At 46.3% G+C, this 72,089-nt stretch overlaps 1 protein-coding gene and 1 long non-coding RNA gene across 2 annotated transcripts; both read left to right on the top strand.

The window, feature by feature from the left end:
* The first annotated feature begins 30,839 nt into the window (after window positions 1–30,839).
* Window positions 30,840–32,557, top strand: LOC143817422 (uncharacterized). Its single transcript, XR_013224146.1, has 2 exons — window positions 30,840–32,062; window positions 32,095–32,557. It is a non-coding gene; the product is annotated as an uncharacterized LOC143817422 (long non-coding RNA).
* A 9,468-nt stretch (window positions 32,558–42,025) lies between these two features.
* Window positions 42,026–43,090, top strand: LOC143817822 (odorant receptor 131-2-like). Its single transcript, XM_077299287.1, has one exon. The coding sequence runs from the start codon at window positions 42,026–42,028 to the stop codon at window positions 43,088–43,090; it is 1,065 nt and encodes a 354-aa protein (XP_077155402.1).
* Window positions 43,091–72,089: the final 28,999 nt, after the last annotated feature.

Genomic DNA, 72,089 nt, shown 5'->3' with positions numbered 1-72,089 from the left:
GACTTTAGTCCTCGTTTGTTTTTGCATTTTGTTCCAGTTCACAGCTGTAGTTTCGTTTCTGTGTCTGGAAAGCTCTTGTGATCTGAAATTGCCACTCTGATGTTATGAGTTAATACTAGAGTCTTAAAGTAATTTCAGGATGGTGTTTTGATAGGGTTTTCAGCTGACCATGAAAGTGCCCTTTCTGTCTTCATGCTATCTAGTAAGCGGACCTCAATTTTGCTAAACCTATTTTCATACTACGTTTGTCATTTCATCTAAAATCACCGCCAATATATGTGGGGGCCTCTGTCTGCCTATCGGGGAAATTTCTCTAGAGGTGAGCCAGGACTATATTTTCCTCTGCCAGGATTAGTTAGTCCTCCGGCCGGCGCTGGGCGTCTAGGGATAAAAAACGTAGGCAACGCTACCCGGCTACTGTTAGTTGTGCGGCAGGTTTAGTTCATGGTCAGTTTAGTTTCCATCCTTCCAAGAGCTAGTTCTTATGTTTGCTGGGCTATGTTCTCTTGCCATTGAGAACCATAACAGTTTGACCGGACCAAAAAGGGTTAAATTAATTGACAGAGAAACGAGAGAAAAGAGAAGTCTGCTGAAGATTTTTTTTTTTTTTTTTTCCTTCAGTTCTGAGTGTGCTTGTAATTGAATCTCTTGCAAGTCTGCCTATATTGCAGCCTTTCTCTCTCTCTCTCCTTCTAATCCTGGAATGGCTCTGTGTTCACCTGTTTAAAATGGATATTCAGAGTTTAGCTGCAGGTTTGAATAATCTCACCACGAAAGTTCAAAATTTACAAGATTTTGTTGTTCATGTTCCTATATCTGAACCTAGAATTCCTTTGCCTGAATTTTTCTCGGGGAATAGATCTTGCTTTCAAAATTTCAAAAATAATTGCAAGTTGTTTTTGTCCCTGAAATCTCGCTCTGCTGGAGATCCTGCTCAGCAGGTCAGGATTGTGATTTCCTTGCTCCGGGGCGACCCTCAGGATTGGGCTTTTGCATTGGCTCCAGGGGATCCTGCGTTGCTCAATGTGGATGCGTTTTTTCTGGCCTTGGGGTTGCTTTATGAGGAACCTCAGTTAGAGCTTCAGGCGGAAAAGGCCTTGATGTCCCTATCTCAGGGGCAAGACGAAGCTGAAATATACTGCCAGAAATTCCGTAAATGGGCTGTGCTTACTCAGTGGAATGAGTGCGCCCTGGCGGCGAATTTCAGAGAGGGTCTCTCTGATGCCATTAAGGATGTTATGGTGGGGTTCCCTGTGCCTGCGGGTCTGAATGAGTCCATGACAATGGCTATCCAGATCGATAGGCGTCTGCGGGAGCGCAAACCTGTGCACTATTTGGCGGTGTCTACTGAGAAGACGCCAGAGAATATGCAATGTGATAGAATTCTGTCCAGAAGTGAATGGCAGAATTTTAGACGAAAAAATGGGTTGTGCTTCTATTGCGGTGATTCAACTCATGTTATATCAGCATGCTCTAAGCATACTAAGAAGCTTGATAAGTCTGTTTCAATTGGCACTTTACAGTCTAAGTTTATTCTATCTGTGACCCTGATTTGTTCTTTATCATCTATTACCGCGGATGCCTATGTCGACTCTGGCGCCGCTTTGAGTCTTATGGATTGGTCCTTTGCCAAACGCTGTGGGTATGATTTGGAGCCTCTTGAAACTCCTATACCCCTGAAGGGGATTGACTCCACCCCATTGGCTAGTAATAAACCACAATACTGGACACAAGTAACTATGCGGATTAATCCGGATCATCAGGAGATTATTCGCTTTCTTGTGCTGTATAACCTACATGATGTGTTGGTGCTTGGATTGCCATGGCTGCAATCTCATAACCCAGTCCTTGACTGGAAAGCTATGTCTGTGTTAAGCTGGGGATGTAAGGGGACGCATGGGGACGTACCTGTGGTTTCCATTTCATCATCTATTCCCTCTGAGATTCCTGAATTCTTGACTGAATATCGTGACGTTTTTGAAGAACCTAAGCTTGGTTCATTACCTCCGCACCGGGAGTGCGATTGTGCCATAGATTTGATTCCGGGTAGTAAATACCCTAAGGGTCGTTTATTTAATCTGTCTGTGCCTGAACATGCTGCTATGCGAGAATATATAAAGGAGTCCTTGGAAAAGGGACATATTCGTCCTTCGTCATCTCCCTTAGGAGCCGGTTTTTTCTTTGTGGCTAAGAAAGATGGCTCTTTGAGGCCGTGTATTGATTATCGGCTTTTGAATAAAATCACGGTTAAATATCAATATCCGTTGCCACTGCTGACTGATTTGTTTGCTCGCATAAAGGGGGCCAAGTGGTTCTCTAAGATAGATCTCCGTGGGGCGTATAATTTGGTGCGAATTAAGCAGAAGGATGAGTGGAAGACCGCATTTAATACGCCCGAGGGCCACTTTGAGTATTTGGTGATGCCTTTTGGTCTTTCAAATGCCCCTTCAGTCTTTCAGTCCTTTATGCATGACATTTTCCGTGATTATTTGGATGGATTTATGATTGTGTATTTGGATGATATTTTGATTTTTTCGGATGACTGGGACTCTCATGTCCAGCAGGTCAGGAGGGTTTTTCAGGTTTTGCGGTCTAATTCCTTGTGTGTGAAGGGTTCTAAGTGCGTTTTTGGGGTTCAAAAGATTTCCTTTTTGGGATATATTTTTTCCCCCTCTTCCATCGAGATGGATCCTGTCAAGGTTCAGGCTATTTGTGATTGGACGCAACCCTCTTCTCTTAAGAGTCTTCAGAAATTTTTGGGCTTTGCTAACTTTTATCGTCGATTTATTGCTGGTTTTTCTGATGTTGTTAAACCATTGACTGATTTGACTAAGAAGGGTGCTGATGTTGCTGATTGGTCCCCTGCTGCTGTGGAGGCCTTTCGGGAGCTTAAGCGCCGTTTTTCTTCCGCCCCTGTGTTGCGTCAGCCTGATGTTGCTCTTCCTTTTCAGGTTGAGGTCGACGCTTCTGAAATCGGAGCTGGGGCGGTTTTGTCGCAGAGAAGTTCCGATTGTTCCGTGATGAGACCTTGTGCCTTTTTCTCGCGTAAATTTTCGCCCGCCGAGTGGAATTATGATGTTGGGAATCGGGAGCTTTTGGCCATGAAGTGGGCTTTTGAGGAGTGGCGTCATTGGCTTGAGGGGGCTAGACATCAGGTGGTGGTATTGACTGACCACAAAAATCTAATTTATCTTGAGTCCGCCAGACGCCTGAATCCTAGACAGGCGCGCTGGTCGTTGTTTTTCTCTCGGTTTAATTTTGTGGTGTCCTACCTGCCGGGTTCTAAGAATGTTAAGGCGGATGCCCTTTCTAGGAGTTTTGAGCCTGACTCCCCTGGTAACTCTGAACCTACAGGTATCCTTAAGGATGGAGTGATATTGTCTGCCGTTTCTCCAGACCTGCGGCGGGCCTTGCAGGAGTTTCAGGCGGATAGACCTGATCGTTGCCCACCTGGTAGACTGTTTGTTCCTGATGATTGGACCAGTAAAGTCATTTCTGAGGTTCATTCTTCTGCGTTGACAGGTCATCCTGGAATCTTTGGTACCAGGGATTTGGTGGCAAGGTCCTTCTGGTGGCCTTCCCTGTCTCGAGATGTGCGAGGCTTTGTGCAGTCTTGTGACGTTTGTGCTCGGGCCAAGCCTTGTTGTTCTCGGGCTAGTGGATTGTTGTTGCCCTTGCCTATCCCGAAGAGGCCCTGGACGCACATCTCGATGGATTTTATTTCGGATCTTCCTGTTTCTCAGAAGATGTCTGTCATCTGGGTGGTGTGTGACCGTTTCTCTAAGATGGTCCATTTGGTTCCCCTGCCTAAGTTGCCTTCTTCTTCCGAGTTGGTTCCTCTGTTTTTTCAAAATGTGGTCCGTTTGCATGGTATTCCGGAGAATATCGTTTCTGACAGAGGAACCCAATTCGTGTCTAGATTTTGGCGAGCATTCTGTGCTAGGATGGGCATAGATTTGTCTTTCTCGTCTGCTTTCCATCCTCAGACTAATGGCCAGACCGAACGGACGAATCAGACCTTGGAGACATATTTGAGGTGTTTTGTGTCTGCAGATCAGGATGATTGGGTTGCTTTTTTGCCTTTAGCGGAGTTTGCCCTCAATAATCGGGCCAGCTCTGCCACCTTGGTGTCTCCTTTTTTCTGTAATTCGGGGTTTCATCCTCGATTTTCTTCTGGTCAGGTGGAATCTTCGGATTGTCCTGGAGTGGATGCTGTGGTGGAGAGGTTGCATCAGATTTGGGGGCAGGTAGTGGACAATTTGAAGTTGTCCCAGGAGAAGACTCAGCTTTTTGCCAACCGCCGGCGTCGGGTTGGTCCTCGGCTTTGTATTGGGGACTTGGTGTGGTTGTCTTCTCGTTTTGTCCCTATGAGGGTTTCTTCTCCTAAGTTTAAGCCTCGGTTCATCGGCCCGTACAAGATATTGGAGATTCTTAACCCTGTGTCCTTCCGTTTGGACCTCCCTGCATCTTTTTCTATTCATAATGTTTTTCATCGGTCATTATTGCGCAGGTATGAGGTACCGGTTGTGCCTTCCGTTGAGCCTCCTGCTCCGGTGTTGGTTGAGGGCGAGTTGGAGTACGTTGTGGAAAAAATCTTGGACTCCCATGTTTCCAGACGGAAACTCCAGTATCTGGTCAAATGGAAGGGATACGGTCAGGAGGATAATTCTTGGGTGACTGCCTCTGATGTTCATGCCTCCGATCTGGTCCGTGCCTTTCATAGGGCTCATCCTGATCGCCCTGGTAGTTCTGGTGAGGGTTCGGTGCCCCCTCCTTGAGGGGGGGGTACTGTTGTGAAATTGGATTTTGGGCTCCCCTGGTGGCCACTGGTGGAATTGAACTGGTGTGCATCATCCCCTCTGTTCACCTGTTTCCATCAGGATGTGGGAGTCGCTATTTAGCCTTGCTCCTCTGTCACTTCCATGCCGGTCAACATTGTAATCAGAAGCCTTTCTGTGCATGTTCCTGCTGCTAGACAACTCCCAGCTAAGTTGGACTTTAGTCCTCGTTTGTTTTTGCATTTTGTTCCAGTTCACAGCTGTAGTTTCGTTTCTGTGTCTGGAAAGCTCTTGTGATCTGAAATTGCCACTCTGATGTTATGAGTTAATACTAGAGTCTTAAAGTAATTTCAGGATGGTGTTTTGATAGGGTTTTCAGCTGACCATGAAAGTGCCCTTTCTGTCTTCATGCTATCTAGTAAGCGGACCTCAATTTTGCTAAACCTATTTTCATACTACGTTTGTCATTTCATCTAAAATCACCGCCAATATATGTGGGGGCCTCTGTCTGCCTATCGGGGAAATTTCTCTAGAGGTGAGCCAGGACTATATTTTCCTCTGCCAGGATTAGTTAGTCCTCCGGCCGGCGCTGGGCGTCTAGGGATAAAAAACGTAGGCAACGCTACCCGGCTACTGTTAGTTGTGCGGCAGGTTTAGTTCATGGTAAGTTTAGTTTCCATCCTTCCAAGAGCTAGTTCTTATGTTTGCTGGGCTATGTTCTCTTGCCATTGAGAACCATAACACTCTGCCCCAGTGTGTCCAGCATTTCTGCCCCAGTGTGTCCAGCATCTCTGCCCCAGTGTGTCCAGCATCTCTGCCCCAGTATGTCCAGCATCTCTGCCCCAGTGTGTCCAGCATCTCTGCCCCAGTGTGTCCAGCATCTCTGCCCCAGTGTGTCCAGCATTTCTGCCCCAGTGTGTCCAGCATCTCTGCCCCAGTGTGTCCAGCATCTCTGCCCCAGTGTGTCCAGCATCTCTGCCCCAGTGTGTCCAGCATCTCTGCCCCAGTGTGTCCAGCATTTCTGCCCCAGTGTGTCCAGCATTTTTTCCCCAGTGTGTCCAGCATCTCTGCCCCAGTGTGTCCAGCATTTCTGCCCCAGTGTGTCCAGCATTTCTGCCCCATTGTGTCCAGCATCTCTGCCCCAGTGTGTCCAGCATCTCTGCCCCAGTGTGTCCAGCATCTCTGCCCAAGTGTGTCCAGCATTTCTGCCCCAGTGTGTCCAGCATTTCTGCCCCAGTGTGTCCAGCATTTCTTCCCCAGTGTGTCCAGCATTTCTGCCCCAGTGTGTCCAGCATTTCTGCCCCAGTGTGTCCAGCATTTCTGCCCCATTGTGTCCAGCATTTCTGCCCCAGTGTGTCCAGCATCTCTGCCCCAGTGTGTCCAGCATCTCTGCCCCAGTGTGTCCAGCATTTCTGCCCCAGTGTGTCCAGCATTTCTGCCCCAAGTGTGTCCAGCATCTCTGCCCCAGTGTGTCCAGCATTTCTGCCCCAGTGTGTCCAGCATCTGGATAGCCGCTCTGAAAAACAAAACAAAACACGACTTCTTACATGGCCACACTCCTGCGGCGGGCGAAGCTCGCTCCCTCCATGCAGGTGAAGCGCGTACTTGCTGGCGGCTGACAATGACGTAAGACGCCGGCGAAGGGCGCGCTGCCATAAGTCAGCTGCCAGCCTCAGATGCTAATGTAGCGCCCCCACTGCTGCAGGGCCGAGGGGTACCCGGTACCGGGCCTCTGAGTCTCTGTTCTGGGGTTGTCACGGTGGCTAGACCCGGTCCGTGACCCTGCTGAGGGGCGTACAATGAAGGTAGAGGTGTAGGAGGGTGTTATCGTGCTGTGCGGTGCAGGTCGCAGTAAATAACGAGGACACCAGGTTGCAGTCTCTTTACCTCTTTACTGAAGGTCTCACAGTCCTCACAAGTCCGGCCAGACCGATGGCACCTCCAGAGTTCCCTTTGCAGGTGGAAATCTGTGCCTACCTTCTAGCGCTTGTGTGTTGTGGTCCTCCCCTGCTGAGCACCCCGGGATAGTCCCCACAACTGTTGTGTCTGTTTCTCGTGTTCCCTCACAACTCGATTCTGATGTTCTTCTTCTTCTTCGTCCCCCCAGATGATATGGCTAGGACGCACCCGTATGATGGGTAGGCTCGGAGCTCTTCCGGGACCCTAGAGTCGCCCCTCTCCAAATGTTGCCCCCTATGTCTTCGTAGGTGATTTGGGTGAGACAGCCAGCCTATAACTCACTGTCCTGCCGTAGGTTTGAAGTAATGCCTAGAGCTCTATACTTCCTCGGCGTTCCGGCCACCGGTTATTTGTGCCTCAATAGGATGTTGCCTCGGTCTTACAGCACGACTCCTACTGGTATTTCTCCTTGTTGCGTTGATCTCGTTTCTCACTCAGCACAATAAACCTTGCTTCTTGTCCTTTCCTGGGGTACCGCCGCTATATCGTGCAGTCGCGGTCCCGTAACGTTCTCTCTGTTTGCTAGGCCTCTGTCAGGATCCCACCCCTGACAGGGACCCTTCCGAATCTTCCCCTACAACACCCTCTGCCACAAGGTGTTGCCTGGTTCCAACCCAGTCCGCTTTCTGATCTAACTTCCTGCCTAACCCCCAGTTTTACCAGACTGTGAGGAGTGGCCTAATACATAGAACCCTTAGATCCCCCTGGAGGCCAGACTGTGAAATGTATTGGTGTATGTGATACCTGGTCAGATGAACTCCTTCAGTGCCATCAGACGTACCATAGGCCCCCTTAGTGGAGGAGCAACAGTACTGCAACGACCAGGACTCTGGGGCGCTGCACTCCCCCCCGGTTAAATCCAGTACTCCTGGACTGGGAAGAAAACAACAATACATGTCAGCGAAAAGACATACAATTTTGAAAATGCAAGTACAAGTCAACTTTTTAACAGAGCTTCCCTTTATGGGAGGTGAGGACACTTGAACGTTACAAACATGGTTAAATACTTTTAAATAACTTACTATGAATAACTTTTCTTACCCAACCGGGTATTCTACTAAGTGCAACATTTTTGAACAATAATTTAACTTTGCCTTTAAGGACGTACTCGCTGAATCCACTAAAGACCTTCTTATAAAACACTATAAGGTTAATCAACTTTTCTGCATTCTCCTTCTTTACATCTGCAGGACCGCCTGTCCTAACTGCTCCAGGCCTGCTGCCTCTCCTTTCTGTTACAGGACCGCCCCTTTCCGCCCGGGCCTACTGCCTTTCCGCTACTATACACAGTATAGAACTTATCATTCATCTTCCAGTTCAAGATCACTGAGCCATCTCTGTATGGCTCCTAGGAGGACTCACTGACTAACCCCGTACGGGTTCACTTTCTGTCCTCATTCTTCTATCAATATCATTAAACATTTCTTACAATCAACTAGTTAGCTACATTTAACTTCTTCTTTCAAGACATTATTGCCATTTTACCATCTTAAGGCAACACTGTTCGTAAGTGCAATACGTGAACATTTCCTTTAAGAGGGGACCAAGTCTCTATGAGGTAGTGCAACTTCTCAAGCTGCAAGTCTGTTCGCAGTAAGGACTCCGATGCTGTTTCTAAGAACAGTTTCTTCGCAAAGAGTCCTTTCTTTATGTAAAACCAGTAGAGAGCACCTTTAAGAAGGTGCAAACTATGTACAAAAAGTTTGTAATCATGCATTGTTCATGATTCAGCAGTTCTTTCAATGATGAATAAACAGGAAACAAAAACAAAAAGCAAAAGAAGGGATCCCGGGTAAACAAAGGGATCCCTTTAAGAGTTAACCCTAGTCGGGTTTAAAGCAGCAAAGAGCAGGGAAACAAACAGTTAACTATTTACATATCCATGGCATCGAGGTTTACTCTCGCTCTGGCGGCCGTAGCTCCGCATAGACCTCGCTCGGCAAGGTGATAGGCGAGATCGGGGCCTTTAAGAAGTGCTCCATACCCGTGGCCCTATCCCAGGGTGTAAAGCGCCGAAGTCTATAGGTCCCATGGAGAGGGGGTGCCGCGACAGGGCCTATCAGCAGGTCCTCTGCTGGCGGGGCAGGGTTGTTCTTCATACCTGCTTCAGATGCGGTCCCTCCGGTGCCGATTTGCTCCGTCTCCGCTGGGATCTGGAACGCTGGTTGCAGGGCCTTGTGCTGCGGTGTTGTCCTCTCCATTCGCAGCATCTCGCTTTTCGGCAGGGCACTGCTTTCTGGCTTTGGAGTGCTGGAACTTCTTTCTTGCTCCGGACCAGACGAGGCTGCCGACAGATGGCTGGTGAGGCTCCCGATGATGGTCTTCTTCCACCCGGCCTCAGTGCTCAGCTGCGTCCGCAGTAGTTGGTGGATCAGCTCGTCCGCTCCGGTCTGCAGGAGGTCAGCGTCAACTGTGGAGGTCTGGTTGCGGTGCCTCTCCGGGTAGCTGGGGGAGTCCTCGGCTCCGACCCCACGCTCCGGGCAACTCGCCATGGCGTCCTCCACGTGGTTCGCTTCTTCTTCCTGGTCCTTTTCCCGCTCTCTCCTTCGTGGGCGGTTTCGTTTTCTTTGCCTCCGCCCTCCATTAAGGATTAGGAGGCGGATCTCGGCTGCTGACGGACACGTCCTCAAGGGACAGAAATACTTAGACTGGGCGGCCATTGTCTTTCGCGCTCTTCAGCTTGTTCACGCCCACTTCCACGCCCTTCTTCTTCTCCTGCGCTCTCCTTAGCGCTGTAATGGCGGCGGTTTTGGCAGGAACTTTTGGCGGCAAGTGGCAATACACAGTCTTTGCAATAAGTCACAGTCCAAGCACAATAAATCACAGTTCCAAGGCACACATGACCTGATTCTTCAGGCTTAAGTGGATCCTGTTCGTGACGCCAAGTTTGTAGCGCCCCCACTGCCGCAGGGCCGAGGAGTACCCGGTACCGGGCCTCTGAGTCTCTGTTCTGGGGTTGTCACGGTGGCTAAACCCGGTCCGTGACCCTGCTGAGGGGCGTACAATGAAGGTAGAGGTGTAGGAGGGTGTTATTGTGCTGTGCGGTGCAGGTCGCAGTAAATAACGAGGACACCAGGTTGCAGTCTCTTTACCTATTTACTGAAGGTCTCACAGTCCTCAGTCCGAAGTACGGTTCACCAGGCTACGCAAGTCCGGCCAGACCGATGGCACCTCCAGAGTTCCCTTTGCAGGTGGAAATCTGTGCCTACCTTCTAGCGCTTGTGTGTTGTGGTCCTCCCCTGCTGAGCACCCCGGGATAGTCCCTACAACTGTTGTGTTTGTTTCTCGTGTTCCCTCACAACTCGATTCTGATGTTCTTCAGTAGGCTCGGAGCTCTTCCGGGACCCTAGAGTCGCCCCTCTCCAAATGTTGCCCCCTATGTCTTCGTAGGTGATTTGGGTGAGACAGCCAGCCTATAACTCACTGTCCTGCCGTAGGTTTGAAGTAATGCCTAGAGCTCTATACTTCCTCGGCGTTCCGGCCACCGGTTATTTGCGCCTCAATAGGATGTTGCCTCGGTCTTACAGCACGACTCCTACTGGTATTTCTCCTTGTTGCGTTGATCTTGTTTCTCACTCAGCACAATAAACCTCGCTTCTTGTCCTTTCTTGGGGTACCGCCGCTATATCGTGCAGGCGCGGTCCCGTAACATTCTCTCTGTTTGCTAGGCCTCTGTCAGGATCCCACCCCTGATAGGGACCCTTCTGAATCTTCCCCTACAACACCCTCTGCCACAAGGTGTTGCCTGGTTCCAACCCAGTCCGCTTTCTGATCTAACTTCCTGCCTAACCCCCAGTTTTACCAGACTGTGAGGAGTGGCCTAATACATAGAACCCTTAGCTCCCCCTGGAGGCCAGACTGTGCATGTGATACCTGGTCAGATGAACTCCTTCAGTGCCATCAGACGTACCATAGCCCCCCTTAGTGGAGGAGCAACAGTACTGCAACGACCAGGACTCTGGGGCGCTGCACTAACTGTTGATGTGCGGGCGAGGGCCCACACATCAATAGCGTTCCGCAGCGCCTGTAGGGGTGGCCCGGTGATAAGATGAGACGGGGCCCGATGCGGGCCCCCTCTGCCCACCGGGCCCCAGACACCAGTCAGGGCAGCAATGCCCTGATGGCGGCCCTGACCACATGCAACAGCTAAACCTTCTTTCATGCTCAGCCACACTCAGATGGCACAAATATCAGTTTTGTAGACTACTATTGGAAGAAAAATCTAAGGATAGCCAGATAAGTGAGAGGGGCACCACAGAAATACAGGGATCCAACCTGATCTATACTACAACCGATTAAATAAGGAAAACAAAAGGAATAGATCACAAAAGGGGATAACCTGAAGCATGGATCAAGATAAAAATTCAAATCTTAATTAATCACAAGAAACCTACACAACACATGATAAAAACATTTAAAATAAAGAAACATGTACATGGCCCCCTCTCAAAAAATCCCTTACCAGAGCTGTGAACTCCAATGGACATACATGACTAGCTTACCCACCATGGAAAAACATGCTTACACTGGGTTACCAAAAGCCTATGAACACTAGTCATGCTCAATCATCCCGGGTGGTGCTGTTAACCTGTGGATGACCCCAGAGAGTAAAGTCAGGGTGACAAAGCCACTCTAGGTGGTGACACGCGTCGGGTCCTGGCACCACCTGACTTTACTCCCAGGGGTCATCCACGCGTTAACAGCACCACCCGGGATGAGTGAGCATGACTAGTGTTCATAGGCTTTTGGTAACCCAGTGTAAGCATGTTTTTCCATGGTGGGTGTTGTGAACTATATTTCTTGGCTCCCTCTTGTGGTCACTAGCGGTATTACTCTTGGATTATCTTTCTCCAGGTTGGTACCCACCTGGTTCGTTAGGCCTTGGGTGTTCCTATTTAGACTTCCTGGAAACTCAGTCTAGTGCCTGGAATCGATGTAGTCAGTCTATGTCTGTTTGCTCCTGACTCCTGGTCTCCTGTTCTTTGCAAGATAAGCTAAGTCCTGCTTTCTTATTTTTGTTTATTCGCTTTGCTTCTATTTTGTTCCAGCTTGTTCATAATGTGATTCCTGATTTTTGCTGGAAGCTCTAGGGGGCTGATATTCTCCCCCCACACCGTTAGTCGGTGTGGGGGTTCTTGGATATTCAGCGTGGATATTTTTGTAGGGTTTTTGCTGACCGTATAAGTCTCCTTCCTATTTTCTGCTATTAATTAGTGGGCCTCTCTTTGCTAAATCTAGTTCATTCTGACGTTTGTCTTTTCTTCTTACCTCACCGTTATTATTTGTTGGGGGCTTGTATTATAACTTTGGGGTCCTTTCTCTTGAGGCAAGTGAGGTCTTATTTTCTCTGAAAGGGTTAGTTAGTTCTCCGGCTGGTGCGAGACGTCTAGAATCAACGTAGGTACGTTCCCTGGCTACTTTTAGTTGTTGTGCTAGGTTCAGGTATACAGTCAGCCAAGTTACCACCTCCCTATGAGCTGGTTTTTGTGTTTGCGGACTTAGCTGAACCTCTGAGATCCTCTACCACTAGGATAATAATAGTATTCCAGGCCAAAAGTGAATATTTATTGCATTGCAGAAGCGGGATTAAAAGAAAAGAAGTTCTGAGTTTTTTTTTTTTTTTTTCTTCTTCCCCTTTTTCCTCTGAGTGGCTTGAAGCTCTGTTGCAGACATGAATGTTCAGACTCTGATTACTAGTGTGGATCAGCTTGCTGCACGAGTGCAGGGCATTCAGGATTTTGTTATTAGTAGTCCTATGTCAGAGCCTAAGATACCTATTCCTGAGCTTTTCTCTGGTGATCGATTTAAATTTGGGAATTTTAGGAATAATTGTAAATTGTTTCTATCTTTGAGACCGCGTTCGTCTGGAGACTCAGCTCAGCAAGTTAAAATTGTTATCTCTTTCTTGCGTGGCGACCCTCAGGATTGGGCTTTTTCATTGGCGCCAGGAGATCCGGCATTGGCAAATATTGATGCGTTTTTCTGGCGCTCGGATTGCTTTATGAGGAGCCAAATCTTGAAATTCAGGCAGAAAAAGCGTTGCTGGCTATCTCTCAGGGCCAAGATGAGGCTGAAGTGTAGTGCCAAAAATTTCGGAAATGGTCCGTGCTTACTCAATGTAATGAGTGTGCTCTGCCCGCAAATTTCAGAAATGGCCTTTCTGAAGCCATTAAGAATGTGATGGTGGGTTTTCCCATTCCTACAAGTCTGAGTGATTCTATGGCTCTGGCCATTCAGATAGATCGGCGTTTGCGGGAGCGCAAAGCCGCTAATCCTCTGGCAGTGTTGTCTGAACGGACACCTGACTCAATGCTATGTGATAGAATTCAGACTAGAACTGAACGACAAAATCATAGACGTCAGAATGGGTTGTGTTTTTACTGTGGTGATTCTACACATGTTATCTCAGCATGCTCTAAACGCCTAACAAAGATGGTTAGTCCTGTCGCCATTGGTAATTTGCATCCTAAGTTTATTTTGTCTGTAACTCTAATTTGCTCATTGTCTTCCTACCCTGTTATGGCATTTGTGGATTCAGGTGCTGCCCTGAGTCTTATGGACTTGTCGTTTGCCAGGCGCTGTGGTTTTGTCCTGGAGCCTTTGAAAAATCCTATTCCTCTTAGAGGAATTGATGCTACGCCATTGGCGGAGAATAAACCGCAGTATTGGACACAAGTGACCATGTGTATGACTCCTGAACATCGGGAGGTGATTCGTTTTCTTGTTCTGCATAAAATGCATGATTTGGTCGTTTTAGGTCTGCCATGGTTACAGACCCATAATCCAGTTTTGGATTGGAAGGCAATGTCTGTGTCAAGTTGGGGTTGTCAGGGAATTCATTGCGATTCCCCGTCGGTGTCTATTGCTTCTTCTACTCCTTCTGAAGTTCCGGAGTATTTGTTGGACTATCAGGATGTATTCAGTGAGTCCAGGTCCAGTGCCCTTCCTCCTCATAGGGACTGTGACTGCGCTATAGATTTGATTCCTGGTAGTAAATTTCCTAAGGGACGATTATTTAATTTATCTGTACCTGAGCATGCCGCAATGCGTTCTTATATAAAGGAGTCTTTGGAGAAAGGACATATTCGTCCATCCTCTTCCCCTCTTGGTGCGGGATTCTTTTTTGTAGCCAAGAAAGACGGGTCTTTGAGACCTTGTATAGACTATCGGCTTCTGAATAAAATCACGGTCAAATTTCAGTATCCTTTGCCACTATTGTCGGACTTGTTTGCTCGGATTAAGGGTGCCAAGTGGTTCACCAAGATAGATCTTCGTGGTGTGTACAACCTTGTGCGCATTAAGCAGGGAGATGAATGGAAAACTGCGTTTAATACGCCCGAAGGTCATTTTGAGTACTTGGTGATGCCTTTTGGGCTTTCTAATGCTCCTTCAGTGTTTCAGTCTTTCATGCATGACATCTTCTGGAAGTATCTAGATAAATTCATGATTGTTTATCTGGATGATATTCTGTTTTTTTTCTGATGATTGGGATTCTCATGTAAAGCAGGTCAGGATGGTGTTTCAGGTTTTGCGTGATATTGCTTTGTTTGTGAAGGGCTCAAAGTGTCTCTTTGGAGTGCAGAAGGTTTCCTTTCTGGGTTTCATTTTCTCCCCTTCTACAGTAGAGATGGACCCAGTCAAGGTCCGAGCTATTCATGATTGGACTCAACCCACATCTGTTAAGAGTCTTCAGAAGTTCTTGGGTTTTGCTAATTTCTACCGTTGTTTTATTGCTAATTTCTCTAGCTTTGTTAAACCTTTGACGGATATGACCAAGAAAGGTTCTGATGTGGCTAATTGGGCTCCGGCAGCCGTGGAGGCTTTCCGGGAGCTGAAGCGCCGGTTTACTTCGGCGCCTGTTTTGTGCCAGCCTGATGTCTCACTTCCCTTTCAGGTTGAAGTGGACGCTTCTGAGATCGGTGCAGGGGCTGTTTTGTCGCAGAAAGGCTCTGGTTGCTCTGTGATGAGACCTTGTGCTTTTTTTTCTAGGAAATTTTCGCCTGCGGAGCAGAACTATGATGTTGGTAATCGGGAGTTGTTGGCCATGAAGTGGGCATTTGAGGAGTGGCGTCATTGGCTCGAGGGAGCTAAGCATCGTGTGGTGGTCTTGACGGATCACAAAAATTTGATGTATCTCGAGTCTGCTAAGCGCCTGAATCCTAGACAGGCTCGTTGGTCGTTGTTTTTCTCCCGTTTTGACTTTGTGGTCTCGTACCTGCCTGGTTCGAAGAATGTGAAGGCTGATGCTCTTTCTAGGAGTTTTGTGCCTGACTCTCCGGGAGTCTCAGAGCCAGCTGGTATTCTTAAAGAGGGAGTAATCTTGTCAGCCATTTCTCCTGATTTGCGTCGTGTGTTGCAGAGATTTCAGACTGGTAGACCTGACCCTTGCCCACCTGATAGACTGTTTGTTCCTGATAAATGGACCAGCAGAGTTATCTCCGAGGTTCATTCCTCAGTGTTGGCGGGGCATCCTGGGATTTTTGGTACCAGAGATTTGGTGGCTAGGTCCTTTTGGTGGCCTTCCTTGTCGCGGGATGTGCGTTCTTTTGTGCAGTCCTGTGGGATTTGTGCTCGGGCTAAGCCTTGCTGTTCTCGTGCCAGCGGTTTGCTTTTGCCCTTGCCTGTCCCGAAGAGGCCCTGGACACACATTTCCATGAATTTCATTTCAGATCTTCCGGTGTCTCAAGGTATGTCTGTCATCTGGGTGGTGTGTGATCGCTTTTCCAAGATGGTCCTTTTGGTGCCCTTGCCTAAGTTGCCTTCCTCTTCTGATCTGGTTCCCTTGTTCTTTCAGAATGTGGTTCGCTTGCATGGCATTCCTGAAAATATCGTGTCTGACAGAGGATCCCAGTTTGTGTCCAGATTCTGGCGATCTTTTTGTGCTAAGATGGGCATTGATTTGTCGTTTTCATCTGCCTTTCATCCTCAGACTAATGGCCAAACGAAGCGAACCAATCAGACGCTGGAGGCTTATTTGAGATGTTTTGTTTCTGCGGATCAGGATGATTGGGTGACCTTCTTGCCATTGGCTGAGTTTGCCCTCAATAATCGGGCTAGTTCCGCTACTTTGGTTTCGCCATTTTTCTGCAACTCTGGTTTTCATCCTCGTTTTTCCTCGGGTCATGTTGAACCTTCTGACTGTCCTGGGATGGATTCCGTGGTGGATAGGTTGCAGCGGATTTGGAATCATGTGGTGGACAACTTGAAGTTGTCACAGGAGAAGGCTCAGCGTTTTGCCAACCGCCGCCGCGGTGTGGGTCCCCGACTTCATGTTGGGGATTTGGTTTGGTTATCTTCTCGGTATGTCCCTCTGAAGGTTTCCTCTCCTAAGTTTAAGCCTCGCTTTATTGGTCCTTATAAAATTTTGGAAGTCCTTAATCCGGTGTCTTTTCGTTTGGATCTTCCGGTGTCATTTGCCATTCACAATGTGTTCCATAGGTCTTTGTTACGGCGGTACGTTGTGCCTGTGGTTCCTGCTGTTGACCCTCCGGCTCCGGTCTTGGTTGAGGGCGAGTTGGAGTACGTGGTGGAGAAGATCTTGGATTCTCGTCTCTCTAGACGGAGGCTTCAGTATCTGGTCAAATGGAAGGGCTATGGTCAGGAGGATAATTCCTGGGTGGTCGCCTCTGATGTTCATGCGGCCGATTTGGTGCGTGCCTTTCACGCTGCTCATCCTGATCGCCCTGGTGGTCTTGGTGAGGGTTCGGTGACCCCTCCTTAAAGGGGGGGTACTGTTGTGAACTATATTTCTTGGCTCCCTCTTGATATTCTCCCCCCACACCGTTAGTCGGTGTGGGGGTTCTTGGATATTCAGCGTGGATATTTTTGTAGGGTTTTTGCTGACCGTATAAGTCTCCTTCCTATTTTCTGCTATTAATTAGTGGGCCTCTCTTTGCTAAATCTAGTTCATTCTGACGTTTGTCTTTTCTTCTTACCTCACCGTTATTATTTGTTGGGGGCTTGTATTATAACTTTGGGGTCCTTTCTCTTGAGGCAAGTGAGGTCTTATTTTCTCTGAAAGGGTTAGTTAGTTCTCCGGCTGGTGCGAGACGTCTAGAATCAACGTAGGTACGTTCCCCGGCTACTTTTAGTTGTTGTGCTAGGTTCAGGTATACGGTCAGCCAAGTTACCACCTCCCTATGAGCTGGTTTTTGTGTTTACGGACTTAGCTGAACCTCTGAGATCCTCTACCACTAGGATCATAACAGGTGGGTAAGCTAGTCATGTATGTCCATTGGAGTTCATAGCTCTGGTAGGGATTTTTTGAGAGGGGCCATGCACATGTTTCTTTATCTGTAAACTCTCCTATTTCCCAGTCATACATTAGGTGAAATAGGTGCTATGTTTATCGCTTAAGCTATATACATTGTGTATTTATATATTCTTGGTAATCTTTAACAGCTTAACCTTTGAAAGGACCTACATCTAGCTCTTCGGAGCCTTTGAAATTGCTGTTTATTTGGATCCTGTGTTTTGTGCTTAAGCCATATATACTGGGCATCTATATGCCATTGGTAATTTGTAACAGTTTAATCTCTCTCAATGGTCTTATATCTAACTCTCTTGAGCCTTTAAAGTGCTGTTCATATAGATACCATTTTTGCATTCTCAAAGTAGATTTCATCATTTTTTGGGGAGTATTTCAGGTGGTAGGCTTTATTATGAGCCATTTGAGAAATGTGTTCAGGTCACATGTGTGACCGGTTTTAAATGTTTTTATCATGTGTTGTGTAGGTTTCTTGTGTTTAATAAAGATTTGAATTTTTATCTTGATCCATGCTTCAGGTGATCCCCTTTTGTGATCTATTCCTTTTGTTTTCCTTAAAAATCTAAGGATAGTAACACGGGTAGTTGACTCAAAGGAAGTGGAGGCCTTCCGGTCTCGGAGGCCTACTGCTACAGGCAACACACATGAAGGAAACCCAACCAGGAGTCTACACATTTCCAAAAGTTAGTGGCAGACATCATCAAAGTGGCAACAATTTAAATAGAGTACAACTAGTATAATGGGGACTGACAACTCTTCCACTACAGCCAACCCAGTAGATGTAGACCCAACCAGGAGTGTTCACATTTCAAACAATTAGCGGCAGACTCTAACAAAGTTGCATCAATTTCACCACAGTAGAAATAGCATAATGGGGAGTGACGTCTCTTTCACTACAGCCAACCTAACAGATGTACACCTAACCAGGAGTGTACACATTTCCGAAAAATTATTTGGAGACACCAACAAAGTTGATGGTGCATGAGCTAGTCTAAAAAATTTGTCAAAGGACTCGCTGAAATTGCTTCCATTTATACTACTGCTGCGGCTAATGTTTTGGCATTGATGAATTGACGTCCCGGTGGTTTAAGTCTCGATGTGCGATTCACACTGTGTGCCTCACTGCTGCCTTGGAAAAAACCTCTCTTAAGGTTGGGTAAAAGCATGTTTCGATACTCCAGCATCCGTGGGTCCCTTTCCAGAGCAGAAAGTATCTGGCAAAATGTTATCTTAATGTGGATCTAACAGAGTGGCAACCCAATAGTCAGCACTATTTCTAATCATAACTATATGGGGATCATTTATTCAAGAAAATGGAGCGCACTCAGCCAACTAGGTGGTGCAGGCTGTACTTGGGGATACCACAAAGTAGTCCAATAAACAAGAAAACAGCCGCACTCTCTCGGGTTATATCTTGCAAAGGGTGATATATTTATTCACACGTGTTGAAGCATAAGTATATATACACACATAGCAGGATTAGAAACGGAGTAACGTTTTGACCCTATTCTGGGTCTTTCTCAAACTGCAAATGAACACAAACTACAATTAGTGTACTGTACATGAAATGAGGTACGTGACATTAATATTTACAAATGTATATACAATATTTACAATCAATAATCCATAAGTCCCGTTATACAAAAAAGGTTCATGAGGTATAGTAAATGCACTAAAATCCTCTCCTTGGTCTCTCGTGGTTTGGGTAATTTATGGAAAGCCATATTAAACGAGACTAGGACTGGAGACATGCTAATAACATAAGTAGAGTGGTCAACCAAATGATACCTAGTGGTGGACTTGATGTGTGCTGGTATAAATCACCGCCATAAGCACTGACCTGTGTTATTGAAAGTGGACGAAATGAGGTTTGGTCCCTTTAAGGGCTGTGGATAAAGAGAGAGGGAAGGAGAGTCCCTTGTAAGGAGATATGTAATCCATATGACAGAATGGTGATACAGGGTAAGGGGTAACTACCAACCTCCTCCTGGCGTGGTGCTGGGGTATCCTGCTTCTTGCGGTGTGTGTTATGATCTGGTGGTTTAGGAGCAACCTAGGACGTGCTCTGGAGGAGGTGGTACCTGTACTGACAGCAGTTCCTGAGCTTAAAACAACACTAGAAGTAGCCGTGGGATGTTCCTGTCCCTCCCTAGACACCTTGTCACAGCCGGAGGACTAACTACCCCTAAAGATTGAAACAGGAAAGCTATCTTGCCTCAGAGAAAATTCCCAAAGGATAGACAGCCCCCCACAAATATTGACTGTGAGTGGAGAGGGAAATGACATACGCAGAATGAAACCAGGATGTAGCAAAGGAGGCCACGCTAGCTAGTAGATAGAACAGGATAGAATACTGTGCGGTCAGTATTAAAAACTAGAAAAATCCACCACAGAGTTTACAAAAATCTCCACACCTGACTAAAGGTGTGGAGGGTAAATCTGCTTTCCAGAGCTTCCAGCTTAACTGAATAAATCGATACTGATAAGCTGGACAAGGAAAAACATAGAATGTGCTGAACGATTAAGTCCACAATAAGTGGACAGCAAAAGAACAAAGCAAGGACTTATCTTTGCTGAACTGGTCAGAATATCAGGGAAAACCAAGTAGAGATGTGAATCCAACCAGGAACCATTGACAACTGGCACTGGCTGAAGGATAGAGCCAGGCTAAAATAGCCGAGCAGAATAGACAATCAGTGGAAGCAGCTACTGACTGCTAAATCCAAGGAGCAGCCGTTCCACTCAAAACCACCGCAGGGAGCCCAAGAGCAAAACTCACAAAAGTGCCACTTATAACCACCGGAGGGAGCCCAAGAGTGGAATTCACAACAGTACCCCCCCCTTGAGGAGGGGTCACCGAACCCTCACCAGAGCCCCCAGGCCGATCAGGACGAGCCAAGTGAAAAGCACGAACCAAATCGGCGGCATGGACATCGGAGGCAACAACCCAAGAATTATCCTCCGGGCCATAAACCTTCCACTTGATAAGATACTGAAGCCTCCGCCTCGAAAAACGAGAATCCAAAATTTTCTCAACCACATATTCCAACTCCCCCTCAACCAACACCGGGGCAGGAGGATCAACAGAGGGAACAACGGGCACCACATATCTCCGCAACAAAGATCTATGTAAAACATTATGGATGACAAAAGAGGCTGGAAGGGCCAAACGAAAAGATACCGGATTGATAATCTCAGAAATCTCATAAGGACCAATAAACCGAGGCTTGAACTTAGGGGAAGAAACCTTCATAGGAACATGACGAGAAGAAAACCAGACTAAATCCCCCCCCCGAAGCCGGGGACCAACAAACCGACGGCGGTTAGCAAAACGTTGTGCCTTTTCCTGAGACAACGTCAAATTGTCTACCACATGATTCCAAATCTGCTGTAACCTGTCCATCACAGAATCCACACCAGGACAATCAGAAGGCCCAACCTGCCCCGAAGAAAAACGAGGATGAAAACCAAAATTACAAAAGAAAGGCGAAACCAAAGTAGCCGAACTAGCCCGATTATTAAGGGCAAACTCGGCCAACGGCAAGAAAGCCACCCAATCATCCTGGTCAGCAGACACAAAGCATCTCAAGTAGGTGTCCAAGGTCTGATTAGTTCGCTCAGTTTGGCCATTTGTCTGAGGATGAAACGCCGAAGAAAATGACAAATCAATGCCCATCCTAGCACAAAAGGCCCACCAAAACCTAGAAACAAACTGGGAACCTCTGTCAGACACAATATTCTCTGGAATGCCATGCAAACGAACCACATGCTGGAAAAACAATGGAACCAAATCAGAGGAGGAAGGCAATTTAGGCAAAGGTACCAAATGGACCATTTTAGAGAACCGGTCACAAACTACCCAGATAACAGACATCTTCTGGGAAACAGGAAGATCCAAAATAAAATCCATGGAAATATGCGTCCAGGGCCTCTCAGGGACCGGCAAAAGCAAAAGCAACCCACTGGCGCGGGAACAGCAAGGCTTGGCCAGGGCGCAAGTCCCACAGGACTGCACAAAAGAACGCACATCCCGCGACAAGGAAGGCCACCAAAAGGACCTAGCAACCAAATCTCTGGTACCAAAAATCCCAGGATGACCAGCCAACACTGAACAATGAACCTCAGAAATTACCTTACTTGTCCATTTATCAGGAACAAACAGCTTCCCCGCTGGACAGCGGTCAGGTTTATCAGCCTGAAATTCCTGAAGCACCCGCCGTAAATCAGGGGAGATGGCAGAAAGAATCACCCCTTCCTTAAGAATGCCAACCGGCTCAAGGACTCCAGGAGAATCAGGCAAAAAACTCCTAGAGAGGGCATCAGCCTTAACATTCTTAGATCCCGGAAGATACGAGACCACAAAATCAAAACGGGAGAAAAACAGGGACCATGAGCCTGTCTAGGGTTCAGCCGCTTGGCCGACTCGAGGTAAATCAGATTCTTATGATCGGTCAAGACCACAACGCGATGCTTGGCTCCCTCAAGCCAATGTCGCCACTCCTCAAATGCCCACTTCATAGCCAACAACTCCCGATTGCCGACGTCATAATTGCGCTCCGCAGGCAAAAACTTTCTGGAAAAAAAAGCACAAGGTTTCATCAAAGAACCATCAGAATTCCTCTGAGACAAAAAGGGCCCCTGCCCCAATCTCAGAAGCGTCAACCTCAACCTGAAAAGGAAGAGAAACATCCGGCTGACGCAACACAGGGGCAGAAGTAAATCGGCATTTAAGCTCCTGAAAGGCCTCAACAGCCACAGAGGACCAATTCGTCACATCAGCGCCTTTCTTCGTCAAATCGGTCAGGGGCTTAACCACACTGGAAAAGTTGGCAATGAAACGGCGATAAAAATTAGCAAAGCCCAAAAATTTCTGAAGGCTCTTCACAGATGTGGGTTGAATCCAGTCATGAATGGCTTGGACCTTAACAGGATCCATTTCTATAGACGAGGGAGAAAAAAATAAACCCAAAAAAGAGACCTTCTGAACTCCAAATAGGCACTTAGACCCCTTCACAAATAAAGCATTATCACGAAGGATCTGGAATACCATCCTGACCTGCTTCACATGAGACTCCCAATCATCGGAAAAAATCAAAATATCATCCAAATACACAATCATGAATTTATCAAGATAATTGTGGAAAATATCATGCATGAAGGACTGAAATACAGAGGGAGCATTAGAAAGCCCGAAAGGCATCACAAGGTATTCAAAATGGCCCTCGGGCGTATTAAATGCAGTCTTCCATTCGTCACCCTGTTTAATACGAACAAGATTATATGCCCCTGGAAGGTCAATCTTAGTAAACCAACTAGCCCCCTTAATCCGAGCAAACAAATCAGAAAGCAAAGGTAAAGGGTATTGGAATTTGACCGTGATCTTATTAAGAAGGCGATAATCAATACAGGGTCTCAAGGAGCCATCCTTCTTGGCAACAAAAAAGAATCCCGCTCCTAATGGTGACGAAGACGGCCAAATATGCCCCTTCTCCAAAGACTCCTTAACATAACTCCGCATGGCGGCATGCTCTGGCACAGACAGATTGAAAAGTCGGCCCTTAGGGAACTTACAGCCAGGAATCAAGTTAATAGCACAATCACAGTCCCTATGAGGAGGAAGGGAACTGGACTTGGGCACATCAAATACATCCTGGAAATCCGACAAAAACTCAGGAACTTCAGAAGAGGGGAAAGAGGAAATTGACATCAAAGGAACGTCACTATGCACCCCTTGACAACCCCAACTAGTCACAGACATAGATTTCCAATCCAGCACCGGATTATTTACCTGTAACCATGGAAAACCCAGTACAACTGTTATGACCCCAATGGCGAGGGTCTCAGAGGAACGTGGAAGTCTGCAGAATACAAAAATCCAGCTCATAGGGCAGTGGTAACTGGGTTGACCATATATCTACTCCTAACGCCAACACTAGAAGTAGCCGGGGATCATTCCTACGTTGATTCTAGATGACACGCGCCAGCCGGAGAATCTAACTACCCCTAGTAGAGGAAAACAAAAGACCTTTCTTGCCTCCAGAGAAGGGGACCCCAAAGCTGGATAGAAGCCCCCCACAAATAATAATGGTGAGGTAAGAGGAAATGACAAACACAGAAATGAACCAGGTTTAGCACAGAGAGGCCCGCTTACTGATAGCAGAATAAAGAAAGGTAACTTATATGGTCAATAAAAACCCTATCAAAATCCACACTGGAAATTCAAGAACCCCCGAACCGTCTAACGGTCCGGGGGGAGAACACCAGCCCCCTAGAGCTTCCAGCAAAGGTCAGGATATAGATTTGGAACAAGCTGGACAAAAATACAAAACCAAAACAAATAGCAAAAAGCAAAAAGCAGACTTAGCTGATGTAACTGGAAACCAGGATCAGTAGACAAGAGCACAGCAGACTAGCTCTGATAACTACGGTGCCAGGCATTGAACTGAAGGTCCAGGGAGCTTATATAGCAACACCCCTAACTAACGACCCAGGTGCGGATAAAAGGAATGACAGAAAAACCAGAGTCAAAAAACTAGTAACCACTAGAGGGAGCAAAAAGCGAATTCACAACAGTACCCCCCCCTTAGTGAGGGGTCACCGAACCCTCACCACGACCACCAGGGCGATCAGGATGAGCGGCATGAAAGGCACGAACTAAATCGGCCGCATGAACATCAGAGGCGACCACCCAGGAATTATCCTCCTGACCATAGCCCTTCCACTTGACCAGGTACTGAAGCCTCCGCCTGGAGAGGCGAGAATCCAAGATCTTCTCCACCACGTACTCCAACTCGCCCTCAACCAACACCGGAGCAGGAGGCTCAGCAGAAGGAACTACAGGCACAATGTACCGCCGCAACAAGGACCTATGAAATACATTGTGAATAGCAAACGACACAGGAAGATCCAGACGAAAAGATACAGGATTAAGGATTTCCAATATCTTGTAAGGCCCAATAAAACGAGGTTTAAATTTGGGAGAGGAGACCTTCATAGGAACGAAGCGGGAAGAAAGCCATACCAAATCCCCAACGCGTAGTCGGGGACCCACACCGCGGCGGCGGTTGGCAAAGCGCTGAGCCCTCTCCTGTGACAACTTCAAGTTGTCCACCACATGATTCCAGATCCGCTGCAACCTATCCACCACAGAATCCACCCCAGGACAGTCAGAAGGCTCCACATGACCCAAAGAAAAGCGAGGATGGAAACCAGAGTTGCAGAAAAAAGGCGAAACCAAGGTGGCGGAACTAGCCCGATTATTAAGGGCAAACTCAGCCAACGGCAAGAATGTCACCCAATCGTCCTGATCAGCAGAGACAAAACACCTCAAATAAGCCTCCAAAGTCTGATTGGTTCGCTCCGTCTGTCCATTAGTCTGAGGATGGAAAGCAGACGAAAACGACAAATCAATGCCCATCCTACTACAAAAGGATCGCCAGAACCTGGAAACGAACGGGGATCCTCTGTCTGACACAATATTCTCAGGGATGCCGTGCAAACGAACCACGTTCTGGAAAAACACAGGAACCAGATCGGAAGAGGAAGGCAGCTTAGGCAAAGGAACCAAATGGACCATCTTGGAGAAGCGATCACATATCACCCAGATAACGGACATGCCCTGAGATAGCGGAAGATCAGAAATGAAATCCATGGAGATATGTGTCCAAGGTCTCTTCGGGACAGGCAAGGGCAAGAGCAAACCGCTGGCACGAGAACAGCAAGGCTTAGCTCGAGCACAAGTCCCACAGGACTGCACAAATGACCGCACATCCCTTGACAAAGAAGGCCACCAAAAGGACCTGGCCACCAGATCTCTGGTGCCAAAAATTCCCGGGTGACCTGCCAACACCGAGGAATGAACCTCGGAAATGACTCTGCTGGTCCACTTATCCGGGACAAACAGTCTGTCAGGTGGACAAGACTCAGGCCTATCCGCCTGAAATCTCTGCAACACACGTCGCAGATCCGGAGAAATAGCTGACAAGATAACTCCATCTTTAAGAATACCAACAGGATCAGCGACTTCAGGAGCATCAGGCACAAAGCTCCTAGAAAGAGCATCGGCCTTCACATTCTTTGAACCTGGTAAATACGAGACAACAAAATCAAAGCGGGAGAAAAACAATGACCAGCGGGCCTGTCTCGGATTAAGGCGTTTAGCAGACTCGAGATACATCAGATTTTTGTGATCAGTCAAGACCACCACACGATGCTTAGCACCCTCGAGCCAATGACGCCACTCCTCAAATGCCCATTTCATGGCCAACAACTCCCGATTGCCCACATCATAATTTCGCTCGGCAGGCGAAAACTTCCTAGAGAAAAAGGCACAAGGTTTCATAACAGAACAACCAGGGCCTCTCTGCGACAAAACGGCCCCTGCTCCAATCTCTGAAGCATCCACCTCAACCTGAAAGGGAAGTAAGACATCGGGCTGGCACAAAACAGGCGCCGAAGTAAACCGGCGTTTCAACTCCTGGAAAGCCTCCACGGCAGCAGGAGCCCAGTTGGCTACATCGGAGCCCTTCTTGGTCATATCCGTCAAAGGTTTCACAATGCTAGAAAAATTAGCGATAAAACGACGGTAGAAGTTAGCGAAACCCAAGAACTTCTGAAGACTCTTAACTGACGAGGGCTGAGTCCAATCAAGAATAGCTCGGACCTTGACTGGGTCCATCTCCACAGCAGAAGGGGAAAAAATGAACCCCAAAAAGGGAACCTTCTGTACACCAAAGAGACACTTTGAGCCCTTGACAAACAAAGAATTTTCACGCAAAATTTTAAAGACCAACCTGACCTGCTCCACATGCGAATCCCAATTATCAGAAAAAACCAAAATATCATCCAGATAAACAATCAAAAATTTATCCAGATACTTCCGGAAGATGTCATGCATAAAGGACTGAAAAACTGAAGGCGCATTGGAGAGCCCAAAAGGCATCACCAAGTACTCAAAATGACCTTCGGGCGTATTGAATGCGGTTTTCCATTCATCACCTTGCTTAATGCGCACAAGGTTGTACGCACCACGAAGGTCTATCTTGGTGAACCACTTGGCACCCTTAATCCGGGCAAACAAGTCAGACAACAGCGGTAAAGGATACTGAAATTTGACAGTGATCTTATTTAAAAGCCGATAATCAATACAAGGCCTTAAAGATCCGTCCTTTTTTGCCACAAAAAAGAATCCCGCACCAAGAGGGGAAGAAGACGGACGAATATGTCCTTTCTCCAGAGACTCCTTGATATATGAACGCATAGCGGTATGTTCAGGTACCGACAGATTAAACAGTCTTCCCTTAGGAAATTTACTGCCTGGGATCTTCCTTATAATCCCTCTTCTGCAATGCATTAAACACTTAATACTGGCCTGGCAAACTGTTATGACCCCAATGGCGAGGGTCTCAGAGGAACGTGGAAGTCTGCAGAATACAAAAATCCAGCTCATAGGGCAGTGGTAACTGGGTTGACCATATATCTACTCCTAACGCCAACACTAGAAGTAGCCGGGGATCATTCCTACGTTGATTCTAGATGACACGCGCCAGCCGGAGAATCTAACTACCCCTAGTAGAGGAAAACAAAAGACCTTTCTTGCCTCCAGAGAAGGGGACCCCAAAGCTGGATAGAAGCCCCCCACAAATAATAACGGTGAGGTAAGAGGAAATGACAAACACAGAAATGAACCAGGTTTAGCACAGAGAGGCCCGCTTACTGATAGCAGAATAAAGAAAGGTAACTTATATGGTCAATAAAAACCCTATCAAAATCCACACTGGAAATTCAAGAACCCCCGAACCGTCTAACGGTCCGGGGGGAGAACACCAGCCCCCTAGAGCTTCCAGCAAAGGTCAGGATATAGATTTGGAACAAGCTGGACAAAAATACAAAACCAAAACAAATAGCAAAAAGCAAAAAGCAGACTTAGCTGATATAACTGGAAACCAGGATCAGTAGACAAGAGCACAGCAGACTAGCTCTGATAACTACGGTGCCAGGCATTGAACTGAAGGTCCAGGGAGCTTATATAGCAACACCCCTAACTAACGACCCAGGTGCGGATAAAAGGAATGACAGAAAAACCAGAGTCAAAAAACTAGTAACCACTAGAGGGAGCAAAAAGCGAATTCACAACATACAACAACATCATGCAAATTATGCAACACCAGAAAACGGCAATCTTCCTGATGTGCTGGAGCCATGCACATGGTCAGCTGAGTCCAATACTGAGGTTCATCCTTGGCCAACGGTGTAGCATCAATGCCCCTCAAAAGTATAGGGCTCTGCAAAGGCTGCAAGGAAAAACCACAGCACCTGGCGAATTCCAAGTCCATTAAGTTCAGGGCAGCGCCTGAATCCACAAATGCCATGACAGAAAAGGACAATAATGAGCAAATCAGGGTCACGGATAAGAGAAATTTAGGCTGTACAGTACTGATGGTAACAGACCTAGCGACCCTCTAAGTACGCTCAGGGCAATCAGAAATAACATGAGCAGAATCACCACAGTAAAAACACAGCCTATTCTGATGTCTGAATTCCTGCCGTTCTGCTCTAGTCAAAATCCTATCACATTGCATAGGCTCAGGACTCTGCTCTGCTCAGAGGACACTGCCATATGGTGCACAACTTTGCGCTCGCGCAGGCTCCGATCAATCTGAATAGCTAGAGACATAGATTCGCTCAAACCAGCAGGCGTGGGGAACCCCACCATAACATCTTTAAGGGCTTCAGAAAGACCCTTTCTGAAAATTGCTGCCAGAGCATCCTCATTCCATTTAGTGAGCACAGACCATTTTCTAAATTTCTGGCAGTATAATTCTGCCACTTCCTGACCCTGACACAGGGCCAACAAGGTTTTTTCTGCATGATCCACAGAATTAGGTTCGTCATACAATAATCCGAGCGCTTGAAAAAATGTGTCTACATTAAGCAATGCCAGATCCCCTGATTCAAGGGAGAATGCCCAGTCCTGAGGGTCACCACGCAGCAGAGAGATGACAATTTTAACCTGCTGAACGGGGTTTCAAAGCAAAAAACAATTTGCAGTTATTTTTAAAGTTCAAAAACTTGGATCTGTCCCCAAAAAACAAATCAGGAGTTGGAATTCTAGGCTCTAAAGCCGGAGTCTGGATAACATAATCTTGGATACTCTGTACTCTTGCAGCAAGTTGATCCACACGAGAAAACAAACCCTGAACATCCATGTCAGCGCCAAAATCCTGAACCACCCAGAGATTAAGAGGAAAAAAAAAGACAAAACAGACTGCAGAAAAAAAAATGGCTCAGAACTCTTTTTTCCTTCTTTTGAGATGCATTTAACTCATTTGGGACCAGTTGTACTGTTATGATCTGGTTGTTTAGGAGCAACATAGGACGTGCTCTGGAGGATGTGGTACCTCTACTGACCGCAGTTCCTGAGCTTAACACAACACTAGAAGTAGCCGTGAGATGTTCCTGTCACTCCCTAGACACCTCGTCCAGCCGGAGGACTAACTACCCCTAAAGATTGAAACAGGAAAACTATCTTGCCTCAGAGAAAATTCCCAACGGATAGAAAGCCCCCCACAAATATTGACTGTGAGTGGAGAGGGAAATGACATACGCAGAATGGAACCAGGATGTAGCAAAGGAGGCCACGCTAGCTAGATAGATAGAACAGGACAGAATACTGTGCGGTCAGTATTAAAAACTAGAAAAATCCACCACAGAGTTTACAAAAATCTCCACACCTGACTAAAGGTGTGGAGGGTAAATCTGCTTTCCAGAGCTTCCAGCTTAACTGAATAAATCCATACTGACAAGCTGGACATGGAAAAACATAGAATGTGCTGAACAATTAAGTCCACAATAAGTGGACTGCAAAATAACAAAGCAAGGACTTATCTTTGCTGAACTGGTCAGAATATCAGGGAAAACCAAGTAGAGATGTGAATTCAACCAGGAACCATTGCCAACTGGCACTGACTGAAGGATAGAGCCAGGCTAAAATAGCCGAGCAGAATAGACAATCAGTGGAAGCAGCTGCTGACTGCTAAATCCAAGGAGCAGTCGTTCCACTTAAAACCACCGGAGGGAGCCCAAGAGAAGAACTCACAAAAGTGCCACTTATAACCACCGGAGGGAGCCCAAGAGCGGAATTCACAACAGGTGTGTGCCTGCATTGGTGGCAGTGATTATATTTATAGCGCCTGCCGGCTGCAGAGCGAGGTTAAATCAAAGCAAGGTGTGGAGCGCAGTGTGCGCGCTGTGTTGGCGGCGCCTGCACAGTGTATGATATGAAATAGAGGCTTGAGGTCTCTGTGGCTGCTGCGCATAACCGCGCATGCGCGATGCGCGATACTGGGATCATGTTGCAGATAGTGCAGCAAGAAGGCACTCATATGTCGGGCTCTCCCATGAGGTCCCAGCCCATGCTGTGTTGGTGGCTGGGTACCAATGATGCTTGTTTCCTCTGTCCCCTCCCGCCAACAACGAACAGAGAGTGGACTGTACTGTGTGTTATACTGAGGTGGATGAAGAGGAGGAGAGGGCACATAAAGTTGGGTTTGACATACACTCAATCACATGATCTTTCTGGACCTCATTAAAAAGGCATATTGCTGTGTGGCTGCCAAAGAAAGATAGTGAAGTAGACTGTCCAGTAACAGAAGTTGTCAGTTGTGTTTGTATAGTACATGATATTGTTGGTTCACTGGTGCTTTTACTAACATTACCACCTATCCCACGTACACCTTGAACACCAAACCTAATCCCCCTTCCACCACGACCTCGCTTTTTTGCAGTCATGTTGCTCAGATAATGTGGTAGGAGCACAGTATTATCAACAAAAATTTATATTTTTCACTCTGTACCAGCTCTGCAAACAGCTGAATTTTAACGGCACTAAATAACAAGGTGAAATATGGTGTGCTATATCACCTTAGTGACAAAAGAAAGAATTGTTTCAGTGTGGATGAGGCCTGTATAACAAAGGAGATATGCTCCAAACAATCATAAAAATGAAATCTTCCCTACTGTATCACATTAGTAACAGAAGAAAAAATTGTTTCGGTGTGGATAAGGCCTGTATGACAAGGAAGATATGCTCCAAACAATTTCAAACTCTGATCTAGCTTGTTGTATCATGTTTCTCACAGAATTTTTTTTTTACTGTGCAACAGCTCTGCACACAGAACAATTTCACTGCCTCTAAATGATAATGCAGGATATGGCATGCTGTATCATGTTTAGCAACAGAATTTTTTTTTTAACTTTGCAACAGCTGTGCAGAAAGATGAACTTCACCACCACTAAATGACAAGGTGATGTATGGTGTGCTGAATCATGTTTGTAACTGCAAAAAAATATTTTTCTTTTACTGTACAACAGCTCTAAACATAGAACAATTTCACCGCCACTAAATGACAAGGTGAGATATGGCGTGCTGAATTACATTAGCAACTGCCCCCACAATTTTTTTTTACAGTGCAACAGGCCAAATCACAGAACAATTTAACAGCCAATAGCATGCTGTAGTAAATTTGTAACAGAAAAAAAAATTGTTTTTTTCTAATCTGCATGAGCTCTGCAGACAGGTGAATTTCACAGCTACTAAATGACTAGGTGGGATATGGCATGCTATATCACATTTGTAACCACAAATAATTTTGTTTTACTCTTCATGAGCTCTGCATAAAAACTGAATTTCACCCTCACTTAATGACAAGGTGAGATAAAGCGTGCAGAATTAGGTTACCGACTGCAAAAATATTTTATACTGTAAAACAGCTCTGCACTAAGCTGAATTTCACCGATAATAAATGACAAGGTGAGACATGACTTGCTGACAGGGCCGGACTGGGACTAAAATTCAGCCCTGGCATTTGAAGTCACACAGGCCCACGTGTCGCATGGTGACTGTATAATATCCATACCTCCCAACTTTTGGGGAAGGGAAAGAGGGAGAAAGTCAGCGGCGCGCGTAGCGCGCCGCGGCAAATTTTAGGCCACACCCATTTCACAACTAGCCACGCCCCAACCACACCCATTTAGCACTTCTGATCAAAATGTTTCGTTAACAATAATTATGAACAAAAAAATATGGCCTCACACGACGCTCCATACTGTACAGTGGCCACACACGACGCTCCATACTGTACAGTGGCCACACACGACGCTCCATACATAGAATGTAATACAGCACAGCCCCCATAGAATGTAATACAGCACAGCCCTTATAGAATGTAATACAGCACAGCCCCCATAGAATGTAATACAGCACAGCCCCATAGAATGTAATACAGCACAGCCCCATAGAACACAATGCAGCACAGCCCCATAGAATACAATGCAGCACAGCCCCATAGAATATAATGCAGCACAGCCCCATAGAATATAATGCAGCACAGCCACCATACAATGTAATACAGCACAGCCCCCATAGAATATAATGCAGCACAGCCACCATACAATGTAATACAGCACAGCCCCATAGAATACAATGCAGCACAGCCCCCATAGAATATAATGCAGCACAGCCACCATACAATGTAATACAGCACAGCCCCATAGAATACAATGCAGCACAGCCCCATAGAATATAATGCAGCACAGCCACCATACAATATAATGCAGCACAGCCGCCACCATACAATATAATGCAGCACAGCCACCATACAATATAATGCAGCACAGCCCCATAGAATATAATGCAGCACAGCCACCATACAATGTAATGCAGCACAGCCCCATAGAATATAATGCAGCACAGGCCCATAGAATGTAATGCAGGCAGGTAGCGGCCCCATAGAATGTAATGCAGGCAGGTAGCGGCCCCATAGAATGTAATGCAGGCAGGTAGCAGCCCCCATAGAATGTAATGCAGGCAGGTAGCGGCCCCATAGAATGTAATGCAGGCAGGTAGCGGCCCCATAGAATGTAATGCAGGCAGGTAGCGGCCCCATAGAATGTAATGCAGGCAGGTAGCAGCCCCCATAGAATGTAATGCAGGCAGGTAGCAGCCCCCATAGAATGTAATGCAGGCAGGTAGCGGCCCCATAGAATGTAATGCAGGCAGGTAGCAGCCCCCATAGAATGTAATGCAGGCAGGTAGTGGCCCCATAGAATGTAATGCAGGCAGGTAGCGGCCCCATAGAATGTAATGCAGCCAGGTAGCAGCCCCCATAGAATGTAATGCAGCCAGGTAGCGGCCCCATAGAATGTAATGCAGGCAGGTAGCAGCCCCCATAGAATGTAATGCAGGCAGGTAGCAGCCCCCATAGAATGTAATGCAGGCAGGTAGCAGCCCCCATAGAATGTAATGCAGGCAGGTAGCAGCCCCCATAGAATGTAATGCAGGCAGGTAGCGGCCCCATAGAATGTAATGCAGCCAGGTAGCAGCCCCCATAGAATGTAATGCAGCCAGGTAGCGGCCCCATAGAATGTAATGCAGGCAGGTAGCAGCCCCCATAGAATGTAATGCAGGCAGGTAGCGGCCCCATAGAATGTAATGCAGGCAGGTAGCGGCCCCCAATAGCTCCTCAATCCAGTCATTGATAAAAAAAAAAACAAACACTCTACTCACCTCTCTCCTCGTGCCCCGCGCTGCTCCTGGCTCCGGTCTCAGCAGATGCAGTCTGCCCGGCGCCCGGTCACACAGCAGGTGCGCGATGATATGACGTCATCGCGCACCCGCAGTGTCAGCGGCAGGCAGAGCGGGGAATGATGGGAGAGGGGGCGTCAGCAGACAGACGCTCTCTCCTCCATCATTGCATTCAACTGTACCGGCGTCTATGACGCCGGTATAGTTGAATGCGGGGCCGGGAGTGTGCCGCGACAGCGGGGGGAGTGTGCCGACAGCGGCACACTCGAGCGGCCCACTACTGCCATCGGCCCTTCTGGCATTTGCCAGAACTGCCCGATGGCCAGTCCGACCCTGCTTGCTGAATAACGTTAGCAACGGCCAAATAAATATTTTTTTTACTGTGCAACAGCTCTGTACACAGAACAAGTTCACCACCACAAAATGACAAGGTGGGATTTGGAGGGCTGTATCATGTCTAGCAAAAGAACAAAATGTTTTTCTTTACTGTGCAAAAGCTGTACAGAAAGATGAATTTCACTGCCACTATATGACAAGGTGAGATATGGCGTGCTGAGTCACGTTAGCAACTGCGAAAATTATTTTTTTTACTGTGCAACAGCTTTGAATAAAGCTGAATTTCACCGCCATAAAATGACAAGGTGAGATATGCCTTGCTGTATCACATTTAGCAACTGAAAAAATAAATTAAGAAAGGTCTACTCGTGCATGGAGCACAATAGAAGCAGTGCACAACACACTTCTATGAAATGTGGCCTGCTGGCTTTGTCTGCAGACCTCAGTAATGGCACACAAAAAATCCTGGAAAGTTGATTTCACAGCCACACGGACACAAGCTATCTAAACTATCTGACTTAGAAACAATCGCCTAGCTAACTAGCTAAACTCTATCAGCACCCAGACCCAGCGTCAGGAGCAGCCTCTCTGAGCTGATATAGTGACAAAATGGTGCTAAAACAAGATGTCCCTCTTTATATACAGAGGGACATGTGATTTCAGCAGCCAATGACACAAGCTGTTGTGTCAGGACATTGTGGATGTTTCCTGCGTCCTGAATGGCTAGTCGCAATGTGCACACATAAAGTTAGAAATTAAAAAAGTTTACAAGCGCGCCGCTCCTCTGAGCTCGGCAAACCCCCTCCCCACAAACACGTGCCTCACGATCATCATACACCACCATTATCCTAGACAAAAAGTGCTTAAAACACTTTAGTGGCAACGGATATATTTTCCTACATTTTTTACCAATTGTTTCCGATTTATACAGATTTTATAAAAATGTGCTCATGTTTCTGATCACAAATCCGAATGTGCCATATTTGTGACGAATTAATGTTTGGCGATCGTTTTTCGAACATATTTGCTCATCTCTTATGCTGACATCTATTTGGTTCAACATGTTCTACATTATCATAGTTCAGTGGGTTCCCAGGAATATTAGGTGCATCTGTTATACCTGTCTTTCCTCTTACTTGCTGCTTTCTTGTTATCCGCCGCTGTCTCCAGAGACTCATTTAATGCATCAATATGAAGATACTGAAAAGACAATAAACCTCTCTGGTGCTATGATCATAAATTATACTCACTGGTTCATTGAGTTCAGTGACATTTTACCCTACTGGGAGCTTCACCCTAAAACTATAAATATGTGCCCCCTATGGAGCTTCGGAGAAGAGCTGCCGAGCTCCTCATCCGCTGCCTGTTCTGTCATGCTGAATATACAATGGTGAGTGTCCATTACTTTGTATGTGAGTGACCCTGTTCTACTTCTATAGCAATATCCGATTTAGAGCAACGGCTTCTTCATCCGACCTGCGGATTTACATTTTAGGCAATATTACAACTGCTAGCATGAGGCTGTCATGACATGTTGGTATTTTAGTTTCACCATAAGTGGAAAGCCGCAGAATAAGCGTCAATCATCAATTATACACAGATGATGCAGAGATACGTCCGGTACAATTCTTGCTTTAAATTAATTTTTATGTCAAATTTTCACAATTCCAACAATTATATAGTATGGATACAAAAACGACTGAATCTTTTGAAATTTGAATTAGCCAAATTTTTTCCCAAAAAAGTTCATTAACCGCAATTTGCAATATCGCAAAGCCTCCAAGTAATAATGTAATAATACAATTAATAATACAAACATGAGGGGTTTTTAAATAAAAATGTCCAAAAATGTTTCCTCTTAGTCAATTGTGACCAGGAACAAACTGAGGGTGTCGCTGCCAGAGGTAACATCATCCTATCGCTACTAAGACGAGTGATGTGCCCTGTACTCCATCCCCCGCTGCCTCCCTGCTAACATGCTGCGTTTGGTAATACGATAGCCCGGACGGCGGGCGCACGTGGTGGTGGTGCTAATGCTCCTGCTAACGGCTGCCATACTCTAAACTGGGGTATTTATTTGCCACTTTTTCTATTACCAAACATTTTATACAACACTATACTATAATACAGTTTTGAAGAGTTATAGATCTACTGTACATATCTGATTTTATTTTGTTTTAATTAAAATTCAACTTCTTCACAAAAAAGACATAAATACATAATAAAAATGCAAGGTAAGAAAATGTCAAAAAAGACAGCAAGTTCTAAAGGGCCCTGTATTAGTGTGGCATGTACAGATGTAAGACTGAACTGTGATAGGTAGACAGTATCATCAAAAAGCAATTACTGTATATACGCGAGTATAAGCCGACCTGAATATAAGCCGAGGAGCCTAGGTAATAGTATGCATGGACCCCCATCCCTATCCTGGTATGTATGACCCCCTCATCCCTATCCTGGTATGTATGACCCCCTCATCCCTATCCTGGTATGTAAGACCTCCTCATCCCTATCCTGGTATGTATGGCCCCCTCATCCCTATCCTGGTATGTAAGACCTCCTCATCCCTATCCTGGTATGTATGGCCTCCTCATCCCTATCCTGGTATGTATGGCCTCCTCATCCCTATCCTGGTATGTATGGCCCCCTCATCCCTATCCTACTATGCATGACCTCCTCATCCCTATCCTGGTATGTATGACCTCCTCATCCCTATCCTACTATGCATGACCTCCTCATCCCTATCCTGGTATGTATGACCTCCTCATCCCTATCCTGGTATGTATGACCTCCTCATCCCTATCCTGGTATGTAAGACCTCCTCATCCCTATCCTGGTATGCATGGCCTCCTCATCCCTATCCTGGTATGTATGACCTCCTCATCCCTATCCTACTATGCATGACCTCCTCATCCCTATCCTGGTATGTATGACCTCCTCATCCCTATCCTGGTATGTATGACCTCCTCATCCCTATCCTGGTATCCATGGCCTCATCCCTATCCTGGTATCCATGGCCTCCTCATCCCTATCCTGGTATCCATGGCCTCCTCATCCCTATCCTGGTATCCATGGCCTCCTCATCCCTATCCTTGTATGCATGACCTCCTCATCCCTATCCTGGTATGCATGGCATCCTCATCCCTATCCTGGTATGCATGGCCTCCTCATCCCTATCCTGGTATGTATGGCCTCCTCATCCTTATCCTTGTATGCATGGCCTCCTCATCCCTATCCTGGTATGCATGGCCTCCTCATCCCTATCCTGGTATCCATGGCCTCCTCATCCCTATCCTGGTATGTATGGCCTCCTCATCCCTATCCTTGTATGCATGGCCTCCTCATCCCTATCCTGGTATCCATGGCCTCCTCATCCCTATCCTTGTATGCATGGCCTCCTCATCCCTATCCTGGTATGCATGGCCTCCTCATCCCTATCCTGGTATGCATGGCCTCCTCATCCTTATCCTTGTATGCATGGCCTCCTCATCCCTATCCTGGTATCCATGGCCTCCTCATCCCTATCCTGGTATGTATGGCCTCCTCATCCCTATCCTTGTATGCATGGCCCCCTCATCCCTATCCTGGTATGCATGGCCTCCTCATCCCTATCCTGGCATGCATAGCCTCCTCATCCCTATCCTGGTATCCATGGCCTCCTCATCCCTATCCTTGTATGCATGGCCCCCTCATCCCTATCCTGGTATCCATGGCCTCATCCATATCCTGGTATCCATGGCCTCCTCATCCCTATCCTGGTATCCATGGCCTCCTCATCCCTATCCTGGTATGCATGGCCTCCTCATCCCTATCCTGGTATGCATGGCCCCCTCATCCCTATCCTTGTATGCATGGCCTCCTCATCCCTTTCCTGGTATGCATGGTCTCCTTATCCTCATCCTGGTATGCATGGCCTCCTCATCCCTATCCTGGTATGTACAGCCTCCTCATCCCTATCCTGGTATACATGGCCCCCTCATCCCCATCCTGGTATGCATGGCCTCCTCATCCCTATCCTGGAATGCATGGCCCCCAACAGATGAACATTAAAAATAAACCATCCTACTTACCTTCCTGCACACCCTTGCAGCATCTTGTTCTGATGCCAGAAGCAGAGGACAGATGCCGTAAAACTCACTGCTCTCCATGCTGGGACTATGTGAGTGGAGAGCAGTCAATATTCATTGCTCTTTAATATCAGGCACAGTAACCTAAGCTGCTGGCTTGCTGAAGCGGCCGGACGATCACATGTACCCGTTACTATAGGGAATGACTATTCACTGCCTATGGGAGTGGAAGGCAGTGAATACTCATCCCCTTAAGTAACAGGCACACGTGATTTCCCGGCTGCTGCAGGAAGCGGTGGTTGCGATTGCTTCATAATAAAAAATGTGCTGAAAAACTCGGCTTATACTCGAGTATATACGGTATTCTTATTATTATCCTAATCGACTATTTGACACCTTTTACTCCATCCTCAGTCCTAAAGTGCAGGCTCAGATCACCAACCTCAGCACTAATGATCTGGTCAATTATTTCAATAAAAAAAGTATCACATGCAACAGGAAATTGTCTCCCAGTCCCCCAATATCATCTTTACTTTCTGACTTTGAAGCGGTCACAGAATAAGAAGTGACCAAGCTCCTCGCATCTCCTCACCTTACACCCTGCATCAGTGACCCTATTCCCTCACATCTCCTTATGTTTCTCTCCGTGGCTGTCACTGCCCATGTAATAAAAATATTTAATGTCTTTCTTTCTTCCGGTATCTATTCCTTCTCCTTCAAACATGCCATCATAAACAGATTACTAAAATATCCATCCTTCTATGAGAACTGCACTGATAACTACACACCGGTCTCTAATCTTCCCTTTATTTCTAAACTCCTGGAACTCCTGGTCCACTCCCGTCTAATCCGCTAACTCTCACATCACTTTCTTCTTGACCCTTTACAATCCAGTTTCCGCTCTTTACACTCTACTGAAACTGCCCTCACTAAAGTCTCTAATGATCTACTTACAGCTAAATCTAATGGTCACTGCTGATTCTCCTGGATCTCTGCAGCTTTCGACACTGAGGATCACCAGCTCCTCCTCACGATGCTCCGCTCTATTGGCCTCAATTATGGACATAGAGTAATTCACCGCACACACTTATCCCAAGTGCAGGTGTGAGGTAGATATACATGTTGGTGCAGGAAACTTGCAACATAGATATAAGTTTATGTTTCGACTCTTCTGAGGTCTTGTTCACAATGTCGCTGGGGAAGGAGGAAGAAACACAAAATAAGTGCCATGTACATAAGTGATTATAGCAGTTAGTGCATGAAATAATACATTGTATACAGTATATACAATATGTACAAGTCTGTGGTTCTGTCCATAGTACAGGGTGGGCCATTTATATGGATCCACCTAAATAAAATGGGAATGGTTGGTGATATCAACTTCCTGTTTGTGGCACATTAGTATATGGGAGGGGGACAACTTTTCAAGATGGGAGGTGACCATGGTGGCCATTTTGAAGTCGGCCATTTTGGATCCAACTTTATTTTTTCCAATGGGAAGAGGGTCATGTGACACATCAAACTTATTGGGAATTTCACAAAAAAACAATGGTGTGCTTTGTTTTAACGTATCTTTATTCTTTCATGAGTTATCCGTTGTTTCAGATGCTGCACATCTCGTATCGTAAGGCAATTGTCTATGCTGTGAAGATACGAGATGTGCAGCATCTGAAACAACGGATACTGGAATCCTGTGCTAGCATTTCTTCTACAATATTGCTATCAGTGTCTCAAGAGTGGGAGAAGAGGGTTGCATTGACAATCCAACACAATGGGCAGCACATTTAGCACATTTTATAAGTGGTCGTGAAGTTGTAAATAACTCATGAAAGAATAAATGTACGTTACAATCAAGCACACCATTGTTTTTCTTGTGAAATTCTCAATAAGTTTGATGTGTCACATGACCCTCTTCCCCTTGAAAAAAATAAAGTTGGATCCAAAATGGTCGAATTCAAAATGGCCGCCATGGTCACCACCCATCTGTAAAAGTTTTCCCCCACCCATATACTAATGTGCCACAAACAGGAAGTTGATATCACCAGCAATTCCCATTTTATTTAGGTGTATCCATATAAATGGCCCACCCTGTATATAGAGGACGTGCCAAAAGAGCACATAAAGCATGCAACAATAAATAATAAGTACATATTCCCTTGTAGCTCAAAAGGTTAAGGTCATGTTAAACATGCGGAGAACCGTGTGTAAGATGGCATAACAGACATCTCACTGTGGTACTGACACTACTGACACCAGGGTACATGAGGATAACATTCATGGAGGCAAGGATGGAGATTATGTCAGTACACCTGTTAAAAGAGCTCAGCCCTCTGTTAGAAAATCCTAGCTGTGGTTTATAATCAGAGCAGGAGGGGTGTTTGGTGGCTGGCACAGAGGTCAGTCTGCAAAAGGAACTGCAAAAGCATTAAATAGCTGTGGGTAGAGTTCGGTAGATGCATTCCAGCACCTAGCTCTGGCTTGTCTGGCGGGTGTTGCGGTGTGAGTGTAGGTTTTGTAAGTCGGCGGCATTTGAAGCCTGACTGCATTGTAACTAGTGGCACCCATAGGGGAGGGGTAACACTGGTTGGGACATGGCAGTGAGAGGGTGTCATCAGGAAGAGGCACACACTGTATGTCACATGTGGAGCCGGTGGGTTTCTATGGTAAAAGGGGACGCCTGTACATTGTTACACCTGGTTATGTACTGGTCAAATTGAGCTTGTGGAACGAAATATTGTGGTCTACAAATTGGGACAGTAGATGTAAAGTCTATAGGGTAAGGGAGCAATGCACTAAATGGTTAGGACATGAGGGGAACATATTGTGGTGGTGGAAGATGAGAACAATGGTGTGCTGTAGATAATGGGATGTAGGATTTATGCAGTTGGATGCAAAGGGGACAAAGAGGAAAAAAATATAGGGGCAGCGAGAAGGAAGGTAGTGGTGGGAGAGGGTAAAGGGTTGTGAGGAGGTTTAGAAGGGCCAAGGGGGAATATAGTTGTTACCAATTATGGCCAAGGGGAGAGTGGATGACTCCCAATGGCCCATAGAAGAATGTCAGTGTGTCTAGTAGGAATAAAAAGATGAGCTAAGTTACCCAATCAATATCTCTATTGGGACCCTTAGGGGCTAGAGTCTGGAGAGTATGAATACAGTAAATTTCTTATTGTTTGTGTAATTGTATGTGGCTGCTACCCAGTCTAGGTCTAGGTAGATGCTCCAGTACCTGGAATGGAAATTGGGATACCCAGTGTCTGGCTTCAGTGAAGTGATGTGGTAGTGGAAGCCAAGTCTTGCCACACTGGATGGTCGACATGTAGCTGGCTGACGTGTTGGGTGGTTTCACCAACATATAAGAGGCCACCGTGGCATTTGACAACATAGATCTCGAGATTAGAGTCTCAGATAAAGTAACCTTTAATGGAATATGATTTGCCAGTCCGATAGTGTGTGACCTTTTTGGCTTTGATGACATTGGAGCAGGCTGTGTAGATAAGACAAGACAATGTGCCCATCCTGGTATTAAGAGTTCAGTGGGTTGAGTGAGTTAAAAGTTGAGTGGGTTGTTTTTATGTTCTGCCTATTTCTGCCCGCACCAATTGGTCCGTCATGTCGTAGGGTATTTTTGCGCACATAAGGGCTGGGGATTTAAAGGCTTCAATTCTGGGATAAGCTCTTGTAAGTAATGGCCAATGTTTATGGATGATCGTGTGGCATTATGGTCTGGTAGGGGTGTATAAATGTTATCAAGCACGGTTTATTGATCTAGTGAGGTTGAGATGGTGTGGTGGGAACCATCTCTTCGTCCTGTTTAAGGAGTCTGATTGCTCCACATGTGACATACGCTTCTATACTGCCCAGGCGCGGACGTTCCCCCTCTACCGTAGCAACCTCTTCCCTCTTCGCCACGCAACAACCATAGTGACCCTTCCTCAATGGGCGACACTAGCTATGACGCACTTACATTCAGGCGTCAGACACCACAGATTTTAAAAACCTACATTCACATGACAAAAATCGCAAGACAAGCCAGACCTAGGTGCGAGAGCTCCTCTACTCAAGTCTCCCCACAGGTATTTAATGCTTATGTGGTGCCTTTCACAGATTGACCCCCATGCCAGCCAACAAACACCCCTTATACTCTAACTATAAACCACAGCTAGGATTTTCTAACAGTGGGCTGAGGTCTTCTAACAAGTGTGCTGAGTCTGACGTAACCTCCATCCTTGCCTCCATGAACGTTGTGCTGTCATTAGTGTCAGTACACACTGCCACATTGGTACATTCCTCCTCTTTTATCTTCCCACAGTGAGATGTCTGTTAAACCATCTTAGAAAATATTCTCCACTTGTTAACCTTTTGAGCTACAAGGGAATGTGCACTTATTATTTATTGTTGTATACTTGATGTGCTCTTTTGGCACGTTCTCTATATATTGTGGACAGAACCACAGACATGTACATATTGTATATACTGTATACAATGTATTATTTCATGCACTAACTGCTATTATCGTTTATGTACATGGCACTTATTTTGTGTTTTTCCTCCTTCGCCAGCGACATTGTGAACAAGACTCAGGAATGGTCGAAATGTTAATTTATATCTCTTGCATTTTTCCTGCATGTTCACGCATATCTACCTCTCGTCTGCAATTGGAATAAAACTTGCAGCATTTTTGGTGAATTCGGTGCAGTCAGAGGTCCTTACCAGAATACACTCCTAGGTCTACAATGTGCTGACGTTAGGTCATATACAGGAGTGCCCTATTTGGAAACATCCGCTATAAGCCAGAATAATGAGCTGCTCTATGAGAGTCCTTTCTGGCAAACTTGAGCCATCCATCCTGGCAAAAGAAGCATGTCTTGGCAAAATAAGCTGTTTTTTCAGGTGCTCGGAGATGATTCCACAACAATCGGCTACTCCTTTAAGACCTTTTCTCATGTTATGCCTCTGTAACACATCTGAGCTGAAGGAAGCTATTATGGCAACCAAATATTAGCCCATACTACCATATTTCCTATGAATTGTAGGAATGTCAATTTGGTTAAAAGAAGGTTCGGCACAAGAGAAGTCAGATATTTATGAATTCTTCATATCTGAAAAGCTTAATCTTGTCACTTTCTTGTTTCCTATCAGTGTTAGATCCCATAGAAGAATTGCCGTCATCCAGTTTCCAATGGTGAATTTTACATCTATCCCTAGGAATGATTCCGCAACGTCCATTTATACTGAATGGGTTGATGCCATCACCCGAACTGTTCTTGTTGTTTTCAATCTTCTATTTTTCACCTTCTTCCTGTACGTCATCTCTGTTCTTCTGAAGGTCTTCTTCTCCAATCCTCACATCTGGGAGAAATCTCGTTACATCCTCTTTGTCCACATGCTCATCAATGATACATTGTATCTGGCTCTTGGAAATTTCCTTCTATTGTCTACCATTTATTCTGTATCCCTCCCCGTGCCTGTATGTTTCACGCTACAGACCTTGGCCGCTTGCTCCTTTCGAGTGACTCCGTACAACCTGGCCGTCATGTCTCTAGAACGTTACGTAGCCATATGTTTCCCCTTAAGACATCTAGAGTTTTGCACGGCAAAAAAAGCTCGTTCTATGATTCTCGTAATCTGGGTCATAGGAGTTTGTCCAATTATTGCCGACCTGACTGTGATAATGTACTCGATTGAAAAAAGTTTTTTGTCATTGTATGTGGCTTGTGATGGTTCACTATTGGCTTTAACTCCCCAACAAAATGTAATTAAGGCCATCATCAATTTCTCCAGCTTTGCCGTGGTCGCATTAATCATTGCATTTACTTACATTAAAGTAATGCTGGTTGCCAGGAAGATCGGATCTGGTGGGTCATCCGCCCTTAAAGCCAGAAAAACGGTGATGCTCCACGCCTGCCAGCTCATATTATGTATGTTCTCCTTCATCTCCACCATCACCGAGAACCTATTTATCAAATATATTAGATACTTAATCACCTCAAACTTTCTTATATTCACGTGTTTGCCAAGGCTTCTTAGTCCAGTCATTTATGGGGTAAGAGATGAAGTATTTCGTAAATATATCAAGAAATTATACTTCATAAAATACTGAATTTATTGGAAGAGAAGAACTTGTGTCTGTCATTCATTATGAGGTTTCCAAAACTATAGTTTCATTTAATAAACTGATGTATAAATCACCACGACTCTGTTATTTTTGTGCTTGAGCAGTCTAGAACAAAATGTAAAAGTCCTTCACTAGAGCATCTACTGCTTGGATCTAATCAACTCGTCCGTCTACTGCCTATAACTTCAGATAATATTTCCTTCTCAGGAGATTTCCAAGGAACTTTTGGTGAAATAAAAAACAAACTCCTGGGGCAGAACTGCATAGTGTGACCGCTCTTACAGTACAGAGCTCTATAGTGTGACCGCTCTTACAGTATAGAGCTCTATAGTGTGACTGCTCCTACAGTACAGAGCTCTATAGTGTGACCGCTCTTACAGTACAGAGCTCTATAGTGTGACCGCTCTTACAGTACAGAGCTCTATAGTGTGACCGCTCTTACAGTACAGAGCTCTATAGTGTGACCGCTCTTACAGTACAGAGCTCTATAGTGTGACCGCTCTTACAGTACAGAGCTCTATAGTGTGACCGCTCTTACAGTACAGAGCTCTATAGTGTGACCGCTCTTACAGTACAGACCTCTATAGTGTGACTGCTCTTACAGTACAGAGCTCTATAGTGTGACCGCTCTTACAGTACAGAGCTCTATAGTGTGACCGCTCTTACAGTATAGAGCTCTATAGTGTGACCGCTCTTACAGTACAGAGCTCTATAGTGTGACCGCTCTTACAGTATAGAGCTCTATAGTGTGACCGCTCTTACAGTATAGAGCTCTATAGTGTGACCGCTCTTACAGTACAGAGCTCTATAGTGTGACCGCTCTTACAGTACAGAGCTCTATAGTGTGACCGCTCTTACAGTACAGAGCTCTATAGTGTGACCGCTCTTACAGTACAGAGCTCTATAGTGTGACCGCTCTTACAGTACAGAGCTCCATAGTGTGACCGCTCTTACAGTACAGAGCTCTATAGTGTGACCGCTCTTACAGTACAGAGCTCTATAGTGTGACCGCTCTTACAGTACAGAGCTCTATAGTGTGATCGCTCTTACAGTACAGAGCTCTATAGTGTGACCGCTCTTACAGTACAGAGCTCTATAGTGTGACCGCTCTTACAGTACAGAGCTCTATAGTGTGATCGCTCTTACAGTACAGAGCTCTATAGTGTGATCGCTCTTACAGTACAGAGCTCTATAGTGTGACCGCTATTACAGTACAGAGCTCTATAGTGTGACCGCTCTTATAGTACAGAGCTCTATAGTGTGACCGCTCTTACAGTACAGAGCTCTATAGTGTGACCGCTCTTACAGTATAGAGCTCTATAGTGTGATCGCTCTTACAGTACAGAGCTCTATAGTGTGATCGCTCTTACAGTACAGAGCTCTATAGTGTGACCGCTCTTACAGTACAGAGCTCTATAGTGGGACCGCTCTTACAGTACAGAGCTCTATAGTGTGACCGCTCTTACAGTATAGAGCTCTATAGTGTGACCGCTCTTACAATACACAGCTCTATAGTGTGACCGCTCTTACAGTACAGAGCTCTATAGTGTGATCGCTCTTACAGTACAGAGCTCTATAGTGTGACCGCTCTTACAGTACAGAGCTCTATAGTGTGACCGCTCTTACAGTACAGAGCTCTATAGTGTGACCGCTCTTACAGTACAGAGCTCTATAGTGTGACCGCTCTTACAGTACAGAGCTCTATAGTGTGACCGCTCTTACAGTACAGAGCTCTATAGTGTGACCGCTCTTACAGTACAGAGCTCTATAGTGTGACCGCTCTTACAGTGCAGAGCTCTATAGTGTGACCGCTCTTACAGTACAGAGCTCTATAGTGTGACCGCTCTTACAGTACAGAGCTCTATAGTGTGACCGTTCTTACAGTATAGAGCTCTATAGTGTGACCGCTCTTACAGAACAGAGCTCTATAGTGTGACCGCTCTTACAGTACAGAGCTCTATAGTGTGACCGCTCTTACAGTACAGAGCTCTATAGTGTGACCGCTCTTACAGTATAGAGCTCTATAGTGTGACCGTTCTTACAGTATAGAGCTCTATAGTGTGACCGCTCTTACAGAACAGAGCTCTATAGTGTGACCGCTCTTACAGTACAGAGCTCTATAGTGTGACCGCTCTTACAGTACAGAGCTCTATAGTGTGACCGCTCTTACAGTACAGAGCTCTATAGTGTGACCGCTCTTACAATACACAGCTCTATAGTGTGACCGCTCTTACAGTACAGAGCTCTATAGTGTGACCACTCTTATAGTACAGAGCTCTATAGTGTGACCGCTCTTACAGTACAGAGCTCTATAGTGTGACCGCTCTTACAGTACAGAGCTCTATAGTGTGACCGCTCTTACAATACACAGCTCTATAGTGTGACCGCTCTTACAGTACAGAGCTCTATAGTGTGACCGCTCTTACAGTATAGAGCTCTATAGTGTGACCGCTCTTACAGTACAGAGCTCTATAGTGTGACCTGTCTTACAGTTCATAGCTCTATAGTGTGACCGCTCTTACAGTACAGAGCTCTATAGTGTGACCGCTCTTACAGTACAGAGCTCTATAGTGTGACCGCTCTTACAGTACAGAGCTCTATAGTGTGACCGCTCTTACAGTACAGAGCTCTATAGTGTGACCGCTCTTACAATACACAGCTCTATAGTGTGACCGCTCTTACAGTACAGAGCTCTATAGTGTGACCACTCTTATAGTACAGAGCTCTATAGTGTGACCGCTCTTACAGTACAGAGCTCTATAGTGTGACCAGTCTTACAGTACAGAGCTCTATAGTGTGACCGCTCTTACAGTACAGAGCTCTATAGTGTGACCGCTCTTACAGTACAGAGCTCTATAGTGTGACCGCTCTTACAATACACAGCTCTATAGTGTGACCGCTCTTACAGTACAGAGCTCTATAGTGTGACCGCTCTTACAGTATAGAGCTCTATAGTGTGACCGCTCTTACAGTACAGAGCTCTATAGTGTGACCGCTCTTACAGTACATAGCTCTATAGTGTGACCGCTCTTACAGTATAGAGCTCTATAGTGTGACCGCTCTTACAGTACACAGCTCTATAGTGTGACCGCTCTTACAGTACAGAGCTCTATAGTGTGACCGCTAGTGATGAGCGAGCACTAAAATACTCGGGTGCTCGTTGCTCAAGTCGAGCAGATTGGAATACCCAGGTACTTGACCAGAACAGCGAGCCCAATGTAAGTCTATGGGAGACCTGAGTATTTTTACCGCGATCCCCCCCGGGGGTCCTTTTAAGTTCTAAAATCGTCTGAAAATGATGGAAACGCTGCTCAAATGACACAGGGACATCATGGGGATCGCCCCTGGAATCATTCCTGATTCCTAGTTCACAGCTTTAATCATTTTTTACGAGATTCATGCCATTTTTCCTGGTGCCACAAAAAATACACTATAACGAAACCAAAACGGATTTTGCTGGGAAATATGTCAAGGTCCATCCTTTGCAGGTTAGTGACTTGCCTGGAAGGCCAAATATTTAACCCCAGACATAAAATTTTCTCCCCCACTTAGGCTTAGTTAAGACACAGCGTTTTTGAAGCGTTTTTCAACTTTAACATTGCTTTCAACCACTACAAATGCATTCACTGGGAACTGTCATTGTAACATGTAACACCCCTAGCTGGCCATGTGGTGTGTGACACATAAGCAGACCCATCTTGTTTCATTTATGAAGGAGGGACTCTTAAAGTCACAGAGCCTATTTTTATTGGTGCATTAGGTGGCATTAATCTTCTTAAAGGGAAGGTGCCATCAAAAAAATTTTTTTTTACAGAAATTGTAAAAATGTAAAGAATTAATGTTTACATTTTCTTAAAAATTATTATCATTTGTTTATAATTTAGTAAAATATGAAAAATAATTTGAAAAGTTTTGGAATTTCCACTTTTAAACACTAGGGGGAGCAGCTGCTGAAATTTCAGAAAACCTCGTGTACAACTAGCTCACATTACAGCACTGCAGTAATTATGGGCGGAGTCTGCTGACGTGTGTGATGTCTCCTCTCCTCCCCTTCTGGGTGTTTGCTAAGGGATAAGAGGATGATATTCAGGAACCCAGTGAGCAGCCATTTTGTCAGTGACTGCAGAGTAAGGCTGCCGTCACACTATCAGGATTTGGTCACTATTTTACCTCAGTATCTGTAAGCCAAAACCAGGAGTGGAACAATCACAGGAGAAGTATAACAGACACATCTGCACCACTTCTGCATTTATCAGCCACTCCTGGTCTTGGCTTACAAATACTGAGGTAAAATACTGACCAAATACTGAATGTGTGACGGCAGCCTTAGGCTACTTGCACACTAGCGTTGTTGGCTGTACGTCGCAATGCGTCGTTCAGGAGATAAAACACATCCTGCAAAACACATCCTGCAAAGTTGTCTGCAGGATGTGTTTTTTCCCCATAGACTAACATTACCGACGCATTGCGACGTATTGCCACACGTCACAACCACCGTGCGACGGTTGAGTCGTGTTTTGACGGACCACCGCCACAAAAAAAATTACATGTAACGGTTTTTTTGTGCGTCGAGTCCGCCATTTTCGACCATGCATGCGCAGCCGAAACTCCGCCCCCTCCTCCCCGGACCTTACAATGGGGCAGCGGAAGCGTCGTAAGACTACATCCGCTACCACGTCGGGCATTTCTTTCACAGCATGCGTCGGTACGTCGGGCCGACGCACTGCGACGGGCCCGTACTGACGCTAGTGTGAAAGCAGCCTTACACTGACAAGTAGACAGTCACCGAGGATGGCAGCCAGCAAGGATTCTGGGAGATATGTGGTGGAGGGAGCAGGGTGACCGCAGCGCAGAGTATTTCAGGAGAGCAGTGTGCTGGTCTATGGGGGGGCACCCTGTTTGGTGCGCGGAGCAGCCAGGGATTGTACATAGAACGCTGTCTTTTATACACATGGATGGACCGTCTGCTCCACAGAAATCCAGGAAACATTTCTGCGGATTGATGGCCTGTTCTGATCCAGACTTTGCATGCTAAGACCCCATTCCCCTCCTCAGACCCTGTCTTCTCCATCCTGTCCTGGCGATGTGTGAAAGTGAGACGACAGGCGAAGTACGGGGTGACGCTGGGAAGGAAATGTAGCCATATAGTAACAATAAAAATGAGACCCCTCTCTTCAGCAGCCTGACCAGCCCTGACTGCACCTAACTGGAGGTCATGCTGCCCCCTCTATTACCCCAGACCCACGTGCAGGTGCTCAGCCAGAACCACCATAGAATGGGTCCGCTTTCTGAAGATAATACTGCCATAGTGTTCTCACATAATACTGCCATATAGATCACACACAATACCATCAAATAGATCACACACAATACTGTCATACAGTTCTCACATACCACCATATAGATCACACATAATACTGCCAGTGTTCTCACATAATACCACCATATAGATCACACATAATACCGCCAGTGTTCTCACATACTGCCATATAGATCACACATAATACTGCCAGTGTTCTCACATAATACCACCATATAGATCACACACAATACCACCGTATAATTCTCACAATACTGATCAAGCATAATCACCACCATACAGATCACATAATACCGTCATATAGATCTCACATAATGCCATAATACAGCATGACCCCTGCAGCTCCTGTTATCGCATGCATTGAGTTGTGTGTGTAATGGGGAAAGATATGCAGGGGGGAGAGGAGTGCCTGAGAGGATTAGATACACGGTTCACCAGACAGTATCACACAGGATAGGATTAGATACATGGGTCAGCAGTCAGTATCACACAGGAGAGGATTAGATACACGGCTCAGCAGTCAGTATCACACAGGATAGGATTAGATACATGGCTCAGCAGTCAGTATCACACAGGAGAGGATTAGATACACGGCTCAGCAGTCAGTATCACACAGGAGAGGATTAGATACACAGCTCAGCAGTCAGTATCACACAGGAGAGGATTAGATACACGGCTCAGCAGTCAGTATCACACAGGAGAGGATTAGATGCACGGCTCAGCAGTCAGTATCACACAGGGTAGGATTAGATACACGGCTCAGCAGACAGTATCATACAGGAGAGGATTAGATACATGGCTCAGCACAGTGTAGTGATAGATACACGGTCTGATGTCCTTGATCAGTGGCTGCAGTGAGGCAGGGTCCGGTCGGAGCAGCACAGAGATTCTCCCCCTCCCCCCCCGTTACCTCTCTGCAGCTCCTGATAGAGGACATCAGACCCCAGCACTTCACCCTCTCTAGCGATTCTAGAGATTGAGCCAGGGCACCAGGCAGCAGAGGACAGGGAACGGCCGACTGCTGACAGTGTGAAAGGAGAGGCAGCTGGAGCTGCCCCTCCAACAGCCCAGCTCTCAGTCACAGTGGAGCTCACACACTGTGGGCTGAAGAAACATGGCGCCGACCTCCTGCCTCTGCGGTGATGTGGAGACAGCCCAGGGGGCGTGGCCAGATCAGAGCAGGAGATAACGCGGTCGGCTCCCGACTGCTGAGTCCTATGACCAGGGCTGCCGTAAATGCAGAGTGTAAATGTCGTGCTGGGACTCTTACACTCCTGCAAAGCAAAATGGCGGCGCCCAGTGGCTGCAAAAATTATTAATAATAAAAAAGATATTAAAGGTTAAAAAAATAATTTTGTATTAAAGATAATTGTTTATATAAACAATCATTTTTAATACAAAAACAAAATTGCGGCACCTTTCCTTTAAGGGCCATTATTAAACAGTGGGTCGCCTATGATGTTGTAGCCTATGCTGTGAGTGGATGGGCTGCCAAGAATTATGACGCACCACAATACCCCTGTCATAAGATGTCCAGTGGGACTCCGGAAACAATGTTGCAATGAATGCAAGGCCTGCCCTGCTACCAATTCATGTGCACCCCAATAAGCCGTTGAACTTACATACTGGATGGCCCCATGAAAATCCACTTCACAATATGCATTTTGTGCTCTGTACTCCTTTGTTTTATACATTGGCAGCAAGGCCAGCCCTGCTGCATAGTCATATGCACCCCATTACGAACCCACATTGTAAAAAGATTATGCTAATGTTCTATGGAGACCGATGACGTGAGTCAGAATGACGACAAACACGGTATCACAGTTCAAGATACATATATATTGTAGGAAGATGAACTTCAGATGACTGAGGCAAACTGCAGCTTTACAGATAAGCAAGTAAACAGTCTGAAGAATATGCAGATATTAGAAGTACAGACCGAGGGTGCAAGTACAAGTCCAGCAATGCCGTATCCAGAGGTCAGAGCCTGGGCGGGCTCCTAGCAGAGGGGCAGACCGTAACAGAGGTGGGTGCAGAGCAGGTGAAGAGTAGCAGAGTCTTTCCGCTGGTACGTAGATCCAGAAGCAAGCGGGGTATCCCGAGGAGTAGAAGAAGCAAGCAGGTTGCAAGTCCTTGAGCTTGGCAGCAAGTGAGATACAAGATACACAAGCAAGGTATAGTGTGCAGAGTTCCTTTATATATGCAGCAGACAGGAAACAAGGAGTATCAGACAGGAAACAAGATGGCCCCCATGAAGCCAGCCACTCCATCTTGGGTAAGGGCAGAATCCTACAGAAGTAAGGGCAAGAACAGACAAAAACAGGTATGCAGGTCTCAGTCCTTACACACATAATGGATGGGCCCATGAAAATCCACTTCACAATATGCATTTTGTACTCCCGTACTCCTTGGTTTTACACATTGGCATGAAGGCCAGCCCTGCTGCATAGTCATATGCACCCCATTACGCCTTGGAACCCACATACTGGATGTGCCCATGAAAATCCACTCATATTTTTTAATGGTATGATGATTCCCTCTTTGCAGAATTATTTACAGGAGAATTTGGCAATTTTATTTGCAATGTTTTTAACACTAAGGTTCAGATACGGCTTTAAATACGGCTAATACTTGCAATACAGTGCAATTTTATTGCAAACTACAAAATTCAAGGAATAGTATGATTGAATAGTGTGCGTGCATATGCGTTTGTATATGTTAACATACAAAGGTTAATAAGTACATATAAGGATTAAATACATATAGTGATTACGTATATATGAAGATTAACTACATACAGCATACTTACATCATCCACAAGAGGCTTTTAAATATCATCCGTCTGGAATATCAGAGAAGCAACAACAAGACAGAGAACCCCTGGGAGATTACCTACACTGCATGGTCATCCCCAATTATGCATGTATCAGCAACTATACATGTACAGGTACCCCAGTTTTGGCATCTGTCTTAGACATGTTTATCTAGTCTTATATAGTGATTTACACTATGTAGTAACTCTAGTTTCACCCAGCCTTTCAAGTGGCCAGCTTTCAAGGTTGTATGAAACTGAGATATCATGGAGTCATCAGACGAGGGGCCATAAACCCCTAGAATATAAAAGCCACAAGGATTTAGATCAAACCACCACAGGTAGAGTTTCAGTAAACCTTAATGTTTTACAATGACAAACAGCAAACATATAGAGGCTTAGAACTGTTTGTGAAGTGAATAAACAAACATTTCTCAAGATTGTGTCACTTTGAGCATTGTTTATCACATTTGTAAATGTTTTACAAGATATCCAGCTATGTGAATGCATTCAGTATACAGTATTTTAATCTGGATTCAAAATCGCCATTTGTATGTTCGCCATTTGTACATTTTAGGCAGCCAAACTTATCGCTCTCAAGGAGAGAAACTAATATGGTCGTCAAAGAAATTTTTGTAATGACCTACTGAGCCAAACTAACAGCATTGCTTTAACAAATTTATATGAAGTGTATTGTGTCCAATGTGAGCAGCCAGGCAACACAAAAAGGAGCTTTTCAAGTGAGCTCTTTAAGGTACACAAATGTTATGAAGAGTTTGCCAACAAGGATGTGGTTTCACCAATGGGGGGTACCATTTTTAAAACTATACTATTGCCATCACAGCCCCCCTTGCTCAAAATTCTGTGGCCTATAAAAGTAAAGAACACATTCACCCAGGTCATGTCATTGGAGATAAGGAAGATACATTGCAGGAAACAGAGTTAAGAAGTAGGCCCAATGTAGGGGTGTGGGTCTCTGAGAATTATAATGGAGGGCATGAGCTGACAAACTATTCCCCAATGTGTGGTCTTTTTTGGACTAAATAAAATAGTGCAATCACAGTCCCCTTGCCCAAAATTCACCGTACAGAGCATGTTCACCCTGGTGATCTAGTAGCAGGTAAAGGACACATTGCAGGAGACAGAGTTAAGAAGTAGGCCCAATGTAATGTAATGCCCAATTCCCCAAAATTCACCAGCCTATAACAGTACAGAGCACACTCACCCTGGTCATCTAGTGGTTCTCGATGATGAGGATGAGGATAAGGAGGATAACCACAAACAGACTAAATCTGGAAGCATTCACCCATGTGTGGTTGTGAAGAGGTGCATGAGAGTACATCTCCCCAAAAGAGATAATGTATTTGAGGTTATGTTTCGCTGTTTTCACTTGGTGGTGTACAGAAGTCTTTCCCAATCCAGCCCTTGTTCATTTTTAAAAGTGTCAGCCTGTCAGCATTTTCAGTTGACAGGCGGATGCGCTTATCCGTTATAATTCCACCAGCGGCACTAAAAACGCGCTTTGACAGAACACTAGCAGCAGGGCAGGCCAGGACCTCCAAGGCGTAGAGAGCCAGTTCATGCCATGTGTCCAGCTTGGATACCCAATAATTAAAAGGCACAGAGGAATCACGGAGGACGTTTGTACGATCTGCAAGGTACTCCCTCAACATCTTCAGAAACATTGCACTTCTTGTGACAGCCTTGCCTCTGTGCCGCCATGATGGGAGGGTCTGAGAAAACTGTCCCAGAACTTTACCATTGTTCCCCTGCCTGAGCTGGATTGTACTTCTGTCTATCTCGCTTGGACTCCTTGGTTGTACAACAAACTCTGACGTCTGCTGCCAGCGTTCTCACATGCGAATTTTCTAAGTAATTCCTCTACAAGGGCCTTCTGGTACTGCAACATTTTAGTACACCTCTCTGCCTCAGGCAGAAGAGATTGAAAGTTCTCCTTGTAGCATGGGTCTAGAAGTGTCACCAACCAGTAATGAGTGTCACCCAAAATTTTTATAATGCGAGGGTCACGTTAAATGCAGCACAACATAAAGTCAGCCATGCGTGCCACACTGCTAACAGGCAAGACTTCCATGTCCTCACAAACAGGATGACTGACCATGCTGTCCTCCTCCTCATCCTCCTCCTCCCTGTCCTCAGGCCATCCCCGCTGACCAGATGCTAATACAGATGTGTTTGTACAACCATCTATAGGGTACAAAAGTATCTCCTGTTCTTTCTCCTCCTCCTCCTCATTGCCTACCAATCCACATTGAGAAGACATAAGGCTGGGCTGAGTGTAATCCCCCTGTATGGTTCCTTGCTCCATGTCCTTGTGCTCTGCCTACAATGCATCCTCTTTAATTGTGAGCAGAGAAGTTTTCAGAATGCTGAGAAGCGGGATGGTGACGCTATTTATGACGTCATCGCCGCTCACCATCTTGGTGCAGTCCTCAAAGTTTTGGATGATCGTACATATGTCTGACATCTATGTCCACTCCTGAGGTCTTATGTGTGGAGTCAGACCTGAAAATTGACGGCCTTGTTGATGTTGGTAGTCAACAACTGCCCTCTTCTGCTCACAAATCCTTTCCAACATATGCAGCGTAGAGTTCCAGCACGTGGGGACATCACACAACAGTTGGTGAGCTGGAAGCTGCAAACGCTGCTGAAGCATGGCAAGGGTAGTTGAAGCTGTAGCTGACTTTCTAAAATAGGCAAACAGATGGCGTACTTTCACTAGCAGATCCGGCAGCTCCGGGTAGCTTCTCAGAAATCATTGAACCACGAGGTTAAGTACATGGGCCAAGCAAGGTACGTGTGTGAGCTCACCTTGCCTCAGAGCCGCTACAAGGTTACGGCCATTGTCACACAAGACCATGCCTGGCTGTAGGTTCAGAGGTGTCATCCAAACATCTGTGTTACTACCATACTCACCTCCGCCGATATCGGTACTGACTCTGTCGGCGCCTCCTCTGCCGCACCCGCTTCGCTGCCTGCTTCTTCCTGGTCTGGTTCCTGGCACGTGTCCATTTGGGCGCGTTGGCGCACCTCTTTTCTGCTGCCTGTCACGTGCCCTGTCTCCTCCTCTCCTTAGGGACCGGGAGCGCGCACACTCCTCTTTATTCCACACTGCGACCTGACCGGCAGTATTGCTGGGCCAATTAGGGGCAGGCATCTTGTATATCAGGCCATCCTTCCCTTGTGGAGGTGCCTGATTGTTTAGTTAAACTCTGAGTTCTGCTCTATGTTTGGCTTTCCAGTCCAGACCCGCCTTACTGTCTTTTGCTCCTTCCCTATATCTCAGAGCCTTAACTATTTGTCTCCCATCACCTCGTCCTTTACTCTCTTTGTCCTGCATCTTCCAGTTCCCACTGACCATCTCCTCTTTGGTCACTCTAGTCCTGTGCTCTCTCCTGTGGTTTTCTCCTCCCCTGTTCTGTTCTTCCCTGGAGCCGATCCCTGGTCCTGGCATCCATGGTACTTGAGACCTCTGAGCTTGCTCCCCAACTTTCCCTGTATAGGGGTTGGTCTATCTGGAATGCTCGCTCTAAGGAGTGTTATGGACCTGGTGGTTAGGAGCACCTGAAATGACCTGATGGTTAAAATGGAAAACCTGGGACAAGCTCTGAGGAAGTGGTAACTCTACTGACCGCAATCCCTAATCCTATCACACACACTAGAAATAGCCATGGAGCGTACCTAACTCTCCCTAGACACCTCTTCACAGCCTAAGAGCTAACTACCCCTAAAGATAGAAATAGCAGCCTACAACCTTGCCTCAGAGAAATTCCCCAAAGTAAAGGTAGCCCCCCACAAATATTGACTGTGAGTTAAGAGGGAAGTAACAAACACAGGAATGAAACAGATTTTAGCAAAGGAGGCCGAATCTTCTCTAGAAAGACAGAGGATAGGAAAGGGAACTATGCGGTCAGTATAAAAAACTACAAAAACCACGCAGAGTGTGCAAAAAGACCTCCACACCAACTCACGGTGTGGAGGTGCAGCTCTGCACCCCCAGAGCTTCCAGCTAGCAAGGAAATATCATAATAGCAAGCTGGACAAAAAAACATAGCATGTACTGAGAAATATATTCAAAAAAACAATGAACAGCAAATGGACTAGCAAGGACTTAGCTTCGGCTGGAGTAGACAGGTCATCAGAGAAATCCAAGAGAGATCTGAACCAGTACTGAGACATTGACAGCTGGCATGGACTAACGACCTGGGCAGAGTTAAATAGGGAAGCCAGCAGCAGCAACAAACAAGGGCAGCTGAGAAAGCCAACCTCAAAGATCAGCAGTTCCACTCAAAGGGCGTCCAAGGACAGAACTCACCAAAGTACCATTCACGACCACAGGAGGGAGCCCGAGAACGGAATTCACAACAAGCCTTGAGGAGGGGTCACCAAACCCTCACCAGAGCCCCCCGGCCAATCAGGACGAGCCAAATGAAAGGCACGAACCAAATTGGCAGCATGGACATCGGAGGCAACAACCCAGGAATTATCCTCCTGACCATAGCCCTTCCATTTAACCAGGTACTGAAGCTTCCGTCTCGAAATACGAGAATCTAAAATCTTCTCCACCACATACTCCAACTCCCCCTTAACCAACACCGGAGCAGGAGGATCAACGGAAGGAACCATAGGCGCCACATATCTCCGCAACAACGACCTATGGAACAAATTATGGATGGCAAAAGAAGCTGGAAGGGCCAAACGAAACGACACAGGATTGATAATTTCAGAAATCTTATAAGGACCAATGAAACGAGGCTTGAACTTAGGAGAAGAGACCTTCATAGGAACATAACGAGAGGACAACCAAACCAAATCCCCAACACGAAGTCGGGGACCAACACAGCGACGGCGGTTAGCAAAACGTTGCGCCTTCTCCTGAGACAACGTCAAATTGTCCACCACGTGAGTCCAAATTTGCAGTAACCTGTCCACCACAGAATCCACACCAGAACAGTCAGAAGGCTCAACCTGCCCTGAAGAAAAACGAGGATGAAAACCAGAATTACAAAAAAAGGCGAAACCAAAGTAGCAGAACTAGCCCGATTATTAAGGGCGAACTCGGCCAATGGCAAGAAGGTCACCCAATCATCCTGATCAGCAGAAACAAAGCATCTCAGATAGGTCCCCAAGGTCTGATTGGTTCGTTCAGTTTGGCCATTTGTCTGAGGATGGAACGCTGAAGAAAAAGACAAATCAATGCCCATCTTAGCACAAAAGGACCGCCAAAACCTAGAAACAAACTGGGAACCTCTGTCCGACACAATGTTCTCCGGAATGCCATGCAAACGAACCACATGCTGAAAAAATAATGGAACCAAATCAGAGGAGGAAGGCAATTTAGGCAAGGGTATCAAATGGACCATCTTAGAAAACCAATCAAAAACCACCCAGATGACAGACATCCTTTGAGAGACAGGAAGATCAGAAATAAAATCCATGGAAATATGCGTCCAGGGTCTCTTCGGGACAGGCAAAGGCAAAAGCAACCCACTGGCACGAGAACAGCAAGGTTTGGCCCGAGCACAAGTCCCACAGGACTGCACAAAAGAACGCACATCCCGTGACAAGGAAGGCCACCAAAAGGACCTAGTAACCAAATCTCTGGTACCAAAAATCCCAGGATGACCAGCCAACACTGAACAATGAACCTCAGAAATAACCCTACTAGTCCATCTATCATGGACAAACAGTTTCTCCACTGGACAGCGGTCAGGTCTATCAGCTTGAAACTCCCGCAGCACCCGCCGCAAATCAGGGGAGATGGCAGACAGAATCACCCCCTCTTTAAGAATACCAGCCGGCTCAGGGACTCCCGGAGAATCAGGCAAAAAACTCCTAGAAAGGGCATCAGCCTTCACATTCTTAGATCCCGGAAGGTATGAAACCACAAAAGCAAAACGGGAGAAAAACAGTGACCATCGAGCCTGTCTAGGGTTCAACCGCTTGGCAGACTCGAGGTAAGTCAGATTCTTGTGATCAGTCAGGACCACCACGCGATGTTTGGCTCCCTCAAGCCAATGTCGCCACTCCTCGAATGCCCACTTCATAGCCAACAACTCCCGATTGCCGACATCATAATTACGCTCACCGGGCGAAAACTTTCTAGAAAAGAAAGCACACGGCTTCATCAAGGAGCCATCAGAACTTCTCTGAGACAAAACAGCCCCTGTCCCAATCTCAGAAGCATCAACCTCGACCTGAAAAGGGAGCAAAACATCTGGCTGACGCAACACAGGGGCTGAAGTAAAACGACTTTTAAGCTCCTGAAAAGCCTCAATGGCCGCAGGGGACCAATTCACCACATCAGCGCCTTTCTTCGTCAAATCAGTCAAAGGCTTAACCACACTAGAAAAATTAGCGATGAAGCAACGGTAAAAATTAGCAAAGCCCAGGAACTTCTGAAGACTCTTCACAGATGTAGGTTGAGTCCAATCATAAATGGCCTGAACTTTAACAGGATCCATCTCGATAGTAGAAGGGGAAAAAATGAAGCCCAAAAAGGAAACCTTCTGAACTCCAAAGAGGCATTTAGAGCCCTTCACAAACAACGCATTAGCACGAAGGACCTGGAACACCATCCTGACCTGCCTTACATGAGACTCCCAATCATCCGAAAAGACCAAAATATCATCCAAATATACGATCATGAACCTATCCAGATACTTCCGGAAGATGTCGTGCATAAAGGACTGAAACACAGATGGAGCATTAGAAAGCCCGAATGGCATCACCAGGTACTCAAAATGGCCCTCGGGCATATTAAATGCTGTTTTCCATTCATCGCCCTGTTTAATACGCACAAGATTATATGCCCCTCGAAGGTCAATCTTGGTAAACCAACTAGCCCCCTTAATCCGAGCAAACAAATCAGACAACAGAGGCAAAGGGTACTGAAATTTGACCGTGATCTTATTGAGAAGGCGGTAATCTATACAGGGTCTCAGAGAGCCATCCTTCTTGGCCACAAAAAAGAACCCTGCTCCCAACGGCGACGAAGACGGGCGAATATGCCCTTTCTCCAAGGACTCCTTTACATAACTCCGCATAGCGGCATGTTCTGGCACAGATAAATTGAACAGTCGACCCTTAGGGAACTTACTACCAGGAATCAAATTAATAGCGCAATCACAGTCCCTATGAGGAGGTAGGGCACTGGACTTGGGCTCATCAAATACATCCTGGTAATCCGACAAAAACTCAGGGACTTCAGAAGGAGTGGAAGAAGAAATTGACATCAAAGGAACATCACCATGTATCCCTTGACAACCCCAACTAGACACAGACATTGATTTCCAATCCAGTACTGGATTATGAACCTGTAACCATGGCAAACCCAACACGACAACATCATGCAAATTATGCAAAACCAAAAAGCGAATATTTTCCTGATGTGCGGGAGCCATGTACATGGTCAGCTGAGTCCAGTACTGAGGTTTATTCTTGGCCAATGGCGTAGCATCAATCCCCCTTAAGGGAATAGGACTCTGCAAAGGCTCCAAGGAAAAACCACAACGCCTGGCAAACTCCAAGTCCATCAAGTTCAGGGCAGCGCCCGAATCCACAAATGCCATAACAGAGTAGGACGACAATGAGCAAATCAGAGTAACAGATAAGAGAAATTTAGGCTGCAAAGTACTAATGGTGACAGACCTAGCGAACCTCTTAGTGCGCTTAGGACAATCAGAAATAGCATGAGAGGAGTCACCACAGTAAAAACACAGCCCATTCTGACGTCTGTGTTCTTGCCGTTCAGCTCTGGTCACAGTCCTATCACATTGCATAGGCTCAGGCCTCCGCTCAGAGGACACCGCAAAATGGTGCACAACTTTGCACTCGCGCAAACGCCGATCAATCTGAATGGCCACAGACATTGACTCATTCAGACCAGCAGGCGTGGGGAACCCCACCATAACATCCTTAAGGGCTTCAGAAAGACCCTTTCTGAAAATTGCAGCCAGGGCACACTCATTCCATTGGGTAAGCACAGACCACTTTCTAAACTTCTGGCAATACACTTCTGCTTCATCCTGACCCTGACATAGAGTCAGCAAGATCTTTTCTGCCTGATCCACAGAATTAGGTTTGTCATAAAGCAATCCAAGCGCCAGAAAAAATGCATCCACATTAAGCAATGCAGGATTTCCTGGCTCAAGAGAGAATGCCCAGTCTTGCGGGTCACCACGCAACAAAGAAATAATAATCTTTACTTGCTGAATGGGATCACCAGAGGAGCGGGGTTTCAGAGCAAGAAACAGTCTGCAATTATTTTTGAAATTCAAAAATTTAGATCTGTCCCCAGAAAAGAAATCAGGAATTGGAATTCTAGGCTCTAACATCGGATTCCGAACTACATAATCTTGAATACTCTGTACCCTAGCAGCGAGTTGATCCACACAAGAGGACAAACCTTGAATATCCATATCTACATCTGAGTCCTGAACCACCCAGAGGTTAAGGGGAAAAGAAAGACAAAACAAGCTGCAAAGAAAAAAAAATTGACTCAGAACTTCTCTTTTCCCTCTTTTGAGATGCATTAACACTTTGTGGGCCAGCTGTACTGTTATGGACCTGGTGGTTAGGAGCACCCGAAATGACCTGATGGTTAAAATGGAAAACCTGGGACAAGCTCTGAGGAAGTGGTAACTCTACTGACCGCAATCCCTAATCCTATCACACACTAGAAATAGCCGTGGAGCGTACCTAACTCTCCCTAGACGCCTCTTCACAGCCTAAGAGCTAACTACCCCTAAAGATAGAAATAGCAGCCTACAACCTTGCCTCAGAGAAATTCCCCAAAGTAAAGGTAGCCCCCCACAAATATTGACTGTGAGTTAAGAGGGAAGTAACAAACACAGGAATGAAACAGATTTTAGCAAAGGAGGCCGAATCTTCTCTAGAAAGACAGAGGATAGGAAAGGGAACTATGCGGTCAGTATAAAAAACTACAAAAACCACGCAGAGTGTGCAAAAAGACCTCCACACCAACTCACGGTGTGGAGGTGCAGCTCTGCACCCCCAGAGCTTCCAGCTAGCAAGGAAATATCATAATAGCAAGCTGGACAAAAAAACATAGCATGTACTGAGAAATATATTCAAAAAAACAATGAACAGCAAATGGACTAGCAAGGACTTAGCTTCTGCTGGAGTAGACAGGTCATCAGAGAAATCCAAGAGAGATCTGAACCAGTACTGAGACATTGACAGCTGGCATGGACTAACGACCTGGGCAGAGTTAAATAGGGAAGCCAGCAGCAGCAACAAACGAGGGCAGCTGAGAAAGCCAACCTCAAAGATCAGCAGTTCCACTCAAAGCCACCAGAGGGTGTCCAAGGACAGAACTCACCAAAGTACCATTCACGACCACAGGAGGGAGCCCGAGAATGGAATTCACAACAAAGGAGGTTCGGTATTACTGACCAGTGGGTCCACTCTTGTCTCCCGCCGCACTCGGCGTAACAATCTGACTGCTCTTTCAGCGCTGTCCACAAATCTTCTGCATTGTGCAGTTTGTCACCTATGCAGATTAGCTTCAGCACAGCCTGTTGCCGCTTGGCTGAGGCAATGCTGCAGTGCTTCCAGCTTCTGACTGATGTGTTGATTTCAGAGATGGAGGATGAAGAGGAGGAGGAGGTGTAGGAGCTGTAGACTGTGGGGGCAACCCTGCTTGACGTAGGGCCAGCAATCTTCCACGTGGGAAGGATGTGTTCCATCCCAAGGTCCGACTGGGTCCCGGCTTCCACTATGTTAACCTACCCAGTGTGCTGTTAGTGAGATGTACCATCCCTGCCCACAAGCACTTGTCCATGTGTCCGAGGTTAGGTGGACTTTTCCTGTAACAGCATTGTTGAGGGCACGGCTAATGTTGTGGGACACATGCTGGTGTAATGCCGGTATGGCACACTGGGAGAAATAGTGGTGACTGGGGACCGAGTACCTTGGGATGGCTGCTGCCATCAGGTTGCGGAAAGCTTCCATCTAAACGAGCCTAAAAGGCAGCATTTCTAGCGCAAGCAGAAGAGAAATATTAGAATTTAGGACTGTGGCCTGTGGGGCGTTGGCTGGGTATTTCCGCTTGCGTTCCAAAAACTGGGTTATAGACAACTGAAGGCTGTGCTGGGACAAGGACGTGGACGGGCTCGATGATGGTGCTGCTTGACTGTGGGCCACAACAGGTGCAGGGCTAGAGGCATCTTCACATGCACAGTGTACTGGGGATTGGCTTTTATGCAAAACAGTGGGAGACGCAGTGGTGTGACCTGCAGACAGTGTTCCTGGAGCCTGGGGTTCAGCCCATAAAGTTGGGTGCTTTGCTGCCATGTGCCTGATCATGCTGGTGGTGGTCAGGCTGGTTGTTTTGCTACCCCTGCTGATGCTGGCATGGCAGCTGCTGCAAATGGCCTGTTTGGGGTTATCAGCAGAGTCTTTAAAAAATAACCATTCTCAGGAAGATCTAACAGTTGGAATGGCAACTTCACTCATGTTGGTGTTACGGGGAATGGATGCACACCTTCTATCTGTGGCCACCACACTGCTTCTTCCTGCCTGTTGGGGGATATGCCTCCTTCCCCATTTGTGCTGTTGTCCTTGCTATGCATCTCCTCCTGCCAGGCTGGGTCAGTCACTATGTCATCCACCACCTTGTCTTCCATATCCACACCCTGCTCCTCCTCCTGACTTTCTGGCAATTGTGTCTCATCAACATAAACCTCTTGTGACACTTTCCTACCATCGACTTCGTATGACCGGGGCTAGTCAAAGCTTTGGGCAGCTATACATGCTATCTCATCTGTCCCCACTTCAAGTTGACCGGCCGAGAGTTCTGTATCTTGAAATGGAAAACTGAACAGCTCTTCAGAGTGTCCAAGTGTGGGATCAGTTGTCTCAGGGCAGTCGGCATGGTGGGAGGAAGCAGGATCAGTATGAGGAATATCCGGGCCACACTCATGGCTACTCAGGCTTGACCATGTGGAAGACATGGTGGTGGTGGCTAAGTGACTGGAAGTATTATCCGCTATCCAACCAACAACCATTTCACACTGCTCTGGCTTCAATAGTGGTGGGCTGCGGTCCCCTAGAAACTGGGACAGGAACAACGATCGAGAAGATGTGGGTCTTTGTTGTTGCCCACTTTCACTTTGGCCACGGCCACGGCCTCGTCCTCTGCACGCACCATCATCATCACGTCCACGTTCCCGTACCTTGCCCCTTGCCTTGCCCATTTTAAATGGACTACTGCACTATTTCAAATGCTCAACACAAATGTATTTATTGGTAGTGAAATAATATCTGATCAGTATGCCTGCAAATCTACGATTTTTCACACCCAAACACCAGGCAGGCCTCAGCCGGACCTAACAGACTGTATTCAATTTTGGGGGGCTTTTTTGTGAAGTTAATTTATGCAAAATAGTGCTGTATATAATAAATACATCCCACTGTGGACACATTAACCCTCTTAATCATGCTCAAACTGAAATGTCAGAGCCAAAGATAGAGAGACCACATCACTAAAATAGGACACTCCACATAGCAATACATCTAACCAGAAAAAAATGGAGTACAGATCCAAAATGGTGAAAAGATAAATTTAAATTTATTACAAAATTAAATCAGAAAATTAGATTACATAGAAAATTCATCAAAAACACGTCATGCTCAGCGAGGAAAACAAGATGGACACAAACCATGTGGCTGCCCTACACTGCAAAATATATGAAGTAAAGAGCTAAGTGCTATAAAAGTAAATAGGATAAGGGAACACCATGAGGCATCTTAATTAGTGTACCAAGCGTAAATATCCATAAAACAGATCCCATACATAAGTAATTCATCAGCCTAAATGTAAGCTCAATCATACATGTCCCTTACCCATATTGCAGTGACAGGAGATCCACACGGTGCAGCCCCAACGCGCGTTTCATATCGGCTTCGTTGCCCCCTGACTGTTGGTTTCTCAGGAGTTGCGGACTGAACAGTTGCAGACCTACACTAACTATAAAAAGCACGATTCTGACCTATCTCAGCAGCAGCTCTCCCTACTCTCGCTGAATCCGGAACAAAATGCGGCGAGCAGGGCGGCGCCAGGTCTCTTATACTCGGGATGATGCTGTCCGGCCAAGCCAATCACTGCACGACCACATCAAAGGTTGCTGCAGAGTTTCATGGCCTTTCAGACAATCCCTGCAGTGTGATTGGGTCTCTAAAGTCCGCCAAAACTGCTGGGTGGAGACACCAGTTACCGCCGAATAATCCCGAAAATGCTCGATGCTCGCCGAGTACACCGAGCATAGTGATACTCGGGTGAGTAACGAGTAGTGGCGAGTACGTTCACTCATCACTAGTCTCAACTATTAACTCTTGCTATCCATACTGTCAGGCAAGTCCCAATACTAACATCATTAACCCCTTAACGACCGCCGATACGCCTTTTAACTGCGGTAGTTAAGGGTACTTAAACCACAGCGCCGTTAATTAACAGCACTGTGGAAAAAGTGTATAGCGCCCCCCCAGAGTCAAATTTACTCTGGGGTCTTGGTTTCCGGGGGTAGCTGAGACCCAGAGAACATGATTCGGGTCGGTTTTTACCAACCCCCGGGTTGCAAAAAAAACAACCAAAAACACGATTTGCAATTTAATTTTTCTGTCCTCCGATGTGGTCGCACATCAGAGGACAGAGAAATGGGGTTTACGTTTGCCCCCGATGCTTACCTGTGTGCCCCGGTGGTCCTTGTGGTTTCTCTTGGGCGCCGCGATCTTCTTCCGGCAAAAAAATAGCGGCCGCAGTGCGCCTGCCGGCCTACCCTGTTTTGCGATCGCCGGTAATTAACCGTTTACCGGCGACCGCAAAAAAAAAGCGATCTGTCTGTCATTCTTTGTCCTCTGATGTGATCGACCCTGTCATACTTACCGGTGTCCCTGAGTCCTCCTGCGTCCCCTCCTGGCCGCCGACTATTTTGTCCGGTAAGAAAATGGCGGGCGCATGCGCAGTGCGCCGCCGTGATCTGCCGGCCAGCAGAGGAAGATTCTTCCTCTTGTTTCATTTTTGTCACTGTGATATCTGTTATGATCCGGTGACCTTGGAGCCGCATGAGACTTTCTCTGGAGTAGGTGGTACCTGTACTGACCGCAAACCCTAAACTGACACCGCAACTAGAAGTAGCCGTGGGGTGTGCCTAACACGTCCTAGACACCTCGACACAGCCGGAGGACTAAATACCCCTATAGATGGAAATGGAAATTCTATCTTGCCTCAGAGCAGAACCCCAAAGGATAGGCAGCCCCCCACAAATATTGACTGTGAATATAAGAGTAAAGACACACACAGGCAGAAAAACAGGATTTAGCAAAAGAGGCACTTCTAGCTAAATAGAAAAGGATAGAACAGAGTACTAAGCGGTCAGTGTTAAAACCCTAAAAATATCCACAGCAGATAATACAGAAATACCACATCTAACTAAAGACATGGAATGTATATCTGCATCTCCAGAGAATCCAGCATGACTGAAAAATCCAAACAAAGTCTAAGCTGGACAAAAACACAATGAATTGCACTGAATTGTAAAGCACACTGCTTGTGTGCTGCAGAGACAAAAAACAGACACTTATCTTAGCTGAATTGACAGCAGGGCATGAGGAGCCAGAGAGAGATGCAATCCCTCCAAGAACAATGGAAAACTAGCAAGGACTAATGGATCCTGCACACCTAAATACATAGTAGAGCTGCAATTAGCAGAAACACATGCCCTGGCTTACAACCCAGAGACAACTGCACTACCAACAACAACCACCGGAGGGAGCCCAAGAGCAGAATTCACAACAGATATCACAGTGATCAAAATAAAAAAAATAGTAAATAACCACCCCCCTTATCAGGGCCGGCGGCAGCACCCGGCCTACCAGGGCAAGTGCCGGGGCCCTGACGAGACAGGGGGGCCCACTCACACAGTCATAGAGCCATCTGGCTGCTTTAACCCTTTCTACCCTTTCAATTTGCGCTGGCACAAGCATCTTCTCACTGTCAGTGCAGGGCCAGGCACACATAGGGGTTAACTGGACCAGGGCCAGCGTGACATTGTGGGTGGAGAGTTCTCCTGCTCTGAATCTCCTGGCTGTGTGCACTGCTGAACTTATCGGAGGAGATGGAACTCCTACCAGCACCTGAGTGAGTGCAATGCTATATTGCTGTATGTTCTGACAGTCTGGGACTGGGTGACCTGAGGCGGCCATGGGCTGGGCGGCTGCAGCTGACATATATATAGATACTACAGCAGCCGCCCAGCACAGCCTGTATAGATACAGTGTATATAATATATATACAGGACAGGTGCTGGGGGCCTGGGCTGGGCGGCTGTTGAAGTATATACACTGCACAGCACCACTCCTCCTGTATATATACACTGTACAGTACCACTCCTCCTGTATATATACAGTGCACAGTACCACTCCTCCTGTATATATACACTGCACAGTACCACTCCTCCTGTATATATACACTGCACAGTACCACTCCTCCTGTATATATACACTGTACAGTACCACTCCTCCTGTATATATATACTGCACAGTACCACTCCTCCTGTATATATACACTGCACAGTACCACTCCTCCTGTATATATACACTGCACAGTACCACTCCTCCTGTATATATACACTGCACGGTACCACTCCTCCTGTATATATACACTGTACAGTACCGCTCCTCCTGTCCTGTATATATACACTGCACAGTACCGCTCCTCCTGTATATATACACTGCACAGTACCACTCCTCCTGTATATATACACTGCACGGTACCACTCCTCCTGTATATATACACTGTACAGTACCGCTCCTCCTGTCCTGTATATATACACTGCACAGTACCGCTCCTCCTGTATATATACACTGCACAGTACCACTCCTCCTGTATATATACACTGCACAGTACCGCTCCTCCTGTATATATACACTGCACAGTACCACTCCTCCTGTATATATACACTGCACAGTACCACTCCTCCTGTATATATACACTGCACAGTACCACTCCTCCTGTATATATACACTGCACGGTACCACTCCTCCTGTATATATACACTGTACAGTACCGCTCCTCCTGTCCTGTATATATACACTGCACAGTACCGCTCCTCCTGTATATATACACTGCACAGTACCACTCCTCCTGTATATATACACTGCACGGTACCACTCCTCCTGTATATATACACTGCACAGTACCACTCCTCCTGTATATATACACTGCACAGTACCGCTCCTCCTGTATATATACACTGCACAGTACCACTCCTCCTGTATATATACACTGCACAGTACCACTCCTCCTGTATATATACACTGCACAGTACCACTCCTCCTGTATATATACACTGCACGGTACCACTCCTCCTGTATATATACACTGTACAGTACCGCTCCTCCTGTCCTGTATATATACACTGCACAGTACCGCTCCTCCTGTATATATACACTGCACAGTACCACTCCTCCTGTATATATACACTGCACAGTACCACTCCTCCTGTATATATACACTGCACAGTACCACTCCTCCTCTCCTGTATATATACACTGCACAGTACCACTCCTCCTGTCCTGTATATATACACTGCACAGTACCGCTCCTCCTGTATATATACACTGCACAGTACCACTCCTCCTGTATATATACACTGCACGGTACCACTCCTCCTGTATATATACACTGCACAGTACCACTCCTCCTGTATATATACACTGCACAGTACCACTCCTCCTCTCCTGTATATATACACTGCACAGTACCACTCCTCCTGTCCTGTATATATACACTGCACAGTACCGCTCCTCCTGTATATATACACTGCACAGTACCACTCCTCCTGTATATATATATATACTGCACAGTACCACTCCTCCTGTCCTGTATATATACACCGCACAGTACCGCTCCTCCTGTCCTGTATATATACACTGCACAGTACCGCTCCTCCTGTATATATACACTGCACAGTACCACTCCTCCTGTATATATACACTGCACCGTACCACTCCTCCTGTATATATACACTGCACAGTACCACTCCTCCTGTATATATACACTGCACAGTACCACTCCTCCTGTATATATACACTGCACAGTACCACTCCTCCTGTATATATACACTGCACAGTACCACTCCTCCTGTATATATACACTGCACAGTACCACTCCTCCTGTATATATACACCGCACGGTACCACTCCTCCTGTATATATACACTGTACAGTACCGCTCCTCCTGTCCTGTATATATACACTGCACAGTACCGCTCCTCCTGTATATATACACTGCACAGACAGTACCACTCCTCCTGTATATATACACTGCACCGTACCACTCCTCCTGTATATATACACTGCACAGTACCACTCCTCCTGTATATATACACTGCACAGTACCACTCCTCCTGTATATATACACTGCACAGTACCACTCCTCCTGTATATATACACTGCACAGTACCACTCCTCCTGTATATATACACTGCACAGTACCACTCCTCCTGTATATATACACCGCACGGTACCACTCCTCCTGTATATATACACTGTACAGTACCGCTCCTCCTGTCCTGTATATATACACTGCACAGTACCGCTCCTCCTGTATATATACACTGCACAGTACCACTCCTCCTGTATATATACACTGCACGGTACCACTCCTCCTGTATATATACACTGCACAGTACCACTCCTCCTGTATATATACACTGCACAGTACCACTCCTCCTGTATATATACACTGCACAGTACCACTCCTCCTGTATATATACACTGCACAGTACCGCTCCTCCTGTATATATACACTGCACAGTACCACTCCTCCTGTTCTGTATATATACACTGCACAGTACCACTCCTCCTGTATATATACACTGCACAGTACCACTCCTCCTGTATATATACACTGCACAGTACCGCTCCTCCTGTATATATACACTGCACAGTACCACTCCTCCTGTATATATACACTGCACAGTACCACTCCTCCTGTATATATACACTGCACAGTACCGCTCCTCCTGTATATATACACTGCACAGTACCACTCCTCCTGTTCTGTATATATACACTGCACAGTACCACTCCTCCTGTATATATACACTGCACAGTACCACTCCTCCTGTATATATACACTGCACAGTACCGCTCCTCCTGTATATATACACTGCACAGTACCACTCCTCCTGTATATATACACTGCACAGTACCACTCCTCCTGTATATATACACTGCACAGTACCGCTCCTCCTGTATATATACACTGCACAGTACCACTCCTCCTGTTCTGTATATATACACTGCAGAATTTACAATAGCTTTCACTCATGTAAGAAGTGAAATCTGGCATTGTACTATACCTATATTTCTCTGCTGTATCTGTGCATCATGAATCGTGGTATGTGTTAAAGGGGGGGGAGGGGGCCCACTGAGACTCTTTCGCCCGGGGCCCTCAAAAACCTGGAGCCGGCCCTGCCCCTTATCACCCCCTTAGTTAGGAAAAAATAATAAAATAAAAAGTATGTATTTCCATTTTCCAATTAGGGTTACATTTGGGATAAACTGAGTTGGACTAAAGTTAGGGTTAGGGTTGGGTTAGGGTTAGGTTTAGGTTAATATACTCATTACTCGAGATTTCCCGAGCACGCTCGGGTGTCCTCCAAGTATTAGTGCTCGGAGATTTAGTTTTCATCACATCAGCTGAATGTTTACATCTCTTAGCCAGCATAAGCACATGTGGGGATTCCCTAGTACTTATGCTGGCTAACAGATGTAAATCATTCAGCTGCGGCGGTGAAAACTAAATCTCCAAGCACTAAAAAATACTCGGAGGACCCCCGAGCGTGCTCGGGAAATCTCGAGTAAGGAGAATATTCGCTCATCACTAATCACCACACATCTAGATAACTTCCTTAAAGGGTCTACTTTCCAAAATGGTGTCACATGTGGGGTGTTTCTACTGTTTAGGCACATCAGGGGCTCTCCAAATGCGACAAGGTGACCGATCTCAATTCCAGTCAATTCTTGTCACGGGGAGACTAGCTGGGTAGGAGCTAATAACCCGGGCCCCTGCAATTTCCCTCAGACTAGGGAAATCCTGACTGACCCTCTACCTGAAGTTTACACTGATGGTGTGCATGTCCAGGCCTCGAACCTCACCCTGTCTCCTGTTTCAACCCTGGGCTGAAACCTCCGCCCACCACCCAGTGAATGTAATACACCAATACCCACAGTTAGCACAGACAAGGATATAGGAAAATATACACCACGCCGCAGTCACTCAGGAATACACAATAAATGTGCAGGGCAAAATAAATACAAATATAGGAAGGAGTAAATAAGACAAAGGAAAATACACCACCAGCAACGATACTCCAACAACCAGACCGAGATAAGAAAGCAAAAGACAGAAGCTATAATCGTCGACGCCCAATGATCAGGAGAGCTATTTAACCCCTTCCCGACATCTGACGGTATAGTACGTCACATGTCGGGACCCCCGCTTTGATGTGCGCTCCGGCGGTGAGCGCACATCAAAGCCGGGACATGTCAGCTGTTTTGAACAGCTGACATGTGCCCGCAATAGGCGCGAGCAGAATCGCGATCTGCGCGCGCCTATTAACTAGTTAAATGCCGCTGTCAAACGCAGACAGCGGCATTTAACTACCGCATCCGGCCGTGCGGCCGGATATGAGCGCATCGCCGACCCCCGTCACATGATCGGGGGTGGCGATGCTCCTCCATTGTAACCATAGAGGTCCTTGAGACCTCTATGGTTACTGATTGCCGGTGGCTGTGAGCGCCCCCCTGTGGTCGGCGCTCACAGCACACCTGCAAATCTGCTGTGTAGCAGCGATCTTATGATCACTGCTGCATAGCAGAGCCGATCGGGCTGTGCCTGCTTCTAGCCTCCCATGGAGGCTATAGAAGCATGGCAAAAGTAAAAAAAAAAAGTTTTTAAAAATGTGAAAAAAATAAAAAAAATATAAAAGTTTAAATCACCCCCCTTTCGCCCCAATCAAAATAAATCAATTAAAAAAAACCCCAACCTACACATATTTGGTATCGCCGCGTTCAGAATCGCCCGATCTATCAATAAAAAAAAGCATTAACCTGATCGCTAAATGGCGTAATGAGAAAAAAATTCGAAACGCCAGATTTACGTTTTTTTGGTCGCCACGACATTGCATTAAAATGCAATAACGGGCGATCAAAAGAACGTATCTGCACCAAAATGCGATCTTTAAAAATGCCAGCTCGGCACGCAAAAAATAAGCCCTCACCTGACCCCAGATCACAAAAAATGGAGACGCTACGAGTATCGGAAAATGGCGCAATTTTGTTTTGTTTTGTTTTTTGCAAAGTTTTGAATTTTTTTTCACCACTTAGGTGAAAAATAACCTAGTCATGTTAGGTGTCTATGAACTCGTAGTGACCTGGAGAATCATAATGGCAGGTCAGTTTTAGCATTTAGTGAACCTAGCAAAATAGGCAAGCAAAAAACAAGTGTGGGATTGCACTTTTTTTGCAATTTCACTGCACTTGGAATTTTTTTCCCGTTTTCTAGTACACGACATGCTAAAACCAATGATGTCGTTCAAAAGTACAACTCGTCCCGCAAAAAATAAGCCCTCACATGGCCAAATTGACGGAAAAATAAAAAAGTTATGGCTCTGGGAAGGAGGGGAGCGAAAAACGAAAACGGAAAAACGGAAAAAGCTCCGGGGGTGAAGGGGTTAAAGGCAATGGGCATGGCCCAGCTTCCAATCCGAGGATCAGGTAAATTAACCCCGGAACAGCTAGATAGAATCTAGCCGACGCCAATGAGCAAATAGTGGTCAAAAGCGGAATTACCACTGTCTGTCGAACGACCTGGTCTGAACAGCGTCCGACATGACAGTACCCCGCCTTCTATGAGGGACCCCAGGGCCCTCACGGCTTATAGGACCCGGCTTGTCTGGATGGCGACGATGAAAAAACCTTACCAGCCGATCCGCATGAATGTCCGAGGCTGGTACCCAGGCCCATAACCACGCCAGTGTACCAAGTACTGTAAAGTGCGGCACACTACACGAGAGTCAACCACCTTGGAGACTTCAAACTCCAAATTACCATCCACTAAGACTGGAGGTGGCATAGGCGCCGCATCCACAGAACCCACCACCTTCTTTAGAAGAGACCTGTGGAACATGTTGTGTATCTTATACACCGTAGGGAGCTCCAATCGGTACGCTACTGGGTTAATGACGGCGGTAAGAGATGGTATTTTGAGTCTTATGTTCTTTGTGGATAACCACACCCAGTCATCCACACTCAGGTGTGGACCTGGCACACGCCTACTGTCAGCCACATGTTTGTACCTAGAACCCACACTCAACAGGCGCTGTTTAACTCTCCTCCAGACTGATGACAATTGTGCTCCTAACTGGTCCTCCTCCGGAACGCCGGAAGAGCCCCTCTGACTCAAAGTACAAAATTGAGGATGTAGCCCGTAAACACAAAAAAACGGAGACTCTCCAGACGACTCCTGGCGGTGATTATTGATGGCAAACTCAGCCAAGGGAAGAAAGGTAGACCACTCCTCCTGGTTATCAGAGACAAAGCAGCGTAAGTACTGTTCCAAATTTTGGTTCATACGCTCCGTCTGACCATTTGACTGAGGATGAAACGCCGAAGAATGAGACAACTTGATCCCCAGCCGTGAGCAAAATGTTTTCCAAAATTTTGCCACAAACTGAGTACCCCTATCAGACACGATGTCAGACGGAACCCCATGAAGTCTGACCACCTCCTGCACAAATACCTGA

Source organism: Ranitomeya variabilis, chromosome 3 (assembly GCF_051348905.1).
Source record: "Ranitomeya variabilis isolate aRanVar5 chromosome 3, aRanVar5.hap1, whole genome shotgun sequence".
In the NCBI taxonomy this organism is placed as follows: domain Eukaryota; kingdom Metazoa; phylum Chordata; class Amphibia; order Anura; family Dendrobatidae; genus Ranitomeya; species Ranitomeya variabilis.
The sequence above is the reverse complement of the archived record's forward strand: the minus strand, read 5'-3'. Positions and strand labels throughout refer to the sequence as shown.

Excerpts from the sequence above, each read along its gene's own strand:
- LOC143817822 (XM_077299287.1), top strand. The coding sequence starts at position 42,026 with ATGTCAATTTGGTTAAAAGAAGGTTCGGCACAAGAGAAGTCAGATATT.